The 72089-nt window shown below is 37.3% G+C and overlaps 5 protein-coding genes and 1 non-coding gene across 10 annotated transcripts; 2 read left to right on the top strand and 4 right to left on the bottom strand.

Moving 5' to 3' along the window:
- The first annotated feature begins 24358 nt into the window (after window positions 1–24358).
- Window positions 24359–25856, top strand: LOC121776840 (probable pectinesterase 29). Its single transcript, XM_042174001.1, has 5 exons — window positions 24359–24582; window positions 24665–24824; window positions 24896–25108; window positions 25338–25582; window positions 25667–25856. The coding sequence occupies exons 1-5, from the start codon at window positions 24359–24361 to the stop codon at window positions 25854–25856; spliced, it is 1032 nt and encodes a 343-aa protein (XP_042029935.1).
- An 846-nt stretch (window positions 25857–26702) lies between these two features.
- Window positions 26703–26805, bottom strand: LOC121778017. Its single transcript, XR_006045590.1, has one exon. It is a non-coding gene; the product is annotated as a U6 spliceosomal RNA (small nuclear RNA).
- A 3009-nt stretch (window positions 26806–29814) lies between these two features.
- Window positions 29815–33982, bottom strand: LOC121777316 (glutathione S-transferase 2-like). 2 transcript variants are annotated; one of them, XM_042174527.1, is made up of 11 exons: window positions 33459–33866; window positions 33274–33370; window positions 33107–33163; window positions 32923–33008; window positions 32767–32838; window positions 31884–31937; window positions 31680–31755; window positions 31216–31277; window positions 30828–30887; window positions 30341–30453; window positions 29815–30093 (listed from the first exon to the last, which is right to left on the bottom strand). In XM_042174527.1, exons 1-10 carry the CDS (start codon window positions 33459–33461, stop codon window positions 30343–30345), a joined length of 678 nt encoding a protein of 225 aa, XP_042030461.1. In that variant the 5' UTR covers window positions 33462–33866; the 3' UTR covers window positions 29815–30093; window positions 30341–30342. The 2 variants fall into 2 exon arrangements, with proteins under 2 accessions (XP_042030461.1, XP_042030462.1); XM_042174528.1 differs by having other exon boundaries at window positions 30069–30096; window positions 33459–33982.
- Window positions 33983–34722: 740 nt separating this feature from the next.
- LOC121777315 lies at window positions 34723–37068 on the bottom strand. The gene is made up of 5 exons (XM_042174526.1): window positions 36718–37068; window positions 36240–36403; window positions 35220–35919; window positions 35071–35162; window positions 34723–34985 (listed from the first exon to the last, which is right to left on the bottom strand). The coding sequence occupies exons 1-5, from the start codon at window positions 36718–36720 to the stop codon at window positions 34847–34849; spliced, it is 1098 nt and encodes a 365-aa protein (XP_042030460.1). The 5' UTR covers window positions 36721–37068; the 3' UTR covers window positions 34723–34846.
- A 12658-nt stretch (window positions 37069–49726) lies between these two features.
- On the top strand, window positions 49727–55604 carry LOC121776231 (UV radiation resistance-associated protein-like). 2 transcript variants are annotated; one of them, XM_042173389.1, is made up of 6 exons: window positions 49727–50179; window positions 51450–51656; window positions 52898–53078; window positions 54523–54671; window positions 54879–55106; window positions 55231–55604. In XM_042173389.1, the coding sequence occupies exons 1-6, from the start codon at window positions 49985–49987 to the stop codon at window positions 55345–55347; spliced, it is 1077 nt and encodes a 358-aa protein (XP_042029323.1). In that variant the 5' UTR covers window positions 49727–49984; the 3' UTR covers window positions 55348–55604. The 2 variants fall into 2 exon arrangements, with proteins under 2 accessions (XP_042029323.1, XP_042029324.1); XM_042173390.1 differs by having other exon boundaries at window positions 50063–50179; window positions 51454–51656.
- Window positions 55605–59350: 3746 nt separating this feature from the next.
- Window positions 59351–63345, bottom strand: LOC121776576 (alkaline ceramidase-like). 3 transcript variants are annotated; one of them, XM_042173770.1, is made up of 3 exons: window positions 63110–63345; window positions 60800–61123; window positions 59351–60171 (listed from the first exon to the last, which is right to left on the bottom strand). In XM_042173770.1, exons 2-3 carry the CDS (start codon window positions 61048–61050, stop codon window positions 59658–59660), a joined length of 765 nt encoding a protein of 254 aa, XP_042029704.1. In that variant the 5' UTR covers window positions 61051–61123; window positions 63110–63345; the 3' UTR covers window positions 59351–59657. The 3 variants fall into 3 exon arrangements, with proteins under 3 accessions (XP_042029704.1, XP_042029705.1, XP_042029703.1); XM_042173771.1 differs by having other exon boundaries at window positions 60800–61120; window positions 63148–63344; XM_042173769.1 differs by having other exon boundaries at window positions 60800–61120; window positions 63108–63343.
- Window positions 63346–72089: the final 8744 nt, after the last annotated feature.

Raw genomic sequence — 72089 nt, 5'->3', positions numbered from 1 at the left:
AATGATATCATATGCATGTAGTGATAATATTTTATAAAATACAATACAACCAAACAATAAACATCCATTTACTATTTTCTACAATACAACTAAGGTATATATGGTCATGGAAATGTATCATAGATATCAGCACAATTTAAACATAATTATTTAGATTTCCTTCCCATAATAGATGACATACTTGGAGAATGACATCGGATTTTAGGAGAGGTTGTTTTGTAAGATAGGTGGAGAGAGAAAATAGTATATTTATATTTATATAAATGACACTTTTTCCAGAAAATGAAATGTGACATCTTTTATTAGACAAACTAAAAAAGAAATTGTGACATCTATTATGGGATAGAGAGAGTAGTATATATTAGTGATTAAAATTGCTTAGTGAAGCTCACCTAAACTAGAATGTGCAATCTTCCTTTGAACACAACTATTAAGTTTAGTAGATTTCAATAATCTTCTAAATGAAGCATTCCACAACTTTGTCCGTTTTTGTGTAATATAAAAGGGGAGGTTTGAGCTTATTTAGAATTGTGATTATACTCTTTTTATTAAATAAAAAAAATCAAAATGGCAAATGAAAAACAATACATTCTTTTATTTAGTTAAACAATATCAATTAAATGGTGTTTGAAAAAAAAAACTTTGAGAAAATATGTCAACTAAAGTTCAAGGTGATTTTTTTGGGGGGAAATTACTCAAAGCAAGCTAATCCTTAGACCATTCTCAATAAGGCTGCAAATTGCCGCCTTATTTCACTGTGCGATTCAGGGCGACCACTTTCATTTCACCCTGTAACCCAGACTGTTTTTCCCGCCTTAATGCAGTCTGATCAACGAGCAAAATGAGGAGAAAACTCAGAAGGAGGCTACAATATTCATTCAAGTTTGATACAAATCATAATCTAAACTTGATTTAATTACTAGGCATGCTTATTCGGCCGGTTCCGGTTCTAACCGGACCGGTTGACCAGTTAACTGATATTAAATTTTCATGAATCTCAAAATCGGAACCGGAACCGGGACCGATCGGTTCCAGTTAAGAACCGAAACTGAATTATAATATTTAATCCGAATTTATTTGAGTAAAGATTTAAATGATTCAATATTTATCATCCAATAACTAAAATTTCAATATATAAATACCTAAAAATTCAAAAAAACTCATAACAATACAAACCGACAAAACGATGATATTTATCGTTCAATACCTAAAAAAACAACTCCTAAAATATTATAAAACTATCTAATACTAAAAAAACAGAAAGAATATAAAAGAAACAACCTAAATTTGCAAATTATAAAAGCAACACATGCACACACAACATTATTTAACAACACATCAACACACACACACGACACATGCACACACACAACAACATTTATCAAAAAATAAAAGCAACATACACACTCACAACCACGTATAAACACACACACACACATAGCAGCATACATACACACACACAAAACATATACACACACAGCCACACAGTGGCGGATCCAAGATTTTCGATTTGAGGGTACGACAAATAATATGACATTTTGAAAATCCAGTCAATCATTTCCATTCTCTTAAATGAATATCTAGTATAGACACGTATATAATGACTAATCATTAAATCATATAGTTCAGAAATAATTTTTTTGAACATAAAATATTGGAGTAAAGTTTCAATTATTTTTTATAGATAATTAGCTTTTAGAAGTGAAACTTGTGAACATAAATAATTTAAGCAAAATGATAATTATTTTTTAAAAATAATTATATATATATATATATATATAGGGGAGCGTTATTCTCCTTTTCACATCTTAGATCCTTTTTCCTTCTTAATATTACGCGTTAGATCTAAGGCATCAACGGATCAGATTGATTCTATAAAACTGGTTCCGTGTTGCATTATAGAAGGTGGTTGTATGCATTACAGGGTTATTATTGACATTTGACGGAAAAGTAACTGCCACATTTTGGTATCTGCGAATAATGCACCACATGGTCACAAGTAATGCATATAATTGACTATATAATGCACAATATGTGAACTGCAATGCATACGAATAAGATGTACCATGTTATGATGTTTGGACACACGTTTCTTGTTTCCCCTAAGGGTTTAATAAGCTTAGGGGCTAGGGTATAGTACGTAGACACGTATGTAATCTTCACATGGTAACGAGTAATGGATATAATTGACTATATAATGCACAATTTGTGAACTGCAATGCATACGAACAAGATGTGCTGTGTTATGATGTTTGACACACGTTTCTTATTTCCCCTAAGGGTTTAATAAGCTTAGGGGCTAGGGTATAGTACGTATGCATTAATAACAAATTATAAAACGATACGAATAATTCACCAAATTGTCACGAGTAATGGATGTTATTAACTATATAATGCACAATATGTGAACTGCAATGCATACGAATAAGATGTACCATGTTATGATGTTTGACACACGTTTCTTGTTTCCCCTAAGGGTTTAATAAGCTTAGGGGCTAGGGTATAGTACGTAGACATTACTAACAAATTGTTGTTATTGGAATATACGTATGTGCATTATTTGGTTTAGGTAGTGCATTATGTAGCTGTTAATTGTCATTATCTCAGTATATTATGCATTATTAGAGGTATTGTGTATATGGGTTAATCAACGGATTGAAGATTACATACGTGCATTTAGTAATGTCTACGTACTATACCCTAGCCCCTAAGCTTATTAAACCCTTAGGGGAAACAAGAAACGTGTGTCAAACATCATAACATGGTACATCTTATTCGTATGCATTGCAGTTCACATATTGTGCATTATATAGTTAATAACATCCATTACTCGTGATAATTTGGTGAATTATTCGTATCGTTTTATAATTTGTTATTAATGCATACGTACTATACCCTAGCCCCTAAGCTTATTAAAGCCTTAGGGGAGACAAGAAACGTGTGTCAAACATCATAACATAGCACATCTTGTTCGTATGCATTGCAGTTCACAAATTGTGCATTATATAGTCAATTATATCCATTACTCGTTACCATGTGAAGATTACATACATGTCTACGTACTATACCCTAGCCCCTAAGCTTATTAAACCCTTAGGGGAAACAAGAAACGTGTGTCAAACATCATAACACAACACATCTTGTTCGTATGCATTGCAGTTCACATATTGTGCATTATATAGGCAATTATATGCATTACTCGTGACCATGTGGTGCATTATTCGTAGCGGTTTCCAGCCATTATTAGATTACTATTGTACCCTCATAATGCACAAAATAGGACAAATAATGCAACACGGGATTAATTACCCAATGTTGATCTTGACCGTCCATTTCTCTAATCTAATGGCTGATATTAAGAAGGAAAAAGAAGGAAATATAGGAAAAGGAAATGAATACATCCATATATATATATATATATATATATATAGGATTGTATTCAAATCCTTTTTAACTAGTAAATCCTATTTCCTTCTTAATCTAGTCCGTCGATTTGCACTGATCCAGCGGATCACATATTAAACTGAATCATTAGAATTTAATTAAGATTAACCGTGTAGAGGGCATAATAGGAAATAACAAATGAAGTTGGTTATGGTATGTTCCACGATTCTCTCCATTTACGCTCACTGCAATTTGGCAAAATATTATCCTCAGATTTTCGCCCAATCTCTCCATTTCTGCTGCTTTATTTTGTTTCATCGAAGATACTGCGAGAAATTATAATTTCACTCATTCCGTCGCAATCAGATCGTCATTGTTCCAGTTGGTTTGTTTAACAATGGAAGAATGTAAGTCTCCAATTTTTCCCCCATATTGATTGATTTTGGTGTTTTACTTCTGTAATCGTATACCAGTCGCACTACCAGATGTACGTAAATCATGAAATGTTGTGTTTGATGTTTGCGGGTCTTTTACTGTTTTATTGAAATATGATGGACGGGCGACGATTTATGAAAGCCGTGGTGCATTCAGATCACTAGGTTAGTTATTTTAGGTGGCATCGGCTTTCAATTATGTACCCAAGGGAAGCCGATAGCAATAGTAGTAATTGACTACAGACAATAGTAGTGTTATATTCTATTAGATTCAAAATTGTGATTTGTGTCCGCGAATTATACAGCGTGACGTAGTCGCTGCCCAAAATTATACATGCAATGTATCATTATTACTATATAATGCAATCATTTATGTGCGGTAATGTATCGTATATCTCTTATAATGCATCTTTTACTTAACCTACTAAATGTCATACTGTTTCGTTTTCACACGCAGTTAGGGTTGTGCCTGTCTGTTCTGATAACTTGAAGCCTGTTGTTGGTTAGAGGTTCCAATCATTAGAGTTTGCACTCGAGCGACGACGGGAGGGAGGTGAGGTAGAGCGAAACGCGGCGGTAGAAGAGGTTGTGCTAGTGAGTTGAATGGTTCAACTAGGGGACTTTGAAGTGCTGATGAATGTGAACTCGGTCGTCGATCCACATATTGTACACATAATGTACAAATTGTATAATATAATGCGTAGTTTAGTTTCTGTAATGCATTATTTGTGATATGTAATGAACATTTATACTGATGCGTTTAATTTAAGTTGTGTCATGTTTCGATATTTGGCGCAGTTTTCTTGTTTTCCCTAAGGGTTTAACAAGCCTAGGGGCTATGGTGTAGTATGTTCTAAGTCTAAAAAACGTTGTCTAAATACAAGAGCTGCAGTTATTCGTCTGTGGTTGCACATAATGTATATTTTGTATAGTATAATGCGTAGTTTATATTATATAATGCATTATTTGTGATGTGTAATGCACATTTATCCTAACCCATTTAATTTAAGTTGTGTCGTGTGCCGTTGTTTGGCGAACGTTTCTTGTTTTCCCTAAGGGTTTGACAAGCCTAGGGGCTAGGGTGTAGTATGTTCTAAGTCTTAAAAACGTTGTCCAAATACACGAGCTGGAGTAATTCATCTGGGTTGCACATGCATAAAGCGTAGGTATATTTTAAAACAGATATACATAATGTACATATTATATAGTGTAATGCGTAGTTTTAGTTTCTGTAATGCATTACTTGTGATATGTAATGAACATTTATCCAGCACCGTTTCATTTAAGTTGTGTCTTGTTTCGATGTTTGGCGCACGTTCCTAGTTTTCCCTAAGGGTTTAACAAGCCCAGGGGCTAGGGTGTAGTATGTTTTAAGTCTAAAAAATGTTGTCCAAATACACGAGCTGCAGTAATTCATCTCGGAATGCACATGCATAGCGCGTAGGTATTTTTTAAAACAGATATACATAATTTACATTTTAGTGTAGTATAATGCGTAGTTTAGTTTCTGTAATGCATTTTTTGTGATATGTAATGAACATTTATCCTGACCCGTTTAATTTAAGGTGTGCCGTGTTTCGATGTTTGGCGCATGTTTCTTGTTTTCCCTAGGGGTTTAACAAGCCTAGGGGCTATGGTTTAGTATGTACGACAGCAACCACGCGATGCATTAAACAGGATAAATAATGCATTCAAATAGCCAAATAATATACAAAATCACTCAATTAATGAACATTCAAATATTGCATTCATTCTTAAGTAATGTACAATAGCAGTAAAATGATGTATAAAACAGGATAAATAATGCATAGAAATAGCTAAATAATGTACAAATATTGCATTCACTCTTAGACTCATGTACAAGTTCCGTGACGGCTATCTTCTGCCGTGGAGTTAAACTCTTTATACAATTCAGAAACTCTGTAGGAGTTCGTCAACAATACAGATGGTCGACGTTCCTACCCCTTGGTTTCCTATCCTCGGTCTCTTCCGGAGCTGTACTAGTCCCGGCCTCTGATAATCACTCCCGGAATTTATGGGCAATTCCTACTGGCAGTATATCATCGACCGCCTCGTCGATGTCCAATCTTAGCTGCTTTGATGTTGTACAACATATAGAATAATAACATACAATTAGTTACATAATGTACAGACTGAATAAAATAATGTCGACAGTTATACTGCATTCACTTATACACCCTTGTACTGAAGCATCAAAATAATGCATAAAAACTTATACATAATGCATTTTAATAATCAAATAATGTTCAGAATAAATCAACAAATGCACCATGAATATTGCAATCACTCATTGTCTCGTGTCCAACAACAGTCACATAAAGCATAAACCATGATAAATAATGCACTAAAATAACTAAATAATGTACAAATCCGATCAAGTAATGAACATACAAATATTCCATTCACTCTTTGACTCATGTACAACAGCAGTCACATGATGCATAAAACAAGATAAATAATGCGTTCAAATAGCCAAATAATGAACCGACTCACTCAAGTAATGAACATGCAAATACTGCAGTCACTCTTAGACTCATGTACAACAGCAGTTAAATGATGCATAAAATAAGATAAAGAATGCATAGAAATAGCTACATAATGTACAGATTCGATCAAGTAATGAACATACAAATATTGCATTCACTCTTTGACCCATGTACAACACAAGTCGCATAATGGCTAAACCATGCTAAATAATGCATAGAAATAGCTACATAATGTACAAATTCAATCAAGAAACGAACATACAACTACTGCATTCACTCATTGACTCATGTACAACAGCAGGTCTATAATGCCTAAAACATGATAATTAATGCATACAAATATGTAAATAATGTACAGATTCAGTTAAATAATGCGGCCATGAATTTTGCATTCGCCCAATACTTCATGTACAGAAGCAGCCAATTATTCCAGGAATTGGACATGCAAATGAAATTGAATGCTCACCTTCAGGCTGGGATGGTTGTGAAGTGGAAGGACGTCCTCTTTTCGTCATGATAAATCTGGGAGACGAACCAAAAAATCAGAACCCTATGAGATTTCATCTACATAATGGGTAACTAAACAATTTTTAACCATAATCTAGAAGAAATCCCATTTTGAAAATATCCTCATTTATGGGCAAAAATGGGTGAATCGTCGTTTGTATGGTGAGGTAGGGTCGAAAATCGGGGAGAAACGTTTGCTGAAACCCAGAAATTAAACCCAGAAATTAATCTTCGACAAGCCGTACCTCCTCGTCGACCGACAAAATGGGAGGGTTGTTGAACCGGGAATCTGACGCCTTCGAAGGTCCGTTGAGATGGCCGGTACCTTGAATAGGCGGCTAGGGTTTTGAAATGGGATAGAGATTGGGGAGACGAAGCGGGTAGAGAGATTGAGAGTAGATACGTTTGGAGTGACAAATGTGTAGAGTAAATGGAAGGTCGTGGGTATACTCTGCTAAAATCTCGCACATGCTGTTTTTGGGAGGTATTGAGAATATACATTTACTAATTAACCCCTATGATGCACGAAATGCACCAAATAATGCACCGACGGAATCATTACTATGCTTCTAATCCGGATCGTCCATCCATCTAATCTAACGCTCCAAATGAAGAAGGAACTTAAATCTAAGGGGAGAAAAGGAGATTAACACTACCCTATATATATATATATATAATATATATATCTCATGTAGATGTGAATATAATTACTACTGCAAAATAGATAAAATAGATTGAAAAATATTTTTTTAATTATTTGAGAATTGAGAATATGATCAAGAATATATATTTATTCTTTCAATTGTTTTAGCAAACAGAAAAGATAATACATTTAGTTTTCAATTGTTTTGATAAAACTAAATAAAAACAGTAAATCCATAGTTTTAATAAAACAAAATTATAAAAAAGTAGTAAAAGGCTATATATATAGAAATTTTAATTGTTTGAATAAAACAAAACATGAAAAGAAAAGTAAATAAAATGTTTTATTAAAACAAAACAGAAAAAGAATTGAAATAACTAAAATAATAGTAAAACTTTCAATTAATTAGTATCCAGAAAACAGGAAAAAAGAGTAAAGAAATCAAAACAGAAAAAAAATGGAAACGGCATGCATTAGGATTCGAACTCTGAACCTTAATGTTATATATTGGGGACAGAACCACCAGACTACCTTAACTTTCTTTGAAATATGCCTTAATACATAGTATTAGTAGTGTGATTTGGGGTACAGTTGTACCCCCTTGTTCCAAGGTGGATACACCACTGCAGCCACATATATAGGGATGTCAATCGGGCCAACCCATTCGGGTTCGGGTTGTCGGGTCATTCGGATACGGGCTATTTGGGTTATGATTTTTTCGGGTTATAAAAGTTCGACCCTAACCCTTAGGGTTGTAATTTCGCAGCCCGCCTAACCCGACAACCCGAACGGGTCAGGCCGAATGGCCCGATTTTAAATTCGGGCTGCGAAATTACAACCCTAACCCTGTATTTTTATCGGGTTATTCGGGCCGGCCCACGGGTTCGGGTTACATTGACATCCCTACACATATATACATATACACACACGTGTATAAAATATTTTTTTTAAATATAAATAAAATTGAAATTAAAATGTTATCCGGTTCCCGGTTAAAAACCGATAGGTTCCGGTTAGAACCAGAATTGATATTTTTCAAAAAATAGGAACCGGAACCGTTTTTCCGGTTCCCGGTTCCTCAATTAACCGGCTGGTTCCGGTTTCGGTTCTGGTTAACCGAGAACCGGAGAACTGATTAAGCACCCCTATTAATCACCATTAATTTGATAGTATATGGAATATGAAAAATAATTTAAATCAAACAACTTATGAGAAATTTAATATTATGATGTATTTTGTGAGAGATAAATTTTGTTTTCAAATTTGTGAAGAAAATGACTCGGATGTTATTTTCTTCTTATTTTTGAAGAAAAAAAAACAGATGGACTCCCTCCGTCCGATAAATATAAGGTACTTTCCTTTATCGTCTGTCCCATAAAAATATCCCATTTTCATTTATAGAAAATATCCTTATTTTTTAGGTCCGAGGGAGTACTTTTTTAAAAAAGTGTGAACTACATCAAAAGTCTCTAACTTTTCGGTTTGTGACACTGCAGGTCCCTTACAAAAAATAAATATCGTCAGATGACCCTAACGTTAAACATAATCACGAATCATGTTTTTTAGCCACTTTTTGAACGAAAAATGCCCAAATGGCTTGAAGGGCATTTTTGGCAACCCCTAAATTCGCTGACATATGAATTCTATCACATTTATATCAGCAACTTCTTATGTGATATCCTAATAAGTTCTGATACTTCATAGTACGTGATTAAAGTTTTGTCAATATTTGTACAAAAAAAAAAATTCTTATATTCCTCTATTTCTAGTTAGTGGTAACAATATACTAGGTATATCATATAGGAAATTCATTGAGAAACAACAAAAATATGGAAAAGTGAAGTTATTTATGAAATAAAATCTGAATCAATAATACACAGAATAAAAAATATTTCATATTTAATTAAATGATACAATATTATTTTCTTGAAACACTGACATTTAAAATATTTTTTCATTATATATCATCAAACTAATTTGTTAATGTAAGCCTAACTTTAAGACGATTTTGTATTTATTAATATTTTATTAAGAATTATAATATATCTCACTGAAATTTTTAACATCATATGAATATTCAATCTTTATATATAAATTTGCATAGTTTCTTGTCATTCATGATAAAATTGAAACATGAGTAATATTTTGAAAATATTCAAGCATGTGACATTAGCTATTTAATCCTTGTAGATTTTTTTTATTAATAATAGTATTTGAAATTAAGACAATGTAAATTTATAAATTAATACTGCTAAATTGGGATACTATCATAATAAATAAAATCGATCGATAAATCAAGGTAAAAAACAAATAAAAATTAGTGGAAATAGAAAACATCGAAAAATACTTGAAAGTGAGTTTTATAAGGAAGAAAGGGTCTCATTTTATTATTTTCTTATTAATTAATGCAGATAATGATAAATATGTATATTATAAAAAAAATAGAAAGTGTAAATAATGACAAAATTTTAATTACGTATGAAGTACTAGAATTTATTAGAAAATTACATAAGAAGTTGCTGACAAAAATGTGGCAGAAATCACATGTCAATACTATAATGGAGTGACAAAGATGCCCTTTTAGGGCCTAAGGGTATTTTGGTCTGAAAAAAATATGATTCATGATTATATTTAATGTTAGGGTCTTCTGGCGTAATTTTTTTTTGTTAGAGACCTGCAGTGTCACAAACCGAAAAGTTATGGACTTTTGATGTAGTTCACTCTTTAAAAAAATACATATACAGTATTTTGACTCTATTGATAATTAGATCACTTACAACTTTGGATTTGAAAACATTTAGATGGTACACTGGCAATACCTTAAAGCTCGTTATGTCAAAATGTTGTTTCCTAGAATTCACCAGATGATTTGTATATATACGATGGAAATATAAACAGTTGAAGATAATTTTCAGCAGTTTGCCGAATTTCGCTTTTTCATGTAGTATTTTGCTTCAAGAAAAAAATCTGCATTTATAATACTGGTGGCTAAAGTTAAATCTATAATATGAATGCAATATCTAGTAGTACATAATTATTTCAAGTGTAAATTTATTGTATATACTTCTATACATAGTTAATACTTATCTGAATTACAGTGTGAGAAATCTAGCCCAGTTCTTCTACTCATGCTCAGTTAAAATCTTTTAACTACTTAGCAAGCTTTAATGAAAATGAAATTGAAAAAATGTTCAAGAAATTGATCAAACATTATTTACTAGGCCATGGAGAACAATCATGGCGGCTCAAAATGCTTCCTCCACGTTATTTAGGGCGGCCGCATAAATTTTGTTTGGTAGGGGCTCTACACTACTTTCTCTTAACAACATATTAGGAGTCTCGGTTGAGTTTGTTATGAATTTTGAAAATATAAAGGAAAATGGGTGAGAAAAATATAGTACTCCCTCAATTCCATAGTAATTGAGACATTTGTTTTCAGCACGTAGATTAAGAAAAATATGTGTAATGTATTAAATAAAATAGGAGAGAGGAAAAAGTAGGGGAATAAAGTAAGAGAGAGAGAATACTAAGTGAGAAGAAATGTCTTGACTTTTACTAAAAATAGAAATGACTCCATTACTATGGAACGGAGGGAGTAGAATGTAGACTCATTTCTATAAACGAGTTTTATAATAAAATGCGAGTGAAATGAGTTGGTGGAATGCGGTTACTTACCATTTATAGTAAAAGTAAATCGAAGTTCTTAACTGCGGGTGGACTAAATGGCAAATCGGGACTGTTAATAACAGATGAAGATGAAGAGAGTATATAGTACTCTATATACTCAAGATATGTGTGTGCACAAAGTGGTGTAATCATGATTTTCAGTTTTTAGAATGAGATAAATAATTATAGTGTCTTAGTACTTCAAAATAGCAAATGTAGGGATTAGATCGACAAGATTCACTAATTACCGAGACCTTTTTTCGGTTACACCGCTACTGAGATGGCTCATCTCAGAGGATACAAGTCGAAATACAAAAGATGATTACACAACTCAGAACTGCTACTAAGTACAGAATACAAAGGGAAAACCTTATCTAAGTTTAGATCTTATCACCGGACTGAACTTCCAGATATTACTCCGAAGTATCACCTGCACACTCAAGTAGAGAAGTTAGTAAACCAACAATCGATCCCGAAGGATCTAAAGTCAACAAACAGAAAGACAAAGAAAACCGAGAGTTTGAAGAATATGGCTCAGGTCACAGCAGTGAGGCCTTGAAGCTCCCCAAATCTCAACTGATTGTCACAAAGAGAGCACCATTGAACGGACTTGACTGTGATGGACTAGTAAACCCTAGGTCCAACCGACTACCGCTCACCACGACCAACTCAACACACGGATCTCCACAAACACTTGAATCTCAGCCTCACAACACAAGATCTCTCAAGAACATCTCAGATCCCAACTAGATCTAACCATAAGGTCAAACAACACAACAAGATCTGAGTAGGAAACCGAAGAAGTTACCAACTCAAGATCTACACCGAAGAACCTCTCTAAAACCGAGAATCATCGGTGAGGACAGAAGATCGGAGAAGATGACCGGAAAAGAACCACCGTGACAAAGAGAGAGAATGTGTAGAGAGAAGGTGGAGCAAATCGGAAGAGAGAGAGAGAGTAACTGACTGAATGAATGAGGGAAAAGGAAGGGTCGAGAGACTTATCTCTCACTAAACAAACACACCCCACATATAACGGCTCCAACTCATGATCCGCGTGGAGTGCACACATGGCGGTCATCGGAGGCCTCAGGTAAGTGAATTAATGTAACGAGCCTCACCCTCACATTGGGCCTCATTAATTCCATCGGGCTCAAATATAGAACCATCCCAATTCCAGGACATGGAGTCCAATATTTAACAGCAAAGATAATATATTTATTTTTCAGGAGATTTTAAAACACAAAAGCTATGAAATAAAATGGCTAATAAAAGAGAACGATTTAAAACAGTGCATTAGAAGAGAAAATTTAAGAGGAAACTAGGAGTACAAGATACAGTATTGAATTGAGAATAATTATTAAAAAAAATCCACAAATAGTAATCATTTAGGAGTATTATATTGTATTTTAATGCCCAGGTCGTCTTCGTCTTCATGCAGTAAGCATCCACGTTTCTACTGTGCAATTCTGATTCTAAGATTCAGCCCCTTCTTTTCGTTCAACTTTCAATAATTTACTCCTCAGAACCATTTTCGGGGAAGGGCTGACAATCAACTTTACAATTATTAAAAATTTTACAAGATGAAACAAAGGTGAAAAAAAAATGGGTAGGGGCTTAAGCCTTCCCCCAACCCTTAGTGTGTCCGCCTACACTGCCATGGGATGAGATCCCAACAATGTAACTGTTAGATGCATGTGTCTCACAACATCAAATACCACGAGATAAATGCATGAAGTGGTTTTGAGGTGAGGGTGCACGAGAGTGTACATGAAGGCTCGCATGCATGGGATCACAAGCCCTAGAATTCGGTTATAAGTCGGGTATATAAGCTGATCTCCATGCATGCTGCATAACAGAATCATCTTGATACAACCTAGATACAGAGAGAAAGAGTTCGAGCTATGGTTATTCAATCCAAGTCAGAGATTGATTGGTGATCTTTGTGATCGAGGAAGAAGTCTCAGCTCTTCGTCATGGTGTTGGTTATCTTCTTAGTGTATAGATCTCAAGGTCGAGTTTCCTGAGAGATCTCTGAGAGAAGAACTTGTTCTAGTTGTACATTCTTGCTGATTGGTAGTTTGTAATCTCGTTTCCATATTAATACAAGTCACTCGAGTTCTCCTGTGGATGTAGGTTGATTTTGGCCGAACCACGTATATCCTTTGTCATTTCATTTCAAGTTTCAATTCTTGCTCGCACGTTTCAATTTTGGTGGATAGTTTCACAAATTGGCGTCGTCTGTGTGGGAAGAGGTTGAAGGTGCGACGAATGTAGTGGCTGGGAATCGATTTGAGTTCGAGAAATTCACGGGGAAAAATGATTTTGGATTATGGAAAGTGAAGATGAAGACCATGCTCGTGCAACAAGGTCTCTGGGAGGCGATTAAGTATGAGCAACCTGACAAATCGGCCGATCTTGAAGACAAAGATGTAATCAAGAGGATCGATGCTATGGACATAGCACATAGTGCTATGCGCTCTGATGTTCAGCCTTGGAGATCGAGTATTGCGTGAGGTGTGCAAGGAGAAGACACCTTTGGCCGTATGGAACAAGCTGGAGTCCATATACACGACTAAGTCCCTAGCCAATGGGTTATTCTTGAAGCAGAGATTATATTCGATCAAGTTTCTTGAAGGGAAGGGCATTATGGAACAGATGAAGACAGTGGTGGATGATCTTGAGTGTGTGGATAAAGAAATAAAAGATGAAGACAAGGCCATAATGTTCTTGAATGCTCTGCCAAAGAGTTTCGATCAACTCAAAGATGTCATCCTATATGGGAGAAACACCTCACTCACGTATGAAGAGGTGCTAACTGCCTTAAAGGCTAAGGAGTTTCAAAGAGTATCTGTCAGCAAGCCTCTGGATCAGGCTGGGGAGGTTCTTAATGTGAAATCTGCAGACAAGAAAGCAGGTAAAAAGAAATGGCAGACGAAAGGAAAGTTTGATAACAGGGAGGAAAAAGAAACAAGGTCCTTCCGCTACTCCAAGAAACCGGGCCATATAAAGAATTGCTATGCATTTAAGAGAAAGAAAGAAGAAGAAGCAGCAGGTGCTGGGAATGCTGATATAGCTCAAGAAGTTGAGAATGCACAAGTTCTCAATATAGCTGAAGTAGAAATCTCTGAATCTTGGATAATGGACAGTGGATGTAGCTTCCACATGTGTCCAAAGATTGAGTGGTTTGATAACCTCAAGAAGGCTTCAGGTTCTGTATTTCTTGGAAATGATCACAAATGCACAATCAAAGGAGTTAGAGATATAAGGCTCAGAATGAAAGATGGATCACTCAAAATCCTATCAGAAGTCATATTCATACCAGAAATAAAAAGGAATCTGGTTTCTTTGGGAGCTCTGGAAAGAAGGGGTTGTTCTTTTCTATCAGCAGATGGTGTCATGAAAGTCATGAAGGGTTCCCAGGTAGTTATGGAAGCAAAACGAATTCATAGCATGTACTACTTGGAAGCAGTTGTGATAACAAATGTAGTGAATGTTGCTGAACAGCAAGGTGCAGATTCTTGGCATCTAAGGCTAGGTCATGTCTCAAAAGATGGAGTGAATCGACTGATAAAGGATAGGGTCATCAAAGCAGACTCCATGATGAATACAAGAGATTGTGAGGTCTGCATACTTGCCAAAAGCAAGAAAATGGTATATCCTACTGGAAAGCATACTTCACCATCAGTTTTAGATTATGCTCACAGTGACATATGGGGGCCTTCTCAAGTTGCATATATAGGGGAATGTAGGTACTTCTTATCAATCACTGATGATTATTCCAGGAAGTTGTGGTTGTATGTCATGAAAGAGAAATCAGAGGCCTTCAACAAATTCAGAGATTGGTGCAAAGAAGTTGAAGTGGAGAAAGGGATGACCCTCAAATGCCTCAGAACAGACAATGGATTGGAATTCCTTTCTCATGAGTTTGATGAATTTTGTAAGCTTAAGGGGATCAAGAGGCACAGGACCGTTCCCCACAACCCTCAACAAAATGGGGCTGCTGAGAGAGCCAACATAAGCATTCTAGAAAGGGTGAGGTGCATGCTCATTTCATCTGCAATGCCACCTAGATTATGGGGAGAAGCAGCTGCTACAGCTGTGGTCTTGATGAATAAGTGTCCTGCTGCCTCAATCAATCACCAAACACTAGATTTCAGATGGTATGAGAAGCATGGAGATTACAGTATGCTGAGACCTTTTGGCTGTGGAGCATATTCACATATTAAGCAAGGCAAGTTACAGCCATGGGCTTTAAAGTGTGTTATGCTTGGTTATCAAAAGGGGTAAAAGGATATAGGCTCTGGTCAATGGAGCCTGGTAATAAGAGGATTGTGATCAACAGAGATGTGGTATTCAGGGAGCAAGAGATGCCACACAAGGATCTTGAGAGGGAAAAGATATCAGATAAGGTCAGTGTACCAGTGGAGGTGAAGCTGCAACAACAATCTGATCAGAACCAGATTGCAGATGAAGCTAGTTCCTCAGAATCTGAGCAAGGAGCCCATGAGTTCAATGAAGACCCTGATAATGCTGAACAAGGTGATCAAGTTGAAGAAGATCTGACTGATTATCAATTGATAAGAGATAGGAGAAGAAGAGAAGTAATTACACCACCTGCCAGATATATAAACTCCAGTTTAGTATACTATGCTTTCTGTGTGGCAGAAGAGGTGGAGGCAGTGGAACCTAGCAACTACAAAGAAGCAGTCAAGAGTAAAGAGAAGGACAGATGGATTAAGGTTATGCAAGATGAGATTGACTCCCTATTGAAGAATAAGACAAGGTTTCTGGTTACAAGAAAGATGATGCAAAAGCTAAATGGATGCAAGTGGATCTTTAAGAAGAAGATTGAAGCATTAGAGGGAAATAGAATAAGATATAAGGCCAGGCTAGTGGCTAAGGGATACAATCAGAGAGAGTTAATTGATTTCAATGAAATATTTTCTCCAGTTGTGAAGCATAGCTCCATCAGAGTCCTCATGGCATTAGTTGCTCAGAATGACTGGGAATTACATCAGATGGATGTCAAAACAGCCTTTCTGCATGGAGAATTAGAAGAGAGCATCTACATGGAGCAGCCTGAGGGTTTTATAAGGGCTGAAGATGAAGGGAATGTGTGTTTGTTGAAGAGAAGCATCTATGGATTGAAACAATCCAGTAGGCAGTGGAATATACAGTTTGATGAGCATATGAAGAAGATTGGATTTGAGAGTTCACAATATGACAGTTGTATATACATAAAGAAGAAAGATGGCAAACCAGTAGCATTCCTACTCTTATATGTGGATGACTTGCTAGTAACAGGATCAGATATAAATGAGATCTTGAAAGTGAAGCATGACCTCAGCTGCAGGTTTGAAATGAAAGATTTAGGAGAAGCAAAAAGGATTCTAGGCATTGACATAATCAGAGACAGAAAGAAAAGGGTGTTGTGGTTGAGTTAGAAGCATTACATTGATAAGCTGCTCAAGAAATTTCAAATGAATGAGTCAAGAATTGTCTCTACACCAATTGGACAGCAGTTTGTGTTGTCAGCTGCTCAGTGTCCCAAAAGTAAGGAAGAGGAAGAGCAAATGTACAAAATCCCTTATTCCAATATCATTGGGAGTGTTATGTATTTCATGATTTGCACAAGACCTGACCTGGCTCATGGAGTAAGTGTTACTAGCAGATACATGAGCAATCCAGGAAAGATGCATTGGCAGGCATTGAAGTGGATGTTGAGGTATCTTGGAGGAACTGCAGATTATGGAATCATGTATAAGGGAAATAATGACTGCATCAAGGAAAGTTTGGAAGGATTCTGTGACTCAGATTTTGCTTCGAACCGAGATAACAGAAAATCACATACTGGATATGTGTTTACATTGTTTGGGGCAGCTGTAACATGGAAGTCAAACTTGCAATCTGTAGTGGCATTGTCCAAAACTGAAGCCGAATATATAGCCTTGACAGATGCAGTAAAGGAGAGCTTTTGGCTCAAGGGAATCCTGCATGATTTGGGACTGAAGCAGAGAAAGATAGTCGTGAATTGTGATAGTAGCAACGCAATATGTTTGTCCAAGCACCAGACTTTTCATGATAGGAGCAAACACATCGATGTACGGTTGCATTTCATCCGAGATGAAGTGATGAAAGGGATGATAGAAGTGAAGAAGATTGCCACTGAGCACAACCCGACTGATGCATTAATGAAGGTGGTGCCAGCGTCGAAGTTTGTGTATTACTTCGAGTTGGTGAGCATTTTGAGAAGGTGAAGTAGAAATTGGAGAATAAGGACAGTGTGCTACTGATGTTGGAAACGAGGTGGAGATTTGTTAGATGCATGCGTCTCACAACATCAAATACCACGAGATAAATGCATGAAGTGGTTTTGAGGTGAGGGTGCACGAGAGTGTACATGAAGGCTCGCATGCATGGGATCACACGCCCTAGAATTCGGTTAGAAGTCGGGTATATAAGCTGATCACTCTCCACGCATGCTGCATAACAGAATCATCATGATACAACCTAGATACAGAGAGAAACACAGAGAGAAAGAGTTCGAGCTGCGGTTATTCAATCCAAGTCAGAGATTGATTGGTGATCTTTGTGATCGAGGAAGAAGTCTCAGCTCTTCGTCGTGGTGTTGGTTATCTTCCTAGTGTATAGATCTCAAGGTCGAGTTTCCTGAGAGATCTATGAGAGAAGAACTTGTTCTAGTTGTACATTCTTGCTGATTGGTAGTTTGTATTCTCATTTCCATATTAATACAAGTCACTCGAGTTCTCCCGTGAATGTAGGCTGATTTTGGCCGAACCCCGTATATCTATTGTCATTTCATTTCAAGTTTCAATTCTTGCTCGCGCGTTTTAATTTTGGTGGATAGTTTCACAGTAACGATGTGTTATTACCAACCAGGGTACTAATTGACACACTGACACAAAATCAAGACACAATTACATTTAGGACACAAATAAAAGGCTAAGTTGATATTTAAACGGTTGTCCACTACAATCTTATTTTTTTGCTTTTTTGGACGCTTTCTTTGCATATTTAAATTTTAGTTGGGATGTCAAGATTGAAGACATTGTTTTAAAATAAATTATTATGTACAACACAAATTAGCATTTTTAATCGAATGAAAATATCCCTAGCCGTTCTGTTTTTTTTTGTAGTATACTATTAAAACACGTGGTTCAAAAATCAATATAGACAAATAAACATAGATGCGTATGATATACTCTCTCCGTCCCATAAAAATATGTGCATTTTCCATTTTCGTCCGTCCCATAAAAATATGTGCATTTCATTTTTAGAAAGTTATATCAATTTAATAATGTAGGTCTCACTATTCACTAACTCTACTTTAACTACCGTTCTCCTCCCCTCTCTTACTTTACCATATCATTCTCCTCCTCTCTCTTACTTTACCAATTTTGTCTTAATTCTCGTGTCATACTCATTGCCCATATTTTTATGGGACGGAGGAAGTATTAGACATGTAGCCTGTTGAAAAGTACAATGCGGAAAATAAAAGACTATTGCAGAAAGTAAAACACGGGGAGAACTTCCAAGACTACATTGTGAATGACTTGAATTAATTCTCTCAATGGTTACACAACCTTTTATAGGTTTTAATTCTAGTTATACATGGAAAATATATTCTAATTAAACTAATATCATTTTATTTGATTTCCCATAATCTTTAATTGATTTCCTTCAATATTCTTGCCATAATTTCATCCATTGCCTTCTTGTTCTCCAATCAATTAATTTCCTCATTCCAACACTCCCCCTCAAGTTCAGTATCGAGTTTTTCGACACTTAACTTGCACGATCTTTAGTTTGATAAATAGTTTATACTCGTATTTAAGAGTTCTTCAATTTCCATTGATAGTTTATGCTCGTATCATAGAGCTTCTTCAATTCATCATTGATAATTTATACTCGTATCAAAGAGTTATTGAAAGTTTAGACTCGTTTCAAGGAGCTCTTCATTTATCATTGAAAGTTTAAACTCGTTTCAAGGAGTTCTTCAATTTTTCTTCATTGAAAGTTTAGGCTCTTATCAAGGAGCTCTTCATTCATCATTGAAAGTTTAGACTCATTTCATGGAGTTCTTCAATTTTTGTTGACGGTTTTAACTCGTGTCAAGGAGCTTCAATTTTTGGTTGACAGTTTTAACTCGTGTCAAGGAGTCATCTTATATAGTTTTAGCTCATATCCAGGAGCCATCTTAGACAGTTTTAACTCATATCAAGGAGCTATCAGATAGTTTTAGCTCGTATCTAGGAGCTAATTCTAACAGTTTTGACTCTTGTCGAGGAGCTAATTCTGACAGTTTGGACTCTTGTCGAGGAGCTAGTTCTGACAGTTTTGACTCATGTCGAGGAGCTAAATCAGACAGTTTTGACTCTTGTCGAGGAGCTAATCTAGACAGTTTTTGCTCTTGTCTAGGAGCCAAAACTTTGACTCAATTTAATTTGCAGTCCAAAGCTTAATTTTGGTTTTTTTTACGGATAACATGTCCTCCGCCAGCCAAGGTGATTGCCATCAATTGTGCATCCTCGTCACTGGATCTTCCACCTGCCATTTCTGGGTTTTTCTTCTTAACTCAATTGGGAGTCCCACCTTCTCCGATCATTCTATTGGATTTCTTCTCGTCATTCTTCACGGCAACTCCCAAGCCTCTATGTCAATCATAGATAGCGCATCATGTCTTCTTTCTCGGTGGCCTCTTCTCGTCCGCTTTCTCGGTGGCCTTTGTAGCCTTGCTACTGGCTCCACTATCAACGGCTCTTCTCAGCCTTTCTTCTCGTCCATAATCAGGCTTTACATTCTCGCCAGTCATTGGACTTGCATTACCAGCGAGCATACCATCACATCCTCTTTTGGCAACAGGTTCTCGACGTCTTCCCGACGACATCCCATTCCTACCAGCTCTTCATAGCGGCTGTGTGGCGACGCTATCTCTCTCCCCCTCGCCGCGCAGACGTTGGCTGCTCCGCCTTTGTCCTCGGAAATTCTCTCCCTGATTCGGAGATTGAATCGTTTGGCAAGTGGCTGATATCTCCCCCTCGGCCAAACGCTTCATCCATTTTAAAGTAATTTCTCTATCTTGGCTGCCCTAGGCTGTCACGCCCGCATTTTCTAAGGATAGAAAACACAGTTGATCGCGACTAGGGGAGGATTAAAGAAGCGGGGAAGAAAGGGGAAAACAACATAACTCGACCATAGCTCGAAACAAACAGGAATAGCTTGAATAAAATCAGAGTATCTCAACAATCAACAACTCAAAAATGAATATTATCTCAACGATACAAGAACTCAAAAGAAGGACAACTACTTAGCGGAAGCATTTGAGAGAAGGAATATGCCACGTGTGAAGACATGACACATTCTACACACTTAAATTTCTTCAATGGTCTTGCTCAACACCCACCGCACCCGTCACGCTCAACCTGCACATTTTTAAAAAGAAATGCAGGGCTGAGTACTTGATGCACTCAGTGGACTTATGCCGAAAATATTTTATAAAAAGTATTTACCATGCCACCATTGAGTGACCTTGGGGTTTTAACTTTAGAAATTGCCCAAGACACTAAAATCTTTTCCATTGTAAAATTCGGTTGATCAACCATTTTCCCATAGCTATCTCCCATATCTGATCCATTGATGACAAGGAATGTGGCCACATCCCAAGTCACTAGACCGGCCGACCCAAAAGACGGCTCACGATCTCCATAGGTGTACACTAGCCTGAATAGGGACTCACTCCCTAGACAGACCCGAATTCGATTATCCATTGATGGCAAAAGCCACATCAGATAGGTTCCATAGAATAAAACAAAACACGGCATGACAAATATTCATATCATTTTCACATAAAAATATACTTTGGGCATTGCCCTTATTTAAAAAGAAAGCCCACCTCGTTTGTTTAAAACTTTAACTTGTGTTTCATTTGGTCCTCGAAAAGCGTGCGTGAGCCTTTGTCATCATGAGTGTTCCCCTTAGCCCATCTCTTTTTAATTTGTAAACTCCCCATCGTGTTTCTCCCTCACGAGCTTCAACTCTGCCAGAGAACTTTAACATTTAGTTTCTTCTCTCCCCATCTTTTATTTTTCCTCTTCCACGATTCATTCTCGGAGACCTACGGTTGCTTTCCTCCCGCCGTGGCTGTGCACGATCTAGCCCAGAGCCGAGGTCGCGTCGCCGCTGCTGCTCGGTCGTGATGCAAGACTGAAGGCGCCGTCGTCGCGGTTAGCCCCTGCTCCTCGCTGTTCGGCCCGTCGCACTGCTGCATCGAAGTCGCGGTTCTAAATCGCCCTCAGTGCAGCCACACCGCTGCCTCACTCTCTCTCGCGATTGCTGCTGTCAGTACTCCCCGTGCTGTCCGTCGTCCTTCCTCCGCGAAGTCACCACCCTCTGAACAGTCGTTGCCTCCCTGCTGCAGCTGCTGATCGGGCGCTGCTGCTCCGCCGGGACAGCCTGCCTTGCCGCTGCTGCTCGTTGCTTTCACACCGTTATCTCCAGCCATCGTCACTCCGTCCAGCCTCCTCGCCTAGTGCAGCAGTTGCCGCTGCGTGCCCCCAACATACCCGCCGTCGTGAGACTCCTCCTCCGTCATCTTCTCTCTCTCTCTTCCTTCTCTAATTCAAAGAAGCCCCCATAAATTTGGATTTCCGGTTACGGATTTTGATGATTTCAATTTGGAAGAGGAGGAGATGAATTTGAGCATGATTCAAAGAATTAGTTCTGTTAACTACTGATAAAAAAAAGTAAGCTTTGAAGTTGATGTTATTTACTTCAAACGAAGGGATGTGTAAAAAAAACTCCGGCTTCGGTATTTATCCCTCTTTTTTTTAGGGTGGTGGAAAGATTTGAGATAACTATCGTGGATTTGATATTGATGGATTTGGTGGTTGGAGAGATTTTAGGGAAGATGGAGATATTGAAAAAAATATATATATACCCCAAAAAGAAAGGAAAAAGGCGGACGTTACATAGGCAGTAGCTTCTCCTCTCTCGACGGGGCCAGCCATCTTCTGTCCATCTCCGGCACGGCTACCTTTGCAGCAGTGATCGATTATCATACGGTTGTGTCTGGGATTCAGCTCTTTTCCAGCAGTATTCTCTCCACTAGTGGTTCTGCTTGGAAGACGAGTCATTCGGTTGATCAATATCTCGCCCTCTCAGCCGGATAACTCGTCATCTTTTACTTTGGTCTGATAGTCATTCTTCGGTCGTGGCCTTCTCTCCCCCTAGGCCGGATAATTTATCAACTTCTTTATCTCCTTTTCCGGAGGCACTGCTGCAGGAAATGGAAACTTCTCTCAGGCCATTCCGGCAATATCAAATCGGTCTTCTTTGGCCTTCATGATCACCTTAGATTTGGAGAGGAGTTATTCGGTCGCATTCTTCCTCTCCCCTCGGCCGGTTAATTCATGACTCTCTTCGTTCTCTTTCAATCTCTCTTGAGTTCTTTCGGAGGCTAATCTTCAAACCGAAAATAACAGTCAACAGCCGACCTCATGTCCAAGTTTTACTCCTAATTCTTGAGAAATTAAAAAATCCAAAATTGGAGTCTAATAATTAAACCATAAGAGCAGCGTCCATCTCATTCTCTTTTTTTTTTCAATTCGCCAGAACAGCGGCCTCGTGATGTCACCACCTCTGTTTTTTCTCGTCGCCTTTCTTTTCTCGCCCCCGAGGACAACCTGTCTTCCGGCGGCAATGCACTCTCCAGCATCTTCTCGGAATTCTGTCAAGCAGCCATTTCGTTGGTTTCTCCTTTCTTGGTGGTTCCTTGTTGCTAGTCTCAGCAAGTCTCTCTAGGGCCATTCCGCCATCGATCCTTTTGCATGGCAATCTTGACGCTCCATTGGTGTGTGGGCTGCGCCTTTGCAGCTTTCTCTCACTCTCACTATCGGTCATCTATGCTGTTACTTTGTTGGTGAAGAACTTCCCGTCGGGCAGAGTTTCAGCCCTCAACTCCGGTAAGATCATTTTCGAGAGCCCTAACCAGATTCTGAAAAAAAACTTGGCAGTAACCTTAGTGAGATTCACCAACTTGGGCTTTGGCTTTCCCAGCAAAGTTGGTTGTCTCCTTCCTTGTTTTCCCGAGGCGGTTTTCATTTTTTCCTTTTTTTTTCAATAGAGACAGCGATCGATCCACGTGATCGAACCTGCTCTGATACCATGTTGAAAAGTACAATGCGGAAAATAAAAGACTATTGCAGAATGTAAAACACGGGGAGAACTTCAAAAACTACACTGTGAATGACTTGAATTAATTCTCTCAATGGTTACACAACCTTTTATAGGTTTTAATTCTAGTTATACATGGAAAATATATTCTAATTATATTAATATCATTTTATTTGATTTTCCATAATCTTTAATTGATTTCCTTCAATATTCTTGCCATAATTTCATCCATTGCCTTCTTGTTCTCCAATCAATTAATTTATTCATTCCAACATAGCCTTCTGATGTGGTGGCACCATCCCCTCTAGAGGTTGTTGCGGGTTCACAATAATTATGTAAGAATGTTGCTTCTAATGATCATTGGTTCGTGGAAAATTGAATTAATTTGGATAATTCTACTAATTTTCTACAGTTGACCGAATAATTTGGTAACAGTAAATAAACTTTCTGCAGTTAGCCAGAATTGGCTTCTTCATATTTTGTTTCAAGAAAAAAAATCTATATATATAACTCTGGCGATTATGGTTTAATCTCTAGTATGAATGTAACATCTTGTACATTATTTCAGATATTTAATTATGTCAAAGGGTAAATTTATTTTGTATACCTTCTATATGGTCAATACTTATAAATATTTGAATTATAGAATGTGAATTCCAGCCCAGTTCTTCTGCTTATGATCAATTTAAACCCTTTTAATTAGCAAGTAGTATTAAAAAGGACATGAAACTGAAAAATTGTGAAGAAATTGTTCAAACATTAATGTTAACTTAATTAATACTACTACTACTATAACTTAATACTATAACTTCCCTAATTGAGTGTCAACTGTTACACACTCATAAATCGTAGCCAAAGCCATGACACGATTTTATTACCCCTTAAAAATGAAAGTGAAATGGAAATTAATAAAATTAAGATTGATAAAATCAGAAACTTTTTTCCCATTTTCCATCCAAATAACTTTATCTATATATATTCACATTGCTTACACAACAACCTAGTTTTATCGAAGTAAAAAAATGTTGAGTTTTAAATGGTATATCTGCACATTTCTTGCTCTACTATCAGCAACTTCATCCATCACTGCCACACTTGAAGAGAAAAGGATAGTGCCTCATATTATCTTTGTTGATCAATGTGGGAATGAGAAAAATAGTTTCAGACGCATCCAAGCAGCCATCGACTCTGTGCCTTCAAACAACAAAAGATGGATTCAAATAAACATCAAACGAGGCGTGTATAGGTGAATGTGAATTTAAATTAAACCACAATTAATTGCTATCTTCCACTTCCATTTTTGGCTTAATTACATATTATTTTGTTAGGGAAAAGGTTACAATTCCTTCAGACAAGCCCTATATTTACCTTAAAGGAGCCGGAAAGAGACACACGGTCATCGTGTGGAATGGACATGGCTCCATCGATACGAGCCCTACTTTCGATTCTCAAGCTGATCATATAGTCGCGAAGGGTATAAAATTTGTCGTAAGATGAAGCTTGAGTGTTTATGTATGTTTGATAAGATTTATATTATTGTGACATTGTTTAACGTGCAGAACTCGTACAACTCCCCGCCTGATGGTAACCCTAATCCAATGGAGAGGGCGGTGGCAGCTCGGATTCAAGGCGATAAATCAGCCTTTTACAAATGCGGATTCTTCGGATTGCAGGACACGTTGTGGGATGCTGGAGGCCGGCATTACTACAAGAGATGCACCATTGGAGGTGCCGTAGATTTCATCTTTGGCGCTGCCCAATCCCTATATGAGGTATTACTAAAAAAGAATCCTACTCCCTATGTCCTATTAAAAATAAAATATTTTCTAAAATTTAAATAGCACCATAATTACTTTTTCCTCTCTTTTCATTTACTCACAAAATCCTATATCGGAAACCAAATGTTTCATATTTATTGAGACACGGAGAGTATGATACTAGTAGTAATTTTTTTAGTAATTAGGGTTGAATTAAAGTTTGTGACATTTAAAATAATTGTAGGGGTGCACCATATCGGTAGATGCTGGAGCTCTTAAGGGAAGCCAAGGCTACATAACAGCTCAAGGGAGGCAGAATCTGGGAGACACGAATGGGTTCGTGTTCAAACAATGTAACATAGTTGGTAGCGGACATGCCTTCCTCGGAAGGCCATGGAGAAACTATGCTAGGGTTTTGTTCTACGACACACAAATGTCCGACGTCGTTGTCCCTCCAGGATGGTATATTTGGAACAGTGCAGGCCACGAGTATGATATGTAACCCTACCTATGTATATTTACATTGATTTTTATTATTATTTGCTTATTAATTATAATTTTTTTTTAATTTAGGGGGCAGTTGACGCTGTCGGAATATAACTCTCACGGACCAGGGTTCAAGAGTGAAGAGAGAGTGAAGTGGGAGAAGAAGCTGAGTGAGGAAGAGGTGAAGAAGTTGGCAAGCATTTCATTCATTGATAGAGAGGGGAGCTGGATCAACCAAGCATTATTCACCATTTTGGATGCTCAATTAACTGACTAATCTCCTTTAATTTTAACTTGCATAGATAGTTATAATCAAGCATTCACCATTTCTCATGGTTGGTTATAGTCTAACCTTGTTTCATTTTTGTTACTACTTTATACTAGTGAACATATATTTAATTTCATAGATTATTACCAAACTATGACACTTGTATCAAAGTAGTTGCTAAATTTTGATTTGTTTCGTAAAAGTACTTTATACTATTATTTTGAATTCAATTTAATTTTCTACTTGGCAACCAATATTCCAAAATATGGTTTTCCTATTAATCCTACTCAATAAAATATTTGTCATATCATATGTATAAATATATAATAGTGGGGTTTGTTAGGTTGACGACTATCTAAAATTGATAACTGACAATTATGTGAACAACTTACGTTATGGATGTCAACACGAAGACATTTGTATGTCAATTAAATGTAGATATTAACACCTAGAATAGATAATAGTTGCACCTAGACCCAACTCAGCGCGTTTCGGGTCAAACTCTCCTTAGATTACGGATTAATTGGGTCCATGTTATCTAGTTGTGATTTTTTTCACATTAAAATTTACAATAATAACGTTGTGAATTTAACAGGCTATTTTGAGTTGTCAATTGGGCTAGGTCAGCTCGGCCAGGACCATGTGGGTTGGTCCAAGCTCTACCCATTAGTGAAAGGAAGCGGGGCTGAGCTGGACTCATTGGTTTACGTGGGCTCCAATTGAGCCATTTGGTAAATCTAGGCCTGGGCCCATCTGAATCCCTGCCCAAACCCGTGACACGCCTAGGACCACCCAGGTAGAGGTCCACCTTGTATAATTAGACCTTTTTAATGTATTTAATAAAGTAATTGACCACTAATAATAATATATTTCTCGATTGATGTATGTCATCTTAAGCATGGGTCATGTTAATATTCTCTATATCGTACCAATTTTATTGGATATTCCCGGAGGGACTCAACCACTAATAGTCTAATATCTACACAAATTCCCAACCAATGAATACAACATAAAAATTTTGACGGCATCCTAAAAAAATTCATATATTTTTATATACAAGATGTAAAAGGATGGTTGTAAAGTTTATCTTTAAGAATATTACTTTGTCCTGAGATTCAAATCTCTATATTTAATAAATTTTTATAGGATTTTTTAAATATATTAATTAGTTCATATATACTTCCGGTTTTAAAAATACAACACAAACCATTATATCTAATAGATAATTACAATTTTTTTTAAATTTATTAGCTAGTTCACATAGTTGTAGATTTGAAAATTCGATATCTAACTTATATGACGTCATCTACTAACAAAAGTAATAATAGCGGTTCTTCTTTTAGTTTTACACTTCTAAATTGAATAAAGAACATGAAAATTGATCTTAGTACAAAGTTAGTAAATGAAATTAAACATTATTCAAGTTTAAATTTAGTGGAAATGAGACATAAATACAGGTTATACTATGTTTTATTATTGTATATAATCCTTCCGTCCACCAAATATTGTCACTTTGACTTGCCACGAATTTTAAGAAAATTTGAACAAATAAAATTGAAAAACTTACTAGAATGTGGATCTCTCTTTATATACTCTCTCCCTCTCACATTTGGAGAATGACATGGAATTTTAGGAGAATGACATGGAATTTTAGGAGAATGACAAGGAATTTTAGGTGAAGAGAGAAAATAGTACTATATACTAATATATTAATGTGAGAGAGAACTTTTTCTTAAAAAAAATGTGACATTTTTTGTGGAACAAACTGAAAAAGAAAGTGTGACATCTAATATGGAACAGATGGAGTATAAGTTTTATAATAAAATGTTAGTGTAATAAGTTAAGTGAAAAATAAGGTCCACTTACCAAAAAAAAAAGTGAACAATATTTTGTGAGTGGAGCGAAATGGCAAATGCGGATGACATTTGGTGGACAGGGGAGCAATCTTTTTAGTTTCTCTTGATATACTTCCTTCGTTTCTCATTAATTGACACCGTTTAACTTGGCATAAGTTTTAAGAAATGTAGTGGAAAGTGGATTGAAAAAGTTAGTGAAATATGAGTTCTACTTTTATATATTTATTTTATAATAAAATAGTGAAATGTGGAGTCCATTATAAAAGAATAGTAAAAAAAATAAGAGGGTCAATTAACATGGGATAAAAAAAAAGAAAATTGGTGAGGAGAGAGAGGGTACAAAAGATAAAAATTTAAACAAACCCATCCCACTTGCCAAGTGAGCCTACTAGTGTGCAGGTCCGCATTTTTTTTCCAATTTCACTTTTTTTGTAAAAAGAGATTTGGTATTTACTTCCAAACCCCTAATTGAGTGCTGAGAGAGAAATGCACACATTTTGCTGTTGTTTGTTGGTGTAATTTGGTGAAATAGTTTTATTTTCTGATATTGTATTATTGCTAGATTGAATTCTCAGTCTTGATCGAAGGTCTGAGTGTTTAAACTAATTAGTTATTTCTCAGATGTGTCTGCCCTGCTGTTAAGTGACCTTAAAGTGTGTTGTAATGTTGAGGGAAATAGTTATAGCAGAACATGTGTGCCTAACTTTCTCACTCTACAGATATAACTTGCCATTTAAAAACCCAAATGAAAAAAAGGAACAAACATGTTTTCTTATAAAGGTAGTTGATTTAGTTAGTACAGTATTTTACCATTATGTTTTGTTAGGTTGCGTTCGGTTCGTTAGACAAGATATAGGATAAGTCAAAATTAAGTTTATCTATGATAAATTAATCATAGATGTGAGGATGTGATGAATAATCATGAGATACATTGTCATAGGCTGAGTTTTTTTAGGGAAAGACAACTGAACAAGAGATAATATTAGATGTGATTTTTTACTCACGAGTAAATATGACAACCGAACTGCATGAGTTTTGATGTGAAATTGGTAAAGTAAAAGAGAAATATAAAGAAAAAGTTATAGGACTTTTGTTAATGAAAAAATAGGGCACATCTTATACGAAAGAAAAATTAACAGAAATATAAGTGGCCTAGTTTTATTAGACAAAGCAAAATAGAAAAAGAAAACATTTTTTATGGGATGGAGTTATGTATGTATGACGTTGGAATAATTTAATGGTTAGACTTGTCTTGATCGGTGGAACATTTGCAGATAAATCTTATGCGATTGTTTGGTTTCGATGTCGCCGGAGTAGCTACGACGTGGACAATAGACGGTTGAGAGGTATAGATAATAACAGACACATAATCAGAGAATTAGCAATAGAAACTAGAGATGCATATGATGATTGTCGTTAAAAATAGTGTATGTGTCGAAAGAGGCGGTACAGGTGGCAACGTCGGACAAACAACAATGGCGTGACGTTATTGTGACAACTACTCCACAAAAACTAGTAATCTGTTTTGCATTTTTGTCCATCCACCAAAATTAATCTCTATCTATTTCTAGTTAGTTTATCTCTCTAAACGGTGAATGAGTCATATTTTACTAATGATACTTGACCTTTATTTTAAAACTCATGTCGCTTAACTAAGTTATAACATCATTTGAAGCCCTTGTTTTTACTTTTTCTTAAACAAATTTGTTTATTTTCTTCTTCTTTTTGGCACACTTGTCTCTTTTTCACCTTTTCCCACTATTGAGCGAATTCGAAGGTCTTTAGCCTTGAGGGTGGAAAAAGAAGGCTGGAATGAACGAATAATGATATTATAATTACGAAGGATATTTAGTTAATGTTGAGAAAAAATAAATCGTCATCTTCAAAGTTAATGACAATTAATGGGGCAATTCGTATACATGCATTCTGTGACAAACTTAGTAGTATCAATGTTCTTTTAAGAACTTAATTTACAAAACCAACTCTAGTTGGATACACATTTCAACCACTTTCCAACTTCTTAATTACGTGAAATTTCATGAGAATTCTACATTTAAATAAATGTAGAATTAAATTGTACTATAGAGGTCCAAATATATACTCCCCACTCATAACTAGAGACTCGAGCTTATCTCATATATGAACCGATTGAATTTCAAATCAGTATTTATCAATCGTTCATAGTTCATACTACTATTTGAAATTGTGCTCTTATTCTCACAAGTGATTTCTCCTATTGCACAGTACAGTACAGACACAGATATACGCAAGATACAGTTAGTAATCTAAAACAGAGCTCCTTTCATTAATGATTCCACTCCCATTGAATTAGATCACAAGAACTCTGCTTGGGCATGAGCTTATACATCATCAGTCGAATTTGAATCTGACTGTTGCAAAAAATAAATTTAAGACATGTTAATGTGCGTTCAGAGAGTTCATATGTACTTGAAGCTGATAATTGGTAGCGGGTTGCACAATGAGATAGTCTTACTGCGTATTTGAATAGAAGTACACAATGCTATGTGAATATTTTAAGGAATAAGCACGGATGATATGAATTTGCAAGGGATACCGATCAAAAGTAAACTTAGCAAACAGCAAGGTACACAGAGGGTTATTGTTAAAGATTCGTACCCTCAGTCCCTCGCCTCAGGTGGCGTATCAAGCTGCTTCCCAGGCATTGCATTTTGAAAAGCGGGGAGTTGTTTGTATGCCTCATTGAACTTTGATAAAAGAGGGAACTCGTTCTGCCCACATTCAAAACCAAAGTCATGATGAGAAGGTTTTAGGTTCATAAACATGCTAAATGTACAGAAATAAATTTATTGAAAGCCATGTGCCTGAGTTCCAGAAATTAAATATCTGAATTCTGAAGCTAAATTGTGAACAAGATCTTTACAAATTACAAAGCATGCAAAATATAATACTCAATAATGCCTCCCAGAAAACTTAGGAGCTAACATTAAGCTATTTTTATAACATGCAAATCATAATTTTTCTGGACTTTTGTACATGTATATGTATGAAACATTGAAAACGAATTTCTAAGTTACTGAATCAATAAACTAATACAAGAAGAAACAATGAACTAATTACTTGATCGAGTTCAATGAAGACCTACCATATCAACACTGAACCTTCTAACTGCACCATCAATCTGAGGTGCCAAATACAAATCAGCCTGCAAAATATGTACCAAATATCAATGCTTGTTAATGTTACGAAATATTGTGGAATGTGGACAGAAGTGAGCCTAACTGGATTTAACAGTAGTTTTATGAATGTTATCCTCTAGGAACTTTAAATTTTTCTGAAAAAAGTATACAATATCATGCATACGATATGATGCTGCTTAGTGTTGTCTTTTGTTTTGTTTTGTTTTGTTTATCTTTAATAAGAATTTAAAGATAGAAATATCAAGTTACAAGTTAAACTACTAGACTTTGTTTTCCAAGAGTGGCAACGCTATTTCTCACTAGAAAAAAATGTCAATAAGTGACGCAACTAACCAAGAAAACTTCATCTCCTGTAGCATACTTTCCAGCAAATTTGTCCAAAAGCTTCTCCAGGGCTGCACTCAATTGGGAAAAAAATTAGGTTGTGCTAACCAGAAATGCTGTTAAAGCTGTGCAGAAGCTTCTGAGATTGTCATATACTGAAAGCTAAATCTAGCCATTTCGGATACTATAATTATAAAAGGTTCCAACTCTAGCATTTATTTTGTCATTAGCATAGGACATTTGGATCAAGAAAATAAGAAACTCAAAACACCTAGAATGGTATTGCAATGGGATATTCACCAGAGCTTTTACTAGTACTTTCTTCAAAGTCAAAAAAACATTACCTGAGTCTCTTCAATTTCAAGTTTGTGTTGCTTTTCCAGTATTATAGAGTCTTTCAAGACCACTAAGTTTTGTAAAAGAGTAATTTAAAGTTGCATCTTCCAAAATTACACATAAATGTCAAAGCTTACCAGCAAACCCATGTTTAATATGATGCTGAACCCAAGAAAGCATCTCATCAGCTCCAAGTTTATCTTTAACATACCCCTGTTTTGTTAAAAATAATCAGGTGGATATCTTCTTTGTTCGTATAATACAACAATCAGATGTACATGTTATTGCTTATTTCCACTCTTTTAAATGAACTATAATTGAAAGGGTTATTATATGCTTACAATGATGGGTATATTCTGGTAAGGTTGTATGCTTGCAAAAACAATATTTGCCGCCTATAATGAGTAAGCAACAGGGATAGTTAGAACCAAGGACAGATATAGCAACAAGTGAGTACTTAAAGCAGCAGCATACCCCAGTAGGATTCAATTACATTCCATTGATAAATACAATCTGTTCATAGCACACATATCACTGTGTGGTACTTTGTAGTAAATACTCTTTCTATTTTGGTTAATAGACATATATAATCAATCTTTGTTGGATGATTTTCTAATATTTACTTCTATTGTATGTTTTTTCTCTAGATTGAGATAAGCACACACACTCAATTCGTTATGAAGCGTGATCAGCTGCTTTGGCAAAAATTGGGGATATTAGTACCATTTAGATAGCTTTAAAAAAACTACAGTATAATTTAAATTCTATAAGCATTTCTTTCAAGCTAAGAAGGAAACTGATTTATTGGCTATTGCATTTAGGTTGTGAATAGTCTCAGCAAAGTTATCCTTGTCCTTGTTCCAGCAGTAACTCTCAAGCAAAGAAGGCAACTGATTTATTGCATTTAGTATATCTACCTTTCATAACTATAGCAACTTTCGATTATTCAATTGGGGGGTTATATTTCATCCCAAACTGAACAGAATCTGTAGCAGCCCAGTTTTCGTATGTAGATGACTTTGTTTTCTTCCCCTTAATTTTACTACCCCGCCTATCCTCACAATCTTAGCAACCAATGTAAAAGAAGCTATTGTATTTGACATAGAAATATAAAATGAAGACGCTAACTCTTTTGAGACAAAATTGTCTTTGCAGAGTATTAATATGCAAAATAATTTTACTCAAAATTGATCCTACTCAAGTAACTAATGAATCATTTATCACCTGGTAATTCAGGGCCTTCAGCTCCAGATCCCGGGGTAACAACGGACGTTGAGGATACTTCTCCTCCAGATACTGCATATCAGATAAAACAAACAATTAATCAACATAGAAGGCATACTAACCGCTGCTAGTGTAATCTTAACCCAAGAAACTTGCCAATAAAATTGCAAGGGAGTCTGAAACAACAGTATCCCCATCGATAAGCACAGGCACCAATCCAAGCGGATTAAGCTTCAGAAATTCTAATTAAGTTCAAAAGAATACATCAAAATATAGTTTGCATCCTACAATCCACGGAAATGTGAAATTAGAGAGCAAGTGAAAAGTAAAATTAACTAACCAGGAGACTTTTGTTCTCCTTTGAGCAAGTTAACCGCTATGTACTCGTAGTCCAGCCCTGTTAATTTCTCAACACACACACACACCAATAATTAATCATAAATTAGGCGAATTTTTGAGTAACTACAAAATAAAATTAAAGGATGGATAAATCAAAACTCGGTTTACCCTTGAGATTGAGAGCAATCCGTACACGGCAGGAGCAAGAGCTCCGCCAATAAGAGTAAAGCTTCAGCTTGGTTGGCTCAGCAATGGCGTCGGTAGCCTGGTTAACAATGATTGTGTACAAAACATCAAAGAATATACGTAGGTTTTCTGATTAATAAAAAGGGCGAAGAGTCGGAGGTCTTTACCATGGTCGCACTAACTATCGACGATGAATAAATTCTTAGCTTCACTCAATTTCAAATTGCCGAACAAGAAGATTAAATACTGCCGACTGCCGACTGCCGATAAGTAGTTCAGTCGTATTCCTTTTTAGTTTGTCCCAAAGCAGTTGAGTCATTTCCTTTTTTAGTAAAATTTTTATTCCTTCTCTTACTTTCCTCTCTCCACTTTAACCTTTAACAAATCAATTTCTTAAATCTCGTGCCCAAAAGAAATGTCTCAACTACCTTGGGACGGAGAGAGTACTACTCTTTTGTTGAAAAATGTTGAAAAACTTGAAGAAGATATACTACTTTATTTATTACTACCTCCTCCCATTTTTACATTTTTTTTATATTTGATAAGAATCGCATATCACTTTTATAAATGACCTTACATTCCACTAACCAATTTTACTCACACTTATATTATAAAACTACATTTATATTATAAAACTAATATATATAAGTGGGATTAATAGTCCACTCATTTACATTTCTCAAAATCTGTGACCACACTAAATGTGATACTTAATGTATAATAAAATACGATTATATAATTTAGTAGAGTGTGATATCTATTTATTAAAAAAAAAAAAAGAAATCATGGCTGTTTATTTCTCGGCGCTTGGAATTTAAAAAAATTATCACCACACTTTTTAGAAAAATAAAAACTATAATCACAAAAATGTTTTATTTTGACTCTTAATAATCTATTAAAGAGATGATATTTTTTTTATTCTCTAATGATTTTAGATTTAAGAATAATGAATTTTAGTTTTCAATAATGAAGAAATTTTATTTTCTTCTATAATGAATTACTTTGTCACTTAAATTTGAATAATATTGTATCAAATTAATTCTGTACTTGTGTGTTATGGATGATCTTAGATTCAAAATTACAAACTCTGTAATTTGTTTTTGAAAGATTAACATCTATGAAAGTTGCAAACAATGAAGTACTATGTGAATAAAAAATCATGTGAAAATCATATAACAATTTAAAATTCTTAAAAGTAGGTATAAAAGATAAATAAGTGGGTACTATGAGTTTCTTTGGTTATCTATTCTTTTAGACAAATCACTAAATTTAATAAAAAATGTTAATTTTGGATCAAAACATTTTATTTGGGACCAAAAGCTAACTAACTTAATGTAAAGGATGAAAAAAAATTTTAGAGCAAATGTAAAGGACCGAATTCGGACTTGAGTCTTTTAATTACGAGGTTGAGACTCTAAGGTCCTAGCAAGCTTCAACATAAAAACATACACTATCACACTTGAATATAACAAGGGATGATTACATGTTTACATTCACATTGACTATTTGGCTAGAAAATTAGAAAAATAAATAAGTAGGACAAAGAAATTTGACACTAACAAGCTACAGACACCTGACATTTTCCTTTTCTTGCCTTACCTCTCATATTTGCTGCAGTTATCAGTTTATAGCTAGAATGTCCCATTTCACTTAGCTTACCAAATCTTTCTTCATAGAAATCCCAAATTTCTGACCTGATAAAAATGGAAGTTCCAAAGAAAAAATTTAGATCTCAAGCTAAATGGGACATGAAGCAAGTTGAAAGTTGAAGCAACATACCAGAAAGCTAAGAACTGAAATGGTGCATATTTTCCATAGATGTTTTCAAGATCTTGTTGGATTGTTCGAGCCGAGGATCTCTTCGCATGGACCTGTTTAGAACAATTAAATAGCATGTATTACAAAAATAAATAAAAATATAGATATACCTGTTTCAAATGCCTCATAGTTTCTGAATCTGTTGGAATCACATGGTAGAAGCCCAAGCACATCAGAACATTAGCACATGTGAATGGCCCGAAACCGTCGATGGATCTCAGCTTCTCGGCCAACTTATCATAGTCAGACAAGCTCAACGTACCACCCTCGCACTCTAGCTCTCTCAATTGAATTCTGCCTTCAACGACACCCTGAGCAAGCTTTATCACACGGCCTGCCCTGTAACCGAGACCGCAGCGCTTAGCCAAAAAGTTCTCGTCAAGTCTAGACAATTCTCTGGGGCTCGGAAAGTTCCCAACCGCGGAGCTGCTGTCATTTTCTGCCACTTCTGTACTCTGAAGAGAATCGTCAGTTGAAGTCGTGGAAGGATTACATTGCCCAAGGAAGTCGTCCCCTGTCTCCTCCAACACGAAGATTGAACTTTCCAATATTACAGCTGTACTAATCTTCATCTCAGATTCTTCATCTCCTAGTTTTTTAGCATATTTGTTTGCTAATTTCGGTAGGCATTTGTGAGGCTTTCTCTTTGATTCTTTTCCATAAGGTGTTTCCGGAGCAAAAGACTTGATATTGTTGGATTGGCAGCTTGAAATTATTCCGGTTTCAGTATTTGATGCTCTAGGTAACTGATGCTGCAATTCTGCTTGAAGGTCGCATAGTGCTTGGGCCATGCTCAGAGTTCTCGGCCACCTAAAAAGGTAATGAAGAATACAGTTACCATTGGCTAAAACACTGACTCCAACCAAAAGATAGACCTTTAAGAACCGAAACGAAGATACTGAAACGAGACACCTATTTTTCAGTAATAGAAACACGCCAATTGCTTCGGTTTAGTTGTGACTAAAAATCAGGTAAAGTCATCACACATGAGTTCAGCCTTCAGATTGAAGTAGTCCACTTGTCTTGTTATTGCATTTGTACTAAAAAATCTCTCTGCTTCTCTACTATTTCCTCTAGTAATACATGAATATATACACATACATCATTAAAAAGAAAGTTGGTTCACTCACTGGCAATTGCACAGGAGAATGCACTTGACCATGTCCTCAAACAAGGTAGGCGATCGGAACACTCTCCCGAATCCACTCCCTTTTGCTTGTGCGTGCACATTATGGAACGCAATCACCCTCTTATGTTCTTCATCTGATAATCTCAGCATCCTCCTAACTTGACTCTACAACATAATGAAATCAAATCAAAATGTTACAGCTGAGTTAACGAAACACCAATAACAATCAAGTTGCACAAAAGCAAAGGCTTGAACATAACAATAACAAGCCAAGCAATACACACAACACAAAATTTGAATTGATTAAAGCTTGATTTGACAATCTAACCGTTTTACACTTTCAGCAAAACATGAAGTTCAAATGTAGACAAACTAAATTAATGTTTAAATGAAACTAAATTAATCAAATATATTTGATCCCCAAATTCGAAGTTTATAAAGAGTAACAATTGATTAAATAAGATGAGAAGAGGAATCACCATTAACGATTGGTGCTGATGAAGGGTGAGGGTGTGGATTCCGAAAACGCGGAGATGAAGCGCGTGGGGCGAGTGAGGAGGGTGGGAAACGTGAACCGTGACGGAGGTTTGGTCGTCATCGTGGAGATTAAGGCGGTGTGAGGGTTTTGGAGTGAGGGTCCCAGTGGTTGGGCGCCATCATGAATAGCCCATGGCTACACACAGCTTTTTCTAGGTTGAAATTCAACGCTGCGTCACCGAGCTCAAGCTCCACGAACACGCCGCCATCAGCTCCCCGTTTCATTTTAGTCGGCAATAAACCCAGGAGAAAAAGTTAAGGAGACGTTTGGTTGAATGGTTTAAGACAGTTTAGGATTGGTACCTGGATAAAACCAGGTGTTTGCTTGGTTGGTTAATTTATTGCGAGGCCCGTGTTTACAAACGGATTATTTAGCAGATTATTTAGACAAATTCTATTGGGAAAATCGGGTTTCTAGGGCACTTTATCTTTAAAATTACAAAAATGTACCCATTTTGTTATCTATTCCATATATGGGAAAAACGCCAACCGCATTGGCGTTTCAATAAGTAAAGACGCCAACAACATTGGCGTTTTATAATGTCGTCGTATTTTAGCTGTATTTTCTCCAAATACAGCTACGTTAGAAAACGCCAACTCAATTGGCGTGTTATATGAAAAAACGCCTACTGCGTTAGCGTGTTCAATTTTGAAGACGCCAATGTAGTTGGCGTGTTCAACTCAAAGACGCCAATGAGATCGGCGTTTTTATCATAAAACACGTCACCCTGGTCGGCGTGTTTCTGTTGAACCATATACCAATCAGATCTCCCCCAACATCGCGAACCCTAAACACTTTCCCTCCCCAAAACGCGAAAACCCTTCCCAAGGCGGAAAAACCTTAAGGAAACCCTTGCTCGGGTCGACCCGGTGGTGGATTTGAGCGTGGAGATTTCGATTTTGGCTCATTCTTCCAAACATTAGTCCTTCTAATCGGTTAGTATATCAAATTTTAGACTCATGGATTTGATGGATTGTTGTGATAATATATATTTTAGTGTAATTAATATAATATTTTGACCAATTGTTATGGGCACACTAATATTTTGATGGATTATTATGATAATATATATTTAAATAGAAATATTTTGACTAATTGTTATGCTATTATATGTTGTAGTATATCTAATTTTGTTACCAATATCTAATGGATTGTTATGATAATATATATTGTAGTGTATTTAATAGAAATATTTTGTCAATTTTTTGGCTGATTTTACATAATGATGAATGTAAAAATAATACATATTTATTTGTGTTTTACATTATTGCAGATAGTATGACGTGGTGTGTGAATTTATATTGGGGTGGAAAGATAATTCCCGGAGCAGTTATTTCGTATGATCCTCCTTTTGCTAAAGGATTCATTATGTTGGATGAAACAATTTCGTACGATGAGCTTGTGGAAAAAATTTGTGAAAGGATGGGGATAAGCATATATGAAAACAAAATTCAAATAATATGGAAATGTACTATATGCTTTGGATCCGGAGTCACATTTATAGGTGTTCTACTAGAAGAAGTATGCATGCAACTAATGTTTAGTGAGAGTAAGGTTATTGGAGGTCTAATTGAATTATATGTTGAGTATTCGGCAATTATTCAACATCATAGTCATCATGTCATAAGTTATGATGTTGGTACGCCTACGAGAGCCCAAGAACCAAATTTTGCTGCAACACAAGATTTTGATGTTGGTACGTCTACGAGAGCCAAAGAACCATATTTTGCTGCAACACAAGATTTTGAAGCTGGAGGCGTGCATTTAGGGGATAGTGACAATTGTGATGTGGTTGAGGACATAAAAGGTCATGATAAAGCCGACTTTCTTGATCCACAATCACCTTATTATTCTGAAGATTCCGACCCGGTTAGTACAGACTCAGATGGTGATCCGTCGGATGATGAACAATTTGTTGCTTCAAGACCATCCATTCCACTTGGAGTAACAGCAGTTGGAGAAACATCAGTTGGTGGAAGGGTAGTTGGAGGAAGAGCAGTTCCACAGTTCCCACAGCGTAGAATCAACTATTTTCGCACCTTACCAGGTCCATATGATAGTTTTGATCCCAAAAACTTTGAGCGTGATGATCCCAGTGTGCATTATTGGAGTGAAAAAGATCCTAGCAATGTCGGTTTGCATACTAAATTTAGAACGAAGTTGGAATTGAAGGCAGATGTGACTCATTGGCATTTGGAAAAAATCCGACAATATACAGTTGCTGAAAGTAAAGGAAAAAGATGTCATGCAGTTTGTAAGTGGCCACAAGGAAATCCGAAGGATACCTCATTACCGAAATGTTTGTGGGAGTGCCGAGCAACACTGAGAAAGCATGATGAACACTGGCAAATTAGATTGTTTAGCACTGCTCATACTTGCATGGGGGATCGTAACTATAATGGGCACGCTAATCTTTCATCGGGTATGATAGCGTTGAGTGTTCGACATCAGATAGAAAATGATCCTTGCTACAAGGTAAAAGCAATTGCGGCGGATATTGAAAATAGATTTCATGTCAAAGTTAGTTACAAGAAAGCATGGTATGCTCGGAGGACAGCGATTGAGCTTGTATACGGTGGATGGGAGTGGTCGTTCAAAGTTTTACCAGCTTATTTGAATGAAATGCAAAGACAAAATCCTGGCACAATTGTGGAATGGTTGCACGATGACATATTAAGCAATGGTATGAACAAGGTATTCAAGTACGTATTCTGGGCTTTTGGACCAGCTGTGGAGGCTTTTCAACTATGCAAACCAGTTTTAACGGTTGATGGAACTCATCTGCGTGGACGATGTCGAGGTAAAATTCTTATTGCCGTTGGATTTGATGCTAATAAGAAATGTTTGCCTGTTGCATATGCCATTGTTGATGAGGAAACCAAAGAAAGTTGGAATTGGTTTATGGAACGCATTAGACTTCATGTAGCAAAGCATGAAATATGTGTCATATCTGATAGGCATGTGGGAATCATAGATGCAATGAATTCTCCCATATGGAAAGAAGAACCTTTAGGTCATCACAGGTTTTGCTTGGTACATGTTAGAAAGAATGTTATGCAGAGTCACAAAGGTATCATGATTAAAAGACTTGTTTGGAAAATTGGTATAGCTACCAAAAAGCGCAAGTTTAAGAAAAGACGTCGTTTACTTCGAGACATCGACAACGAGGCTTTGCAGTACCTTAATGCCGTGGAGTTAGAAAAATGGAATTTGGCGTACGACAAACACAAAAGATGGGGTGAGATGTCCACTAATATTGTGGAATCTTACAACAATGTGTTGAGAGGCGCAAGACAACTCCCAATCAAAGCTTGCATTGACATGATATTTTGGAGGACTATAGAATGGTTCAATGAGCGGTCAATTGTAGCAACACAGTGTGTCACGCCACTTACCCCGTGGGCGCATGAGAAAGTGTGCAAACACGATATAAAAGGTCAGTTACATAATGTCAGAGCATCAAACGCAATTGCAGGGATTTATGTGGTTCGAACAAAACGTCGACTTGGTGGAAAGGGTGATAACAAGTGGAAGATAAAGTACTTGGAGTCGAAGTGCAAATGTCAAAAGTGGCAGATGTGGAGACTTCCATGTTCACATGCAGCGGCAGTTGCGTGGTTTAGAAACGGCAACATGTTGTCGCTTGTTGATCCCGTATACCGCACAAGTGTTTGGGTACACCAATATTCTACGGTGTTCAATCCACTCAGACACCAAGATTATTGGGCCGTGTCTGAATGGACTTTGCAATGTTCACGAGCTCAGTTAATGCCTAAAAGTCGCGGTCGATACCGTACTACTAGGATTCCTAATCAGATGGATGTCCGTGAAGCTGACCAGCCACGAGCCCGACGCCGATGTAAACATTGCTGTCAACCAGGTCACGACAGGCGCAACTGCCCGGATGCTCTTTCAAGGATGGATACTCAGTTGGTAGATGATGCCGCTGACGATTTTATGCCTCCACCTCCACCAAGATCTGCAGTTCGAGGTCGTCATTCTGTCAGCCACACTGATGATGCCGATCACGATTTTATGCCTCCACCTCCACCAAGATCTGCAGTTCAAGGTCGTCATTCTGTCAGCCACACTGGTGGTACAGGCGAAGACATCGGTCTCAGTGATGTCCCACATTCTCCACCTCGGTCTTCTGTGCGAGATGATTTTTTCGGGGTTGATTTAGAGAATGTCGTTGTGCAAGATACTCCTCCGTCTAGACTCTCAACCGCCAGAATCGGGAAGGGTATCCGTAGTTTTTTTACGCGGAAAAGGCGAGACAATTGAACGTTTAACAACTATTTAGTTGAATTGAACATTGTTTTGTTTACAATCCTAGTTATTTATTGAGTTGAACATTGTAACGTTTTAACAATTTTTTTTGTTTGGACTTATGCATTGTGTAATATTTGGACTTCTGTATTTATGGCTGGCGGTTTTTTATATGAAACGACAACTTGATTGTCGTTTTTTCAGTAAAACACGCCAACTTTATTGGCGTTTTTCATTAAAAACGCCAACTTGTTTGGCGTTTTTTGATAAAACACGCCAATGGCGCTGGCGAGTCTTTACAGAATGTCCGCTTCGTTCGTGGGAAAAATTGGCCAAAATTTCTCCATCTTAGAGACGCCAGTGAGAGTGGCATTTTTCCAGAAAAATGCCAACGTTGTTGGCGTGTTATGAAACACTCCAATGGCGCTGGTGAGTCTTTACAGAATGTCCGCTTCCTCCGTGGAAAAAATTGGCCAAAATTTCTCCATCTTAGAGATGCCAGTGAGAGTGGCTTGTTATGAAACACGCCAATGGCGCTGGCGAGTCTTTACAGAATGTCCGCTTCCTTCGTGGGAAAAATTGGCCAAAATTTCTCCATCTTAGAGACGCCAGTGAGAGTGGCGTTTTTTCATTTTAATTATGAACTCCTAATTTCATTTATCCAAAACAAGTTATCATGTTTTATAAAGAGGATGTATCAAATTACTAATATAAAGAGTTCAAATCAATGAAAAAACACAAATATCAAGAGGATGTATCAAATTACTAATAAAACATAACAATGTTCAACTGGAGAAATGAACACAAAAATTGTTAAAACGCTATAATGATCAATTCAACTAAATACTTGTATGTTCACTCGTCTCGCCTTTTTCGCATAAACAGACCACGGATTCCCTTCCCGATTCTGGAGGTAGGGAGACGAGACGGAGGAGTATCTTGCACAACCATGTTCTCTACATCAACCCCAAAGAAGTCATCTCGCACAGAAGAACGAGGTGGAGATTGGGGGACATCACTGAGACCGATATCTTCACCGGTTCCACCAGTGTGGCTAACTGAATGTCGTCCTCGAACGACGGAGATTGGTGGAGGTGGAGGCATAAAGTCGTCATCGGAATCCACTACCATCCTTGCGGATGACGACTCTTCACCCGCTTTCTTCTTACCACGCCGCTTCCCTTTTTGCCTCACGGGCATGTCAATGTCCAGCTCAGACCGCTGGGAAGGATGGCAGTCCGTCATCTCAGGTTCCCCAGATATGTGCATGCCTTCTTCAACCATCCTCGAAATTGTGTACAAAGCCGGATGTCCTGCCATGTCTTGCTCACTAAGATAGTGGCGTATTTTGTGAAGCGTCTCCACCTACAATTTTCAAAGTTAAATACATTTCATCATATGAAATAAAATAATGAATATTTGTTTCAATTTACCGCGTAGTTATGAGAGGCTGCCGTTTCCTGGAAGCCCTCCTAAGCATGCACGCCAGGTTTTGTTATGTACACCACGGTTATCCGGCGAAACCAATCCATGTACTCATCAAGTGCAATAGGCTCCATTGAGTACTCCAAATCCACGTACACCGTGTCGTGCCTATTATCCCAAGCCTGTAAATGATTGGCGTGCCAGTCAACCCAATTCCGTCCAGCTTTGCCACGTCGATCCTGTTTTAAAAAATCAGCACCGTGGAACCTATTGACAAGCGGGATATAGGGTTGGACAATCCCAAATTGTCGCAACACTCGCTCTGGCACGTGTGACTCAACCAGATTCCAGCAAATAAGGGTTGTGCTCGACGTCCATATAGGACGACCGACAACACAAGCATCCGGCAGGTTTCGATGGACATATGGCCTCCAAATAAACTACATAAGAAACAAATTTAGTCAAAACAAGTTCAACCAAAACATCATACAAACACCAATTTAGGTTACGTAAATTACTTGGTTGGCGTGCATTCTAGAGAACTGATCTCTGAAAGTTTCAATGCAATGCCCGGGTGCTTTTACATAAGAGGTCGGGCCAGTCCATCTACAAAAAATAAATTATGACCGAATAATGCAGACATTAATAAAAAATATGCTTTAAAAATTAATTAGTGAACAACTTACGCGATTGCACATGGTAGGTAGCCTACAGGCACGGGATTTAGCATCTTCGGTCTAATAATTGGGATTCTCTCCCAAGCCCACAACTGTAACAATGTAAGAGCTCCCCCGACATCGGTCCTCTTTGCAAGTGCAGCTTCACATAGATTGTGGTACAAGCATGTAAGAGTCGCACCACCCCAGCTATAGCTGCTACATCGTCCTAAATCCATGAAAAATTGAATGTAGAAGAATGGAATTTTATTATCGGATGCGTTAGGGATCAGCAGACCACCAAGTAACAACAGACAATACACACGGGCACGTTGCTCGTATACGTACTGGTCGTGGTCATCACCCAACTCAATCCTCAGTTGAGCTGATAAGGCTGTCTGCTTCCAGTTGAGCTCTTTCAAATCAACAGCATCTGGAATAAAGCCAAGAAAATCCAGACAAATATCCTTCCAATAGCTTACATCCTTAGTGGGGATGAAACCTGTCAGAGCATCACCGTCAGTGTTGAGGCCCCACAAGACCTCCACGTCTTCTAATGTCACAGTCGCTTCACCGACTGAAAAGTGAAACGTGTGAGTCTCTGGCCTCCAACGTTCAATCAATGCGGTGATGAGATGGTGGTCAATGTCTTTCGGTTTACCACACCTCAACATCCCCCCAAACCCCATCATGTCTACAACCGCCAGGACACGAGGATGTATGGGAACATCCCAAATGATACCTTCGTACCTTCTGCAGCGTACGTCTTCCGATGGAACTCCAGCCCATATGTTGTTAGAGACGTGTTGTCTCTGAAAATATAATACAGAGGGGTCCTCAGGACCACATAAGAGTCTTCTGCGAGCATTAGAAGATGATGTCATAGTTCACCTACACAACATTCACAATTCAAATGAAACAATCTACAAACCTAAACAATTTCAATACCTAAACAAAACATAAACAATTTCAATAATTTGTCACTATTGAACCCAAATAATGCAATACACTTTAAAACCCATATAAAGAAAAATAAGTTGCCAAATTTTAAGCAACATCCCCACTATGGTTTAGGTTTTAAATCCATATTTATACCCTAACTAAATACTAATATCTCCACTATTAAGCAACAATAAGGTCATTCTAACAATCCAATATGCTAAGCAACAATTCAACACAATATTTCAACTCAATTCACAACTCATTACAAACCCTAGCTACTATACAACAATTACTCTAATAATGTAAAATATAAGCAAACTAACCGAAAATAATATACGAATTTGGGAAAGAATAGGTCCGATAGTTGAATGGAGGGCGAAATCCTGGAGAGGAGGGTGAATTCGCTTGGAGCAGCCTGCTTTGGATAAAATCGCGAAGTGTGTGGCGTGAGTTTTTCGCGATTTGGGGGAGGAGAGGCTGGTATATCAGATCTGTATAAACACGCCAGTCATATTGGCGTCTTTCAGTAAAACACGCCAACCTTGTTGGCGGCTTTTCCTAAACACGCCATTCATTTCGGCGTTTTTACTTTTCATAAACACGTCAACTTAAAAGGCATTTTTTACGTATACACGCCAACTTAAAAGGCGTTTTTTACGTATTTACGTAAAAAACGCTAACCTAATTGGCATGTTTTAAGTTAACTGTATTTGGAGAAAATACGAGTAAAATACGACGGAAGTGTAAAACGCCAACGTTGTTGGCGTCTTTACCTGTAGACACGCCAGTACCATTGGCGTTTTTACTTATAGAAACGCCAGTTTCATTGGCGTTTTTCCCCTATATGGAATAGATAACAAAATGGGTACATTTTTGTTATTTTAGTGGCAAAGTGCCCATAAATCCGATTTTCCCAATTCTATTCACGTAATTTTCACATGTATCATGTTCATAACTTGAATTTAAACATGTTTTAGCACAAACAATCTTTAAAACACGCTTGCTGCGGAGTTAGCCAATTTACCTCGTTGATTCACTGAAGAATCGAAGATGGCCAGCCTCTTGTCCACGTGAAGATCTTGAGTACTAAACCACGGATCTTCTAACTGGTTCCCGGAGTGTAATCTGATATCAGTGTGGGCTGATCTCGCCAGAGAGCTAGAACTTAAATAAAGAAGACAGAAATCCTATCTCACGGATGAGAGGGAAATCGTCCCCTGTGTGAATGGGGAGGGGGACGAAAATTTTGGAAGAAAATACAAGTGTATTTTCTGTCTCCTTTATTCTCATATTTATATTTAGTCACATATTGGGCTCAGTCAGGGAGCTATGAAAGAATTTGGATATGGCCTCCCCCAATTAGCTTTTTACTAATTAAATTGAACTCACAATTTAATATAAGATTATATTGGAATATTACGAGCAGCCACTACAGAAGTAATATTGCACTGCCCATCCAATTCCGAAATTACAAGTATTCCGGGTTTCCATTTGTTTGTTATCAATTTCTCGCGCTTAAGATAGAAACGTTCATTAATTAATCAATGTCTGCTATGGACTTAATTAATTAACATATTATTATCTCCAAGAGTGGACTTAGCAAGAAACGCTTATTTATTATTCATAGAGTAATCAAACTCCAACTAGCTAGGTTCCGAATAATAAAACCTTGTTTCGAACTCCTCTTGTGGACATTATCAAACGAGACTCACCTCGCGCACGATTCAATATAATAGCAATCCTAGCACATCTAGATATTAATCACCACTACCCAATATAACATGATTCTTAGGTTGCGAAAAACCCGTACCTTTTGGTAAGTCAAAGTAGTGCATAATCAACACCGTATGCTCGATGCTAACGTACATTGATTAAGAAATTAATTATCAAGACCTCGTCTTTCAGTAGATAGTATAAAGATTCGTTTTGCTGTTAGATCCAATTCAGTGCTATACCACACCATTGTCATCTTATTTTAGTAAGGCTTAGAAATATGCGGACTGGCATTGCAACCTTTCACGATAGGTAGTCTAGGCCTATCTAGGTTGTGAAATTCTTATTTTTCTTTGTTCAGAACTGACTGTGTTACCTTAAAGTGGGCGACGCCCACAACCGGTCTACTAAAACAAAGACTTAGACTTTGTTACGTTGCTTATACATTTAAATATGCAATAAACATCCATTAAATGTAAAACATAACAACATTACGACAAAAATAATTTATTTCATTCCTTTGGAAAATAATATATAGAGTTTTAAGGTGCACGCATTTCCTTTTCGCTATGAGCTGTGTTGCTTAAGTTGTGCTGCCCTCAGCCGGCGAGCTTCCACCAACCTGTCCCTACAGCTGGACTTCTTCCATTGGGATAAAGACATCAAAGATAACATGGTAATCATTGTCCAATCCCAAATCAACAGTGTTCCCACAGGAATGGGATCTTGCATTGATTCCCTCGTTGCAAGCTTCACTCCCTCACTACTTCCACCAGTAGCCATGTCATTCCCGAACACTTCTTTCCAGTCCTCCAAGAAAGGCCATGACTTCCCGCGCATGGTCTTCACATTACTATCAAGCTGAAAAACATAATATGAAGTGTGGAAGAGTTAACATGTCATGGTAAAAAATTTGATCACAAATTTGGCTAGACTGTTCTCACCTTCACTATCTGATCCCATTTGTCACCATCACAATCTATTTTGAAATCTTTAGTAAAGTCAATCCCATTCCTCTCTAGAATATTAGAAAGTGAGTAGTAGTTTTTCTTCCATGACGTGACTTTGGACTGTATGTGAGGCCTTTCAAATCAGTTGTTGGGAACACGTTACGCAATGATGCCTCAATCCATTTTAGGTAGCCACCCTGAAACCCATTGTCGGACTTCAACCCCATTGCTACAAGCTCTCTAAGGGCAGTTATCAGCACAACTTCTTCCTTATCATATCAATATACTCACCTTGTGTCCCCTTGCTAGAAACAACAATCGGCGAGCACTATCTAGGATATGCTATAGCCGCTGTAAATTTGACGAGATTACAGTACAACAAATTCAACATCAATTGTGGCAAAACCTAAAAAATCTTTAGCACCCTAGCAAGACTAGACATAAATAACACAACAGCCTATACCCAAGATCATAAACTCAAAAAACTTTAACTACATTCATATAACATATAATCACTTCGTTGGCAGCATATGATTCCTTCATGACTGGACAAATAAAGGACATACACAAGCTAATATATGACTAATGTTGTGAATGATTTGTAGACACGTTCTACATTCCCTTGAATAGACTATATTACCTATGTCTTCTATACATCCATACATGTACTTCATAAAACAACAATTCGTACAAATGATAGGTTGAATATTTTTTATTAAATCGGTGAAGGTTGGCGTACCTAATTTGAACGGAAAATGTGTTATTGTTAGGTTCGATTTCTTCACCTCAAGAAGATTCCACTTGGAGCGAGCGGCGCACACAACGTCAATTCCTAGCAAAAGTGAAAATGAAAACAAATATATGTATATATATGAAATTAAAGACTAGGTTAAACAAAATTGGCACCTAGGTGAAATAAATCCCGCCCAATATTAAGGGAAAAAATGTCATTTTTTGTCCAAACCCACCAACCTAAATAGTCAAATTGATTAAACATTTATACTCTTACTGAAACCAACCAAACACATGATGAGTTTAGTTACATAAAGCCCATCACTGAAACCAAACATCCAATTAAATCCTTCTCTAGCTCATAGCCTATCTTGAATGTTAAGTAAATGAGTTAACTCCACCTAGCCTATCTTAAATGTTAAGTAAATGAGTTAACTCCAAAGAGCCCATCACTGAAACCACACGACTCCTAAGATGATGGAGTATTGCACAAAAGGGGAAAATTACTTCTTAAAGAGATGAGGTTTATAATACTTCCGGTCCCATATAAATAAGGACATTTTACATTTTGGGATGTCCCATAAAAATAACTCAGTCTATTTTTGAAAACTTCATTCTTTCCAATAAGGTGTGCCCTATTCTCCATTAACAATTATTTTTTCTTTCTATCTCTTTCTTATTTTACCATTTATGCAATAATTCCGGTGTAATCCCAAATGTCTATATTTTTATGGGACGGTGAAGTACTAGTACAATGATGATGATGATAAGAAGAAGAAGAAGACATCTTTAACCTAAATAGTCAAATTGATTAAACATTTATACTCTTACTTAGTTGATAATTGTGATATGTATCTGATTTTTTGGTAAATGTATGTAATACATTACGATCATGAATGACGTACATAAAGGACTAGAGTTGGCCACAGACAAAGGACATGATCCCAAAGGAAGATGAGACCTAAAATTTGAAGATGGAGCTCAGAGTTCAGATCAATCATTCGAGCCAAGATAGCAGCTCAGAGGACTTTATCCAGCCATGTGACATCACGCCATACAAATTCTAAAGTTCTTATCTGTCAGACATACATGAAAACAAGAGTACATTTGTACCCCATAGATTTGTACCATAATACTTTATTGAGACAAACATTAGTAAATTCATCGGTAGCCTAGTGATAGGAACGTACTTTGCCTGGCTTGGTGATTGACTACAAACAAGTTTCAACACCACTAAGTATGAATTTCAAGTTTTTTTGCTAATTAGAAGTTTGACCACGAAAAGAAGATGTCTAAAATTTCATATGCTAACATTGTGGGTACACTATGGTGTGTACAAAGCCTGATTTAGCCCATGCAATGAGTTTGACTAGCAGACATATGGTTGATCATGGAGAAGAACGTTGGCAAGCGATGAAGTAGACTTTGAGGTATTTGGTAGGAACTTAAAGCCATGGTCTACTATTCTCAAAACAAGAAAATACTAAGGCAAATGAACTCATTGGTTACTGTGATTCTAACTATGCTGCTAATGTAGATGACGTAGATGAACTAATTGATTACTCTGATTCTGACTATGCTGCTAATGTAAATAGCAGGAGATCTCAATCAGTCTACATATTCAAACTATATGGGACTACTATCAGTTGGAAGTCGAATTTGCAACTTGTGGTTGTTCTTTCAACAACTAAAGCAGAGTATATTAATGTAACTGATGCAATAAAGAAACCAATATGCAACTTGTGATTTGGAGGCAATTAATTGATCCAGACGGAGGGACTGCTGAGCCGCTAGAGGTGGTGTGAGGGTGCAGGCACATGGGGTCTAGTGTTGGCATATGGAGGAGGAAAGGTGGGTGGGTTCGAGTGAAAGAGAAGTTGCTAGGAGAAAAAAGATATATAATTTGTGAACGGTAAGTGACATTATCCATGACAGAAAGATGAAAATACTCTGAACTAGCCGGACCGATTCGCGGTGTCTAGCTGAACCGTCTGGTTGCTCGGTTCAAAATGATCTGATTGAGTAGCGGTTTTGTGAGGTGAACCGAACCGACAAATCATTAGTTCGCAGCTGAATCGGTCATGTAATCCGATTTTTAAAACACTAGTTCCATTATATAAGAGAGAAAAAAATTCCCTAATATAAAAAATTTATAATTTTAAAAAACAAATTAAAATAAAAATAGTCTCTAAAATTTTTAAGTAAGGACGAGGTAGTAGTTAAGTACGTTAATTTAAGCATGACACGCTTTTACGTCCCAGCCACCTGCGTCAGACATAGAAAAGCAAAGAAGAAAAAGAGGTAAACAAAAAAGAAAAGGAAAAAAAAATTGCACTTTTCTTTCTTCGATTTCAAATTGAAAGACTTATAGCTATGAGGGCACGGCCATCTAAACCCTAGATTTCATCCTGAAAGTTATTCGTAGTGCGATGGTGAAGAGGAGCTACGGCGATGGATATCATATTTCTCCGTTGAAATCGAATAGATTATCTGGAAGCAATTCAGCGATCGTGACTTGTGAATGGGGTCGTCTAAAAAGCCAATTGTGAAGGTACAAGAGGAAAACCGGGTAGCACAGGAGGATCAACCCGCAAAGGTCATCGAATGGGAGGATTACGAGCAGGAGCTCGCTCGTTTATGCAGTTTGACCTCCGCACTCGAGGAAGCCAAGGCTATGAAATTGGTACTTGAAGAGAAGCTTCAGTCGTCGATACAAGTAAATATTTAATCAGAGCACTCATTATGGTCCATCCTGAAATTTGATCTGGTATTTATTGATTGTGATAGTTTCTATGGGGATCACTTTTGCACGAACCGACTCAATGATTTTTCTCCATTTGAATATTATGTCTTCATACAGTGTAGTTTAAGTGATCTGGAATGCGCTTTGCTAGTTTTGTGAATCAGATACTTTCAAATTTGTTTATGACTCAATGATTAATCTCCATTTCCGAGTTTTTTACTCGAAAAAATTGACTATTTGAAGTTTCTGATGTTAATGGCTTCAACTGGAAATTGTGAGTTTGGTTACTGAAAAGAAAAACCTATGGAATTTGGTTCAAAGTAAAGATATGATTATTGGCTAACCATCATGTGGTGGCTGTTTAAGAAAATCAGGTTCATGTTGAATTTGTCTTATTATCTAAATTGCTTATTTATTATTGATACTCCTTGTAACTATTCGAAGGATGCAACTATGATACATACATCAATAGCCTGATACCACCAAAAATATGATAAGTCTCTTTGAATATTTTGTGAGGATTCTTTCGATGGCCTCCTGTCAGCGCTCAATAGCTGTGTTTATGTCTTCATACTCCATCCATCCCATAGAAATATGGACATTTGGGAAGGCACAAGGTTTAATGCACAATTGGTAAAGTAAGAGAGATAGAAAAAGTAATTATAGTATTGTTAGTGGAGAACGGGCCCCACCTTATTAGAGAGAAAGAATTTGCCAAAAATTGAAAGGACTATTTTTATGGGACGGCCCGAAATGGAAAAAGTCCATATTTTTATGGGACAGAGGGAGTATTACTTTTACATTTCTCACTGGCATAATTTGGATTCCCTGCATCAGGATCTTTATGTGTTTGGTAATAAATTCAGGACTAGGGGGTCGGCTATATTTGAAAAAGCACCAATTCCTATTATTCTCTTTTTCATTGATTGGGTGTGTTTGATAATCTTGAGTTAAGTTATGTCCCTAAGACAATAAGCAGCAAGAAATATCTCCTAGACAGGCTTCTCATTCTCTATAGTCAGGATATGTTGCTTTATTACATGTGGTAGTACGAGTAGTTGTTATTGTTGCTGTCTCTGCCGGTGTCTCTCCTGCAATTAACTCTATGTGTTTGGTTCTGTATGTGAAAGAGATTATGCTATATCTGGTAAATGAATGAAACAACCTTTTATGGTGCTTTTCTATTCTTTTTCCATCCAACTTAACTGCAATTCGCCAAATGCATTTGTGGTTTTATGGACAGATAGAATCTGACTCTTTAAGTCGGTCGAATGAGCTTGATCAGATGCGTGAGAAATTGGAACATCGTAAGTTGTTGATGGGGAAGATGTCTATGCGTTCCAAGGTTGTAAAAGACAAGGTCAGAAAGCAGGAGGAACGACTTAGTGGTGAAATTAGGTCTCTTTTGGTCGGTGGAAGTTCTATTTCTGTGGCCAACAAACGCATGCAGGTAATGTTTGACTATGCTACCTGGCTTTCTTCCCTAGTTTTCTTAACTGAAACGAATTTAAGATTGTTCTCAAATATAATCTATCTAACTTGTGTACTTTTTATTTCAACTCAACATGCTGTAAATTATGTTTGTATCGTCATCTATGTTTGTATCGTCATCTATACACCTGCAGTATATGATGTAGACCAATTAGATACCCTAATCAAGTGATAATAAATCACTATAAATTTCTAATCCCTCTAAAATATAAATCATTCTATCAAGGGCTCATTATTATACTCCCTGCGTCCCTTAAAAATAGCAAGTTTTGAAATGGCATGGGTTTAACGTGCAATTGGTAAAGTAAGAGAGAGAAAGAGAAAATGTTGGGGAAGTATTGTTACTGGATTGTGGGTCCACATTATTAGTATTGTTTATTTATGCACTGTTAGTTGGTAGTGGGGTCCACAAAATATTAAATTATTGAATCTAATGGTATAGTTGTAATTAAAATGATGTTGTAGGGGGGGTAATATGCCGATCAAAATTTTCCTAAGTAAGAATTGCATAATTTTAAGTGACGGGCCAAAATGAAAATACTTGCTATTTTTAAGGGATGGAGGAAGTATAGTTTTGGCCACCATTTTACTATCCTTCTCCAGATCATTTTCCTTATTTTCATTTCCAAATATTTGATATGATCATCTGACGGACGTTGTTCAGCTCATTCAGTGTAATGACCAATATCTGAAGAGCACTTCTGTAGATGTCATCTTGAGTTGGTTGATGGATATTTACTTGTCTGAAAACAATGAGCTATGTGTAAACTCTAAGTGGCCAAAAATCCAGATTCCCTATGGAAAAATTGATGCTTTAGTATGTCAGTATCTACTAGAGTCTCATCAAGAGTCAAGATAAAAAATTTCCTTGCAGAGAAAAATTTAGTTAGCACTCTTGAGATTAAATAAAATTTTTTACTCTTTTGAGGTCTAGCTATTTTGGACTTAATCCATTTTTATAAGCGACCATATGTATGCTTAATGTGTTGAAGCTCACTATGACTATACACAAATAGTAGTATTTTTGCTTCTGTTTGACAGTTGAACACATTGTTTCTCAATTTCTAGCCATTATTTGAATTTATGTGTAGCTAAGAGCCTAAAATGATATTGCTCTTCATTCTTTACTTGTGGAATGTATTAGATATATGTTTACAAAAGATAATTACTTATCTGAATTGTAAATTTGTTCTGGTGCAGGACTCAAGTAGATTACTTGCTGGAGAAAAAGGTTATGGTCATTTGAAAAATTTACAGAGATCATTAAGATTGAGGCAGCAGTTTATGGTCTCCCAGGTCACCTTGCTATATCCTGTAAAGGTTGTGGTCAGAAAAGCTTCTGAGCAAGAACTTGAATCATTTCGTAGTAGTATTAAGTCAGGTAATTGTTGTAAGAAATGATAATTAATTAACTGTAATGTGATTATGTTTCAAATTAGAGGTAATTTATCTCAAATTTATTCAGAGAGTTGAAATATTATTCAGTATTCACTCTGATCCTCTCTTTATGTGGTAAATTCATGAATCGGTGACTTGTTTAGAGGGTTGAAATCAAGTAAAACTTAATTTTGCGTTTGGAGTCTGAGATAGACAGAATCTGTAAGCCATAGCTTCATATCACTTCTGAAAAACAAGAGATAAGCCCATGTAATTATAATAATCAATTTGGTATATATTGTAGTTTGTCATGTATATTCCTTATTCTTTATCATGTTAAACTATGCAAGCATCATTGCAAAATTCTAGACCCTTCCGCAGATTTAGTACCATATACCTAGATCCATATATGAAGTACTTTTTTGTCATTCTTTGATCCTCCTACTAATAATTGCATATCCAACAATTATCTGTTCTGGGTCATATAAGCAAGTCCAAGCTGCATGGTTTTTAGATTTAGTAAACTAGTTTGTAGTAAATGTTGCCTGTTGTCTGGGCATAATTGTTTTACATTTGTTAGTGTAATAAACCAAAAGATCTAACACAGCAGTAATGAAGCTATTTGCAGTATGGTATGGTGCTTGCTGAAGAGGATCTGTTAGAGTTGTAAATGTTAATAATTGTTCTATGTTACCAAGAAGTCTGAGGTCGTTGAAAGTTTGCTTCTCTTGTCATTTTTTATCTCTTGAAAATACAACATAAACACTGCAATTTTTTGTTCTAAAAGAGTCATTGGAGTAGAGTGCAGATAAGGTTGGAAGAATTGTATGAGATTTACTTTCTGTATGACAGTAGCAGTAGTTGAAGACATGGATAAGATAAGACTAGGTGATCGGCCGGGGTTAGGTTAAATGGAGAGATTGGCTTATGTATGGCAGTAACAATAGTGGCGTCTTTAGTTTTTTTGTTGTTTCCAACCTTGTTCGGCGATCCAACGGTGTGTAGTTGCTCCATGCCTTGTAGAACTATATATTTTGCTTTTGTTTTCTTACCTCTGTGCTATGTCTCACTCTCATAAACCTTTGAAATGACCCACCTAAAAACTAAGGCCTTTTGTTGGGTTAAAATATTAGAGTGTATTTTCTTTGTGATGTAAATTTGCCGTATGCAAACACAGTTGTATGAACATATTTGCAGAAACATTATAATCATATTGTTGTTTTGCAAGGATGATTACTTGTTTTTGTTTTATATTGACTTTCAGTATAGATGTTCTGAAGTTTCTGGTTGCGTATGCACATAATATATTTTATAGATATTGTAAACTATTATAATGCAATTGATGATAACTTGAAGTTATTAGGAGTTACTTCTTGATCTTCTTCATGTGAAGCATCTTAAGTTTTCTATTCGTAATATGTTTTACTGTTTTATTCTTCTTCCAACAGGTGTTCCTGATGGATCAAAACCTCTCGACCAGGGCACATTGACTATCTCAGGACTGCACCTCACTGTGGTCTCTTTTACAAAGATGAGTTTTTTTACCGACAAGAAGGAGGTTCAGCGATCATCAACTGCTCTTGGATATGTAGCTCATGTATGCACATTCCCTTTCTAGAAAAATGAATTTTGGTTACAATTTACTGAACTGTTGTTCTATTTGTGTATCTCTGGACTTGGGGTTGATATCAGACTGGCAAGCTTTATATAGTTTATGCATCTCTGTTGCTGTCAATGACTCAACATGCGAGTACACTTACTCCTAGTTATTATATCTTGATCAAAATGGCCTGTTCCTATGCAGGCCGTGTCTCTTCTTTCTTCTTATTTGCAAGTCCCTCTGCGCTATCCATTACGCTTAGGAGGTTCTCGATCATTCATACGTGACTATTCCCCTTCAGTTGAACTTTCAGCTTCCAGTACGTCTCTGGATACAGTAATATCTACGAGCTCAAAGCCCGTAGAATTTCCTTTATTTATTGAAGGTCAAGACTCAACGAGAGCAGCTTACGCTGTATTCCTGCTAAACAAGGTGCGTTCATTTCTGGATTCTTGCGCTTGTCATACTTCACTTGAAAAATAATTCGACATGCGAGTGGTCTATTTTGTGCACGATACGAGAATGGTGTGTAACTCATTTGCAAATATAATTGCAGGATTTAGAGCAACTCTTGAATTTTATCGGTGTTAAGAGCGTAGGACCTCGACATATATTAGCAAATCTAAAGGAGCTTACACTAACAGTTCTTTCCACAGAGTACATAGATATGTGAAGTGAACTGTAAATGGATTTATTTACTTGTATTCTAGATTAGAAGGCTGCTGTTTTTGGCCGACCGCCTTAAATTCTTGGTCCATTTTCCAAATCAGTGCCAACCAATTATATTTGATGTTTAACTTACATAGTTTGTATTCAGCCTTTTCTTATCTTAAATTTTTTTGTTTAGTTTATGGGCAATGATTTTGGAAAATAGACCACCTGGATTATATATTTTTTGAACAATCATTTTATGGATTAATTTTCATTTAATTTTTTTCTTGTCCTTGACTGCATTGTGAAATCCCTCAGCCGAACCAGACTCATTCATTAACTTTAAAAATTTAAATACGACGGATTTTTAGATTTTTTAAACGAAAATATATTTGAATTTTTAATCAATTTATTGCCAACTACCAAAGCACTATAGTAGCCTCGGCGCTCACACTTGAAGCGTGATGTTCGAAATGTTGTCATTTCATTGAAATATGTATACTAAGGGAACATTTGAGAAAAATTAAAACTTTATAATTTAATATTTAAATTTCAAATTTAATGGACTAAAATTTGATCAAAATTAAGGATTTGAAAGGGCTCTTCTCACTTTTCATAAAGGTTCAGAGGGCAAGAGTTTGTCATATGCAGGTGATTTTTTTGTTGCTTTTAATTTTTTTAATTGTTACTATTTGTGAAGCAAGCATTTTGGGTGAAAGAGATATATTGCCTGGTTTTAACATCAAAATTGGGGGACATTATCATGACACATGTAGTACTTTTCACACCATAAATTAACGATTATGTATATTAATTACTAGTACTATTGTAGTACTACAATTTAAGTATTTATTGTAGGAGAAATCTGCAATTATACACCATCAAATTGTGTATAAAATTTGATTTTTCAAAGTTCAATGAATTTAGAGACTACTAATTCATAGAAATAATTTGTAATAAAAAATTTATTTCGGTCAAGGTTCTAATAGTAATAATACTACCAACAATATAATCATCCATCTCATATAAATAAGGACACTTTTTCTTTTCGTCCGTCCCATAAAATTATCCCATTTCCATTAATGGAAAGTTCTCTCGTACTCATTACCCATATACATCAATATATTTTAATTTATACCACTAGGACACACAATTAAACACTAACAATAATGTGAGTCCCACTATCCACTAACATTATTTTAACTACCATTCTCCTCATCTCTCTTACTTTAACAATTATGCATTAATTTTGGTGTCGTTCCAAATGTCTTTATTTTTTAGGACGGAAGGAGTACTTTTTTGATAAAGAAGCAAAGTGCTCAAATTATACCTATCATTGTTAGCTCATTGGCTGTTTCAATAATGGTTCTCCACCCAAACTCGAGACAACTTGAACTCTTGACTTATTGAATAAAGGAGAAACTATCTTATTTAGTAGTAATAAGGTATACTTCATCGTCAAATTAGTGTTGCAGTTGTGATTTGTAGATCCCGATATTATTTTTCCTTCTTTCCTTTTCTTTTCTTTTTCTTCTTTCATATTTATGTGAACAGGAAACTTACTCATTTGTAGTTAATGTTGAATTTACAGTAACCTACAAATGCTGAGGATATATGCAGGGATCTAATAAAATATGGCTCAATTTTAGTTAATACTTAATAACATATGTCTATTAATAGCCATTATCAAATGAATCATATGATGGCATGTGGCAAAATTAATCAAATGTAGGAGTAGTAATTATTTCGGTTGATAATACATTCCAGATTTCTTTCACAATGTAAGTGTTTTATTTTTCCTATCTTGTTGATTTCATAGATATTGTTTTTACCTACTCCCTCCGTCCGTGATTTCATGTCCCATATTTAACCGGCACGGATTTTAAGAAATTTTTTACTTTATGTAGTTAAGTAAGTAAAAAAATTAGTGGAATGCAGACCTACTTTTATAGTATATTAGTTTTATAATATAATGTGAGTGGAATAAGTTAGTAGAATGTAGAGTCCACTTAACAAATTTAGTAAAAGTGAAATCAGACATTTATTGGCGGACGGATGAAAAATGAAAAATGAGACATTTAATGACGGACGAAGGGAGTAATTTTTAATAGATATAAATATTTTCTTAATTAATACTACTATTATTCTATTAATATTTTATTTCTTTCATAACAACAACACGTGATAAAATTTTATAATCAACGTTACATATAAACTCAAATTGTCCGTAAAGTCATGAACTTTCACAATGGTTTGGTTTTTTCCGTGAACTTTAAATGTTGCATGAAAAGTCGTGAACTTTACAGGATTGTGTAAATTCCTCATCCGACCGACCCGATAGATTTCCGACATAAACTTATCCTATGTGGCGCGCCGGAGGCGTGACTTGGCAACTCCACTAATTCTGATTGTTTCTCTTCTATCTCTGCAATCTATGTCCCCGGGCTTATCACAAACATACAAGTAGAACAAATGAAAACATACAAATCGAATTCAACATACAAATCGAATTCAGGATAAAAGTAGCATTAACTCCACAATTCGAATTGAACCCTAAATTTGTCATTTACCAGGTCACGCCTCCGGTGCTCCCCGTAGGATAAGTTTGCTTCGGAAATCTATTAGGTCGGGTCGGATGGGAAATTTACACAGTCCGATAAAATCCATAACTTTTCATGCAACATTTAAAGTTCACAGGAAAACCAAACTATTGTAAAGATTACTGGCAATTTGTCATTTTATATTATGCTTTTCCACTTGTTTGCGAGATCTTCTTGCATGCATGATATTTCAGTTATGTCTAAAACATATTTTCGGCCAATGTATGTATCACAAGGTAAGTATCAATTGAGCCCATTTTCAGTGAATATTACTCTTCCATCCCTTAATATTTGAGACAATTTTTTTCTACACAAAAATTTGAGAAAGTTATGCTTAGTGGATTATATGGAGAAAAAAATAAAATAAGAAAGATAATAAATTGAAAAAAAGAGAGAGAGTGAAGTATAAGATAGAATAAAGTGAGTGAGATTTTGATATTTTGTATTTTTTGCCATAAAGAGAAATTATTCAAATAACTTGCCATAGTCCAAAATAAAATACAGCTCAACTAATTTGGCATGTCATAGGTATATTATTTCCTTAGTTATTACTCCTATGACGCTATCTTATTTACTTCCAAGTATATTTGCATCACAACAATCTACAATGTGCATTACACATGATCGTTACTCATTATATATATAACCATATTGTATTGCCTAGACATTATTACGAAGGGGTATTGATTTGATGAGAAGAAATGTTGGAATTGCTTATTCCCTTTCCTTTTGCTAGTAGACTCGATGGAACTTGCACAATTCTATATCTGAACATATATTTTTCATCTTGATGGTAGGAACAAAAAATGAAAGTATTTGATGAGAAGAAAAGACTTGCACATCCCCAACTTCAGTATTTTTTAATGTAATAGGATAGGATAGGATAGTGCATTTATCATTTACTTCCAAGGATTTATATATATCTACAACATCCTTCTCTTATTTCTTTGCTCGATCTCAAATTCCAATCGAACATTTACTTTCTCATCTAGTTGCGATTCTGAACTCAAAATCTAATCATGGATTCTACGCAAACAAAGAAACACATACTACTACATATTTAATGATACATGATAATCCACTCGTTATTAAGTGAAGACAATCCTCTTTCTATTATCGTCTTCTTATATCCTTCCCACAATTATTGTTTGTGGACCTTTCTACTCTTAGCAAAGTGTGGCAGTGAAAAAAAAAAACAAAATTGCAACTATAGTGAAGAAAATATGTTAATTCATTTTTTTTCCACAAAGGTAAATAGGTGCAAAAAAATGAGTTTCAATCAACTTATTTGCCTTTGAAACTAAAAAAAATTGGAAGAAAATAAACCCCATAAACTTCAACAATGCAAGAAACCGCGAAAATCGTTGGCTTCTAAAATACTGAAACTCGACGCTTCAATGGTTAAGGTTCAAGGCTTTGCGTCTGTTTTTGTTGAAAAAGATATGTTTACGAATAATACGTGAAATTAGTCACCACACATGACATATCGAAAACATTGACAACTCAATAATAAATGAGATCTACTTGGTGGCTAGAGTGGGAAGTCTAAAAAATTTCTACCTCGCAAAATTCTAATTTTACAGTAAAAATTCAAATACCAAGCAACCTAAGTTACTCCCAGCTATCATTTACATACATGTTTCAAAACAAAAGGAGCAAAAAAATGACTCAGCTTTGCCAACCAGCACGTAAAATGTTCGCACTTTCTCACAAGTAATATTCATCTCATCTGCTACTGGGCTTTCGGTTTTTGAATCTTCACGTAAGGGAGCATACCCAAAAAGCGCTCTACTTTTGGATCCCACCCTCGCTGTTGAGCTCGGCAGAACATCAAAAATGTGTTGGCGAAGTATGAGTTGAAACCCATTAAAACATGCCACCAGGCATGACCCTGTGGATTGAAGTGCCACAGCGAAACATGCTTGCACAGGAGAAGGTCGACTAGCCAGCAGATAGTTGCCATCACAAGAGAGGCCACGTACAGCTTTGCCAACTGCTTAGCAGCTTTTTCTTCTGTGTGAATGTAATACTTGTACATCCTGGGAATGCAAAGGAGACAAAGCAATGCGTAGTGCACCTTGAAACCAATGTCGAAGCGAACTTGTGAGTGTGCAACTGCAAATACTGCGCCATACAGAAACAAAAATGTGGGCATTGTACTTCGATAATGCCAGTCGGGAGAGTAGAGAATGTAGATGTAAAGGAGCATTTCCCACACCATAGGTGTTTCATCCCCTTGCTGCTGCCTGAATGAATTGAAAAATAATCGAAGAGCAGAGGTTATTACAAAATAGAGCCAGATTATATCAATACTAGACGCAGCTTAATAAACTATTTAATAGAAACAGCCCAACTTACATAAATTCATTAAATATATCCTATATTTTCACAAGAACGAATGGATACTCTATCATCATAACCCTCAAGATACTGACTTAGCACCTCTATATGAGACCAACTTCAAGCAAAGCAAGGAAGATAGTCAACCAACCAAAATCATATATAGACCAATTCAGAAACAATCATAATGAACATACATCATCAAGCTCCTTTGATGGCTGATAACAATATGAAGCCCACTTAAACTAGAAGACATGTTACACTGAAAGAGTGTTATACGAGATCTCTTTCTCTAAAATCTCAACCAACTAGCCAAATTTCTAACATCTGAAATTTGAAATTTCCAATACCAGGTTTCATTAGTTATATGGTGTACCCTAACTAACAAGTAATACTAAACTCTACTATTATACAAAAAGTATAGACTAACAAGAAGCAATATTTCCACTAAATGTCACATGCTTAAAGATGAAATTAACACGGAACAGAATCGATCTGATTTTAAATAGGCAAGGACATAAAATTAGAACTTACAGTCGCTGCAGTGTGGCATGATAGAGCATGCTGCCAATGGCAAGTATCATATTTGATAAGTGAAGGACGCTGAACCTTTTCTCAAATCGCTGTCTCAGTGCAGTAACAAGACCAATGAGCGCTAGGATGATGCATGGGACGTTAGATATGGTGTTGAAAAATTCGGCAATATAGGAAGAGTGGGCGTAATTCAGTTCACACCACTCATGTGTGGATGTCACAGGGCCCCAAAAACTTGCCAGATCTTCCATTTCTCAGTACTTAGCTTCACCTGTTAACAGCCTTTCTTAAGGCGCACTGGGATTTGACTATTCCGGAATCCTACAGATAAAATTTAAATTATAATCTGATAAGTGTGCAAACCAGATATGAGGCACCTTAGAAAGTAAAACAATTAGAATAACTGTCATGATCAACTGCAATACTCCCTCCAACCACGAAAAATAGCCTCATTTGTGGATGGCACAGGTTTTAATGCGCAATTGATAAAGTAGGTGGGACAAAGAGAAAAATGGTAAGAAAGCTTTCATTAATAGAAAATGGACTAATTTTGGTGGAAGGACCAAAAATGAAAAAATGCGACTATTTTCGCTCAGAGGGGGTGGGGGAGGGGTAATAAATCAATATGAGGTACTGATGGAAAAGCTGCTCCAAGGAGATCAGGGGAGAGGGTCATTTCATTAACAAGACCAAGTATTATGAACCATATACTTCAACCATCTCAACAACATGCCAGATACGATTGAACTATTAAAATCTGATGAAAACCTTTATTATTGTTAAAGTGAACAGCCTCAATATAATTTCAGAACTACATTAGCCTGCAGAAAGTAGAACTCTATAACAATTTGAACAAATCCCAAAGAGTGGAGAGAAGCATGGACCAAATAACAAGGTGCCTTAATTTGTGTATGTTGAATGAACACAGACCAGCAACAGACCATCTAATGAGGTCTCAACCTTTAACATATTGATTTAAGTAAACAACATTACACCATTGTAGTATGAGCTTAGGATCTGTAGCAATATAGCAGAGGACGGGGGCACAATGAAGTGTGTTTTTTATATTGAGATTTATCTGGAGCAATGATATGCTTTCTCCATCCAACCTTAATATTAACACTTGAACTGCACATACTCCTTCCTACAACCTTTCTTTTTCTTAAAGTTCTTACAATTAAGATGGAATAATCTCTACTCAGTACATTTCAGCATTTTTCCCATTTCATACTCCCTCCGTCCCACAAAAGATGACGGCACGGGATTTTAGGATGTTTTATTGTGTGTTAGGTAGAAAGAGAAAATATAATATTTATATTATTGTGAGAGAGAACTTTTTCTAAAAATGGAAATGTGACATCGTTAGTGGGACAAACTAAAAAGGAAAGTGAGACATCTTTTATGGGACGGAGGGAGTACAAAACTTCACTAGGCTAATTGGCTTGATAAATTTACTGCACGGCTTCCTCAATAAAGAATAGAGTAAAATTTGACGAAATAGCATGCTGCACACAGGAGAAGGAATCACAAATCTAGGCTACCGAATAGATCGAACAAACAAAATGCAACCATAGGTTAAACAATAATACCAGAAAATAGTTTGGAAATTGATTATTTATGTATAGTTTTAAAGTTGAGGAAAAGTGGCTCAAGTGAAAGTCACACACGGAACTGAAAAACTTCACAAAATGTCAGAGCAAGGTGTGGTATTGGTCATCTACAGCACAAGGAACTACACACAGAAATCTCAACTTCGTTTCTCATCCAAAAAGTGATGCATGGTTAAACTGATCAACCACCTATATTTTTCGAAATTGTTGGAAGCTAATATCACGAATCAACCTCCCCAATCAATATCAAATACTGCAGTTAGTAAGTAATACTTCATTAAACTGATCAACCACCTATATTTTTCGAAATTGTTGGAAATTAATAACATGAATCGACCTCCAATATCAATATCAAATGGAGTTAATTAATACTTCTACACATGAAACAGCAGACACGAACAACCATAAAGCAACAGATTAACAGACAGAAAAGCAAATGAATTAATAGTGCTAAAGGAACATCCACCAAACCGATCTCGAAATCAAATATTCAACAAAACGCAATCATTAGAGAGAAAAAAATCGCTAACGAAGCACCAATCGTTCCACTCAACTCATCCGGAAAACAACTCTCCTCTCCGTATCCAATAAATCACTAAAACGAATCATAATTAGCATCCTCGAAGAATCAAACACCAGCAACGCTTAATTTTCCGCATTACTTTAACAAAAACCGTGGATTCACAAAGCACACTGACCTAAAAAAACTCAGATCTGCGAGGCGGCCGCTGCACTCACCCGTCGAAATTCGCCAGAAATAATATAGATATCACCGCTGTATAGTCGTATCTATATGCGTTCGTGTAGGAGAATGGAAGAACATGGCCGGATTCTGTTTAATTAAATTCGCAATTGGGAATTAATTTAAAATCGAAACACAGATTATACCGATTTGATTTAAATGATGGATGGAATCCAGTGAGTTTATTTTTGAAAGAATTTTAAACTCACTTATTGAGGTGCGTGGAACTACGCGTTAGGGCACGTAATCAGGATTCATGACTGCTCCATTTTTGTTTTTATTTTATTTTTCTAATAGTTCTTGTATATTGTTGATTGCACCTTTGGCATTCGATACAAATACGATATGGTTATAATTTTAATATATTTTAAACAAAACTCCCTCTAATATTATTACTTCGTTGAAACTAAAATAATAATCATTATTTATATTTTACTCTATCCGTTCATCATTAATTGACACTGCTTCACTTGACACAAATTTTAAAAAATGTATTAAAAATTAATGAGTGGAAAAAGTTAATAGAATATGGATCATACTTTTATATATTAATTTTATAGCAATAAATTATGAGTGAATGGGTTAGTGGATTGTATGGTCCATTACTAAAAATAGTAAAGAGTACGGGTGTCAATTAATTGGGGATGGTGGGAGTATCAAAATTTAAACCAATATTTATTGATACCTAATTAGGATTGTATTAAGATGACAATCACTTTTACAATGACAATGTACCACCAATGAGAACCCTTAGATTTAGGAGCAGATTCAATCTTAGTCTGCCACGTAACATGCTTGCTTGTCTATGTATCATAGATTGTTTGATTATCTTTGATTTTGTATTACATATTGCTTGAAACCATATGTCCAGTTGTTTGCCTATGTTGGAATCGTGTTTGGTCAAATGATTTTTTGACTAATAATAAATGTTAAAAGATATTTAATATTGTGAAATTAAATGCAATAACGTCGATCTATGTTCCGAGTAGATGACCGTAGCATATTCATTTTCTCAAATCCGATTCCCGGCGAGTGAGAAATAATATATTAAAGTTGGTCACAATAAAACTAGAAATGAGCTATGTGAAAAGACTAAGGGATTAATTAACTAAGTGTTAATTATCCCACATCGGGGATGATAGACTTCTTTGATGAAATATTTAATCAGATGAATTATCATGTGTTATAATTATCGTGGAATAAGACGGGTGACAGAGCCCACACGCGCGCACACGCGTACGCCGCCGCCGCCCGCCTGCGACCCGCGCACCGAGCACCTGGTGTCTGGTGCCTTGGATCTTGGCAATTGGTCTTTGGGTGGTCTTTGGGCTGTTCTTTGGAGCTGGTCGTTGAGCGTGGTTTGAGCCCTGCTTGTTCTTTTTAGACCACCCCAAACTCCAAGCTATCCCCGACGGGTCCTGGTTCACGTCATGGTCCCGTTGGACCTCGACGCACAACGGGAGTCTAAAGGTCCCCGCTGGACCCCGACCCAAACGGGAGACAAAAGGTCCCCGACGGGTCCATGGTGTATCCCGTCGTGTAGCGTGTCCAGGTGCGCTGTGTCTCTTCAGCTCCCACTGGCCAGTGCACCAGTCAATAACCCCAGGCGGTTACAGTCAAGCCATCATGGCACACATAATGACTGTTGACTCCATCAATGCCCTGCAGGTGGACTTGGCCTATAAATAGGCATGCATCCTCTGCATTCTAGATATAAGATAACACAAGCATTTTTGCATACTCCCTCTCTGCATAACTTCCCGTCGAAGCTCTGCCCCCGCCTAACTCCCGTTAGTCGGAGCTCTATTGCTAGCGGTGCTGTTGCTCCAGAGACGAAGCCGTTTTATCTTTGGGGACGACACGCCAAACCGAGAACACTACCGGGGCGTATCTCGTCTTGCAGAAAGAGGAATCCTTGACTCGGCTTACCGCTTTCCACAACATATTTCCGTGTAATTGTTCAATTGTTTAACATGTAATTTTCATTGTTTTCTTTTCCTTGTAATTTTCGCCCGGCAAGACTTGTATCTCACTTTCTTCAACAATCGCAAGACGAGATATTCTTGCCACTAAACGACTTTACACACACCAACTGAACTGAAATCAACACATTTGCTTGGATATGTCGACTGACCCGTCTACCATCGCTGCCACCGTTCCATCCACCGTGTCCCCCGTCGCTCCCGTTAACACGTCGTCGGACATAACGATGATTCCGACCCCTGGCTTATCAACTTCTTCATCAACAACCCCGTGGGTGTTTGACACCCCTTCGGGACGGTTACTGGATTCACCTCGAGTGGATCGGTCGGTTCCACTTTCAGTGGTTCCATTGGATCCTTCAGTGGGTCGAGTGTCGGGGCCTTCGGGCACGGCACGGGTGCTAGCTCCTTCGAGGGCAGCACGGGTGTCGGATCCTTCGGGGTCGGCACGGGTGCTGGATCCTTCGGGGTCGGCACAAATGCGGGGGCCTCCATGCTCCACGCAACTATGGGGGGTACTGTGTCCCAACCAATTGTTAGCTCATACGGGGGCAACAGACTTGGTCTCTTTCATGGGACAAGCTCGGCACCAATGGCACCAAGGATGATGCCACCCGCCGAGAAGCCGTCGAAGTTCACTGGCACGGACTTCAAGAGATGGCAATAGAAAATGTTGTTCTACCTAACAACGTTGGGCGTCGTGAACTTCCTCAAGGAGAACGAGCCAACCCCGCCAAGTGAAGACGAGGCACGCGTCGAGATGTACGTCGAATATGACGCTTTGCGCAAAGGAGACTATCTTTGTAAAAACTTTATTTTAAGTGCTTTAGATGATAGTCTCTACAACGTGTATTGCATTATTCCCACATCTAAACAAGTGTGGGAAATGCTAGATAAGAAGTACCGTAGTGATGATGCGGGTACTAAGAAATTTGTAATAGCCAAGTACTTGGACTACAAAATGGTCGACTCCCGACCGATCATGGACCAAGTGCAAGAGTTCCAGCTGATCATCCATGACCTCACCGCCGAGGGAATGGCCCTGCCTGAAGCCTTCACGGCGGGCACGGTCATTGAAAAACTTCCACCCGGCTGGAAGGACTTCAAGAGCTACCTTAAGCACAAGCGAAAGGAGATGAATCTTGAAGACTTGATCGTGAAGTTGCGCATCGAGTCAGACGTGCGCAAACGTGATGGTTTGGCTAAGGGCCATGGCCCACCTGTTGCTAAGGCCAATCTGTTGGAGCGGGGCGGTCCCTCCAACAAACGCTCCCGTCCAACTGCAAAGGACAAGGGCAAGAAGAAGCAACCTGCGAGGAAGGTTGAAGGAAACTGCTACAACTGTGGCAAACCTGGCAACTTTTCCAAGGACTGCCGCAAGCCGAAGAAGAAGCCGGCTGCCCACGTTGTTGAAAAGGAGTTCAAGGACTGGGATGAAAGTGACCTTGTTGCTGTGGTCACAGAAGAAGTCAACCTTGTTGATAACAAAGGTGGCTGGTGTATCGACACTGGAGCTACTGCCCACGTCTGTGCCGATAAAAGCAAGTTCACCTCCTACACCGCTGTTGAAGGGAGGAAGATCAATATGGGGAATCAAACCTCGTCTCAAGTCCTCGGCATTGGAGACGTGATCCTCATGATGACGTCCGGCGTCACCATCACTTTGAAGGATGTGCTGCACGTCCCGGACATCCGCAAGAACCTAGTGTCAGGATCAATACTAGTGAATAAAGGGTTTAAACTTGTATTTGAATCTGATAGGTTTTCTTTGTACAAGTTTGGAAAGTCACTCGGAAAAGGTTTTGTAACCGACAGACTTTTCAAGCTTAGTGTAGCTGTACGCCATGTCCCTAAGTCGTTGGCTAATAATAAGAATGCATCTACTTCTTCTTATTTGACTGAGTGTTCTAACTTGTGGCACAATAGACTGGGACATGTAAATCAAAATGCCATTAAAAGATTAGTAAGTTTAGATTTACTAAAGGCAAATGAAGTAGAAACTCAAAACAAATGTGAAACTTGTCTTGAGGCGAAAATGACTAATTTGCCGTTTCATTCGGTTGAACGGAACACGGAACCCCTTGAATTAATTCACTCGGACGTATATGACTTAAAATTGGTGCAAACGAGAGGTGGTAAAAAAATTCTTTATCGCATTCATAGATGATTGCACACGATATTGTTATGTCTATCTTTTAAGAAGTAAAGACGAAGTAATAGAAGCGTTCAAAAATTATAAGAACGAAGTCGAGAATCAACTTGGATGTAAAATCAAAATGATTCGAAGTGATAGAGGGGGTGAATACGTAGCCCCGTTTGAGGAATTATGCAACGCAAGTGGTATAATTCACCAAACGACTGCACCATATTCACCACAATCTAATGGTGTTGCAGAACGCAAGAATCGAACTCTCAAAGAGATGATGAATGCGTTACTGATCAGTTCGGGGATGCCCCAGAACATGTGGGGTGAAGCTGTTTTGACAGCCAACTACATCCTAAACAAAATTCCATGCAAAGGTAAGGATGTTACTCCTTATGAGCTGTGGAAGGAAAGGAAGCCATCCTACAAGTACCTCAAAGTGTGGGGGTGTTTGGCTAAGGTAATGGTTCCTCCGCCCAAAGAAGTTACAATCGGTCGTAAAACGGTTGATTGTATCTTTATTGGGTATGCACTTAATAGTAGTGCATATCGATTCGTTGTCCACAAGTCTGAAATACCGACTGTGACCGTGGGAACAACAATCGAGTCAAGAAATGTTGTATTTCTTGAAAATATATTTCCTCGCAAAGACAAGGAAAATATTGCACCCAATTCTGAGACGAGAATTGAGGATGAAGCCACTAGTTCTAAATCAGTGGATGAAGAGCCTGACTCACGCAAGCGAACAAGGCATGATCCAAACGATGCGGTACTAAGACGTGGTAGCAGGATCAGAACACCAAAGACATTTGGTCCTGACTATATTGCATTTATGTTGGATGAAGAACCAACATCGATAAAAGTAGCCTTTGCAGGCCCAGACGGGTTGCATTGGAAAGAAGCTGTTCAAAGTAAAATTGATTCAATTTTGCTAAATCACACGTGGGTGTTGGTTGATCTACCTGAAGGTGCTAAACCTTTAGGATGCAAATGAGTCCTTAAAAGAAAGTTTAAGGCCGATGGAACAGTGGATAAGTATAAAGCTCGACTGGTAGTCAAAGGCTTTAAACAAAAGGAAGGTACGATTTCTTCGATACCTACTCACCTGTAACGAGGATTACATCAATTCGAGTGCTTCTAGCGATTGCTGCTGTGCACAATCTTGAGATTCATCAAATGGATGTTAAGACTGCATTTCTAAATGGTGACCTCAAATGAAATCTATATGGAACAACCTGAAGGTTTTGTAGTACCTGCACAAGAGAAAAAGGTATGCAAGCTGGTTAAATCCCTCTATGGATTGAAACAAGCGCCGTTGCAGTGGCACTTGAAATTTGATAACGTGATGTTATCACATGGATTTAAAATCAACGAATGTGACAAATGTGTCTACATTAAGAACACTGATAATGGATATGTTATAGTGTGTCTCTATGTTGATGATATGTTAATCATGGGTAGTAACACCCAAGTGATTAACGACACGAAAGCCATGTTAAAGAGAAACTTTGACATGAAGGATATGGGTCTAGCCGATGTAATTCTTGGAATGAAAATTCTAAGAACATCTGAAGGAATCACATTACACAATCTCATTATGTTGAGAAAGTATTAAAGAGGTTCAACGCCTATGATGACGTCCCGGCTAAGACGCCTATAGAGCTCAATGTTCACTTGAGTAAGAACATGGGTGAGCCCGTTGCACAAGAAGATTATGCACGGGTCATTGGATGCATTATGTATCTTACTAATTGCACTCGACCTGATATTGCTTGCGCCGTGAACAAGTTGAGCTGTTATACGAGCAATCCAAGCAAAGAGCATTGGAAAGCTCTTGTAAGAGTTTTTGAGATATCTCAAGTATATTCAAAATCATGGGCTACACTTTTCGAGATACCCGCCGGTACTTGAAGGGTACTGCGATGCAAATTGGATATCCGATAACAAAGACTCACTTTCAACAAGTGGATATGTCTTTACTATTGGGGGTGGTGCTGTCTCGTGGAAATCCACGAAACAGACATGTATAGCCCGATCCAATATGGAATCTGAATTCATAGCTTTAGATAAAGTCGCGGAAGAAGCCGAATGGGTTAAAAACTTCCTTGAAGATATTCCGTGTTGGTCAAAGCCCGTGCCTCCAGTGTTAATTCACTGTGATAGCCAAGCCGCTATTGGGAGGGCAAACAGTGGCTTGTACAATGGTAAGTCTCGACACATTCGTCGACGACATAATACCGTGAGACATTTGATCAAAACAGGGGTGATTACAATTGACTACGTGAAGTCATTGGATAATCTAGCGGATCCGCTAACCAAATGGTTAAATCGTGATCAAATGAATAAATTGCTAGAGGGAATGGGTTTGAAATCCACAAACTAAAGAATTGTCATAGTGGTAACCCAACCATGATGACTGGAGATCCCAAGAACTTGGTTCAATGGGAAAACTAAGCTATGAGAGTTCGTGTGAAACACTCATCTATATTTATTCCCTAGAGAGCAATAGAGTGTTGAAAAAAACTTGCCTAGTGGTGAGGTTAAGTCTATGACTTTTAATGATTCCTAAAGGATCTCGTTGAGATAAAGTTCTCAAGGAGAACGAGTATGGCAAGATACTCAACGAGGAATCACCTATGTAAGTGTGAAGTGGGGCCGCTTCAAACAATACACTTATGAATCCAAAGTGGTGTCCAAGGCCTGAAATGGACACAAAACGTGAGAACGGATAAGGTTGAGGTGTTTAAGTGTTAGCATCATTGTCTCGGTGCACGCCGTGGAGGAATAGTTCAAAGCATCGCGCTACTAGTCCGCCTGTGTATCCGATGGTGTTGACTACGGATGGTCCAAAGCCAAAAACTACCTATCCTTATGCTTACATACCTCTTGAGGGTTGAGCTTGTGTCTGCATACATATGCATTTGACAATTTCCACTCATGTGGGGGATTATAGGAATCATGCTTGGTCAAATGATTTTTTGACTAATAATAAATGTTAAAAGACATTTAATTTTGTGAAATTAAATGCAACAATGTCGATCTACGTTCCGAGTAGATGACCGCAGTATATTCATTTTCTCAAATCCGATTCCCGGTGAGTGAGAAATAATATATTAAAGTTGGTCACAATAAAGCTAGAAATGAGCTATGTGAAAAGACTAAGGGATTAGTTAACTAAGTGTTAATGATCCCATATCGGGGATGACAGACTTCTTTGATGAAGTATTTAATTAGATGAATTATCATGTGTTATAATTATCGTGGAATAAGACGGGTGACAGAGCCCACACGCGCGCACACGCTCGCGCCGCCGCCCGCGACCCGCACACCGCGCACCGTACACCATGACCCTTGTCCCGTGACTTGTGTCCCATGACCCGTGTCCCGTGACCCGTGCACCGGGTGCCTTGTGCCTTGGATCTTGGCAATTGGTCTTTGGGTGGTCTTTGGGCTGTTCTTTGGAGCTGGTCGTTGAGCGTGGTTTGAGCCCCGCTTGTTCTTTTTAGACCACCCCAAACTCCAAGCTATCCCCGACGGGTCCTGGTTCACGTCATGGTCCCGTTGGAGCCCAACGCATAACGGGAGACAAAAGGTTCCCGTTGGACCCCGACGCATAACGGGAGACCAAAGGTCCCCGTTGGACCCCGGCTCACAACTGGAGTTAAAAGGTCCCCGTTGGACACCGACTCACAACGGGAGTCAAAAGGTCCTCGTTGGACCCCAACCCATAACGGGAGACAAAAGGTCCCCGATGGACCCCGACGGGTCCATGATGTATCCCGTCGTGTAGCGTGTCCAAGTGCGTCGTGTCTCTTCAGCTCCCACTGGCTAGTGCACCAATCAATAACCCCCGGCGGTTACAGTCAAGCCATCATGGCACACATAATGGCTGTTGACTTCATCAATGCCATGCAAGTGAACTTGGCCTATAAATAGGCATGCATCATCTGCATTCTAGATATAAGATAACACAAGCATTTTTGCATACTCACTCTCTGCATAACTTCCCGTCGAAGCTCTGCCCCCGCCTAACTCCCGTTCGCCGGAGCTCTGTTGCTAGCGGTGCTGCTACTCTAGAGACGAAGCCGTTTTATCTTTGGGGACGACACGCCAAACCGAGAGCATTACCGGGGCGTATCTCGTCTTGCGGAAAGAGGACTCCTCGACTCGGCTTACCGCTTTCCACAACATATTTCCGTGTAATTGTTCAGTTGTTTAACGTGTAATTTTCATTGTTTTCTTTTCCTTGTAATTTTCGCCCGGCAAGACCTGTATCTCACTTTGTTCAACAGCCTATGTATAGCAAATTGTTTGTGTAGGTTCTCATTTTAACTATGATGTTACGATAATACTTTGATTTCTTATCTTATATTGCTTGATCAAATGTCAAATTGCTTTGTCTGTATATCACATATTGCTTGCATATATATTGCAGATCGCATATTACTTGTTTTCACGTTGTCACTTTAAGAATGATGTCACTCTAACGCACCCCTATCTAATTATATCATGCATAGTCTCATCTTAGTTTGGAAAATTGAAATTCATCTAGGCTATAAATTGAGTCTAAAAACTTTTCTAAAAGAATGAATCTATCGAGTTCTCTAACAAGTTTACCACTACGACGTAATGATTAGGATATATACTGAAAAAAATATGTTTGATGCTACTTGCATAGTGAAACCTAATTTCTATGCGTTGACGAGAATAGATCTATATATCCTAATTTCTTGTTCACAAAGAGAGAGAATAACCAAAAGAGAGAAAATCAATAATTCAAGAGAGAGGATAAAAGTAAAAATAAAAATACTAA

The sequence above is a fragment of the Salvia splendens genome, chromosome 18, assembly GCF_004379255.2.
Source record: "Salvia splendens isolate huo1 chromosome 18, SspV2, whole genome shotgun sequence".
Lineage (NCBI taxonomy): Eukaryota > Viridiplantae > Streptophyta > Magnoliopsida > Lamiales > Lamiaceae > Salvia > Salvia splendens.
Note: the sequence above shows the minus strand (reverse complement) of the source record. Positions and strands in the feature narration are given on the sequence as shown.

What these genes read in the sequence shown, in the direction of transcription:
- LOC121776840 (XM_042174001.1), top strand. Translation starts at nt 24,359, where the DNA reads ATGTTGAGTTTTAAATGGTATATCTGCACATTTCTTGCTCTACTATCA. An exon ending in CTGCCCAATCCCTATATGAG is followed by an intron (nt 25,109 to 25,337) that starts GTATTACTAAAA and finishes AAATAATTGTAG; the next exon opens with GGGTGCACCATATCGGTAGA. An exon ending in TGGAACAGTGCAGGCCACGA is followed by an intron (nt 25,583 to 25,666) that starts GTATGATATGTA and finishes TTTTTAATTTAG; the next exon opens with GGGGCAGTTGACGCTGTCGG.
- LOC121777316 (XM_042174528.1), bottom strand. An exon ending in GATTGCTCTCAATCTCAAGG is followed by an intron (nt 33,164 to 33,273) that starts GTAAACCGAGTT and finishes AGAAATTAACAG; the next exon opens with GGCTGGACTACGAGTACATA. An exon ending in GAAGGTTCAGTGTTGATATG is followed by an intron (nt 30,454 to 30,827) that starts GTAGGTCTTCAT and finishes GAATGTGGGCAG; the next exon opens with AACGAGTTCCCTCTTTTATC.
- LOC121777315 (XM_042174526.1), bottom strand. An exon ending in ATTCTCCTGTGCAATTGCCA is followed by an intron (nt 35,920 to 36,239) that starts GTGAGTGAACCA and finishes TTACCTTTTTAG; the next exon opens with GTGGCCGAGAACTCTGAGCA. An exon ending in CTATGAGGCATTTGAAACAG is followed by an intron (nt 35,163 to 35,219) that starts GTATATCTATAT and finishes TGTTCTAAACAG; the next exon opens with GTCCATGCGAAGAGATCCTC.
- LOC121776231 (XM_042173389.1), top strand. Translation starts at nt 49,985, where the DNA reads ATGGGGTCGTCTAAAAAGCCAATTGTGAAGGTACAAGAGGAAAACCGG. An exon ending in TGGCCAACAAACGCATGCAG is followed by an intron (nt 51,657 to 52,897) that starts GTAATGTTTGAC and finishes GTTCTGGTGCAG; the next exon opens with GACTCAAGTAGATTACTTGC. An exon ending in TCGTAGTAGTATTAAGTCAG is followed by an intron (nt 53,079 to 54,522) that starts GTAATTGTTGTA and finishes TTCTTCCAACAG; the next exon opens with GTGTTCCTGATGGATCAAAA.
- LOC121776576 (XM_042173770.1), bottom strand. Translation starts at nt 61,050, where the DNA reads ATGGAAGATCTGGCAAGTTTTTGGGGCCCTGTGACATCCACACATGAG. An exon ending in CATGCCACACTGCAGCGACT is followed by an intron (nt 60,172 to 60,799) that starts GTAAGTTCTAAT and finishes CAATTCATTCAG; the next exon opens with GCAGCAGCAAGGGGATGAAA.